This window comes from Phaseolus vulgaris, chromosome 10 (genome assembly GCF_000499845.2).
Source record: "Phaseolus vulgaris cultivar G19833 chromosome 10, P. vulgaris v2.0, whole genome shotgun sequence".
NCBI lineage: Eukaryota > Viridiplantae > Streptophyta > Magnoliopsida > Fabales > Fabaceae > Phaseolus > Phaseolus vulgaris.
Genome location: NC_023750.2, coordinates 18216068 through 18287055, shown reverse-complemented (window position 1 = coordinate 18287055; position 70988 = coordinate 18216068). Strand labels below are relative to the sequence as shown.

The 70988-nt window shown below is 40.5% G+C and overlaps 7 protein-coding genes across 9 annotated transcripts in view; 4 read left to right on the top strand and 3 right to left on the bottom strand.

Moving 5' to 3' along the window:
* Positions 1-300, bottom strand: part of LOC137818982 (uncharacterized) — a 4021-nt gene extending 3721 nt beyond the window's left edge. Inside the window, exon 1 of the mRNA XM_068622662.1 lies at positions 261-300. The gene's annotated coding sequence lies outside the window, so the exon portion shown is untranslated. The remainder of the gene's footprint in view (positions 1-260) is intronic.
* A 16732-nt stretch (positions 301-17032) lies between these two features.
* LOC137815950 (uncharacterized) lies at positions 17033-18285 on the top strand. The gene is made up of 2 exons (XM_068619059.1): positions 17033-17463; positions 17538-18285. The coding sequence occupies exons 1-2, from the start codon at positions 17033-17035 to the stop codon at positions 18283-18285; spliced, it is 1179 nt and encodes a 392-aa protein (XP_068475160.1).
* Positions 18286-34738: 16453 nt separating this feature from the next.
* LOC137818885 (uncharacterized) lies at positions 34739-48527 on the bottom strand. The gene is made up of 4 exons (XM_068622525.1): positions 48370-48527; positions 46972-48221; positions 46760-46878; positions 34739-35352 (listed from the first exon to the last, which is right to left on the bottom strand). Exons 2-4 carry the CDS (start codon positions 48218-48220, stop codon positions 35122-35124), a joined length of 1599 nt encoding a protein of 532 aa, XP_068478626.1. The 5' UTR covers position 48221; positions 48370-48527; the 3' UTR covers positions 34739-35121.
* A 1870-nt stretch (positions 48528-50397) lies between these two features.
* On the top strand, positions 50398-51294 carry LOC137815941 (uncharacterized). The gene has a single exon (XM_068619049.1). It carries the CDS (start codon positions 50398-50400, stop codon positions 51292-51294), a length of 897 nt encoding a protein of 298 aa, XP_068475150.1.
* Positions 51295-53261: 1967 nt separating this feature from the next.
* Positions 53262-54047, top strand: LOC137815932 (uncharacterized). The gene has a single exon (XM_068619041.1). The coding sequence runs from the start codon at positions 53262-53264 to the stop codon at positions 54045-54047; it is 786 nt and encodes a 261-aa protein (XP_068475142.1).
* A 6381-nt stretch (positions 54048-60428) lies between these two features.
* Positions 60429-68698, top strand: LOC137818366 (protein PELOTA 1). 2 transcript variants are annotated; one of them, XM_068621743.1, is made up of 16 exons: positions 60429-60627; positions 60717-60799; positions 60901-60979; positions 61055-61129; positions 61213-61269; positions 61507-61552; positions 61927-62002; positions 62246-62321; positions 62405-62437; positions 63057-63125; positions 63324-63430; positions 63832-63904; positions 63979-64017; positions 67506-67600; positions 67930-68036; positions 68323-68698. In XM_068621743.1, the coding sequence occupies exons 1-16, from the start codon at positions 60577-60579 to the stop codon at positions 68394-68396; spliced, it is 1140 nt and encodes a 379-aa protein (XP_068477844.1). In that variant the 5' UTR covers positions 60429-60576; the 3' UTR covers positions 68397-68698. The 2 variants fall into 2 exon arrangements, with proteins under 2 accessions (XP_068477844.1, XP_068477843.1); XM_068621742.1 differs by having other exon boundaries at positions 60474-60654.
* A 1563-nt stretch (positions 68699-70261) lies between these two features.
* Positions 70262-70988, bottom strand: part of LOC137818760 (uncharacterized) — a 3801-nt gene continuing 3074 nt past the window's right edge. For both annotated transcript variants that reach the window (XM_068622360.1, XM_068622359.1), the window contains exon 6: positions 70262-70988. This exon is cut by the window's right edge and continues 359 nt beyond it. In XM_068622360.1, coding sequence (XP_068478461.1) covers positions 70770-70988 — 219 coding nt within the window. In that variant the 3' untranslated portion in view covers positions 70262-70769.

Below are 70988 nucleotides of genomic sequence, written 5' to 3'. Positions count from 1 at the left end.
GAGGATTACATGTTAAAGATAACCAGAAAAAATCATTTAGTAAAAATTAATTTTAAAATCACATGGTATAAGAAAATTAATCTCATTAGAATTAATAAAAGAGTCAATATATTTATGCAAAATTTGGGTGAACCAACAATAGTTACTTACATCAACGCAAATAAAATTAATTTTCAACATAATGAATGAAGAAATTAATAGGACAAAAAGAAAATACTTCTCAGCCAACATTCAAAGAGAAAGATGAAAGTTTAGATTACCTTATTGGAGAAATCTTTTAATTGAGGGAGAAAGTTTCGTACCTGCATGAATTAAAATATATATAAATCAGTTTGAGGAAGAATATGAAATTAAGCATTTATATGGATAAAAAAATGTCATGCAATTGTTGAATTAGATAGGAAGTGTTCTTAAAATTGGTAGCTGCTAGTTACTAGCTAGCTTGTTACTGCTGGAGAAACTAAAACTAAGGAAAAGATTAAGACTAAATTATTCATCAACCAAAACTATAGCAAAGAGAGAGATGAAGTAAGAACCTTGTGTGCGAAAAATGATACTACTTCTTTTACTCACTGTGCTTTGATGTCAATCTTGTATAAATATAAGAAACAACAAGGACATGGACATATTAAACTATTAAGGAAAGTGATAAAAATAAATTAATGTAGTTTAGTCACATTTTTTTGTTAAATGTAAATATGAAAATATAAAAAGGAAATTAAAAAAAACTAGTAAAACAGTCATCTATTACCATCTTCGGGTGTTATTAAATTAATTTGAGTTTAAATATTCAATATAATTATCTATTACCATTTTCAGGCTATTAAATTAATTTGAGTTTGAATATTCAATATAATTCTTGGATTTTTCAAAACCAAAAACATAAAATTATTTGACAGACACGTAGGTATTCCTGAGTAAGTCAGCAGTATACATAGTAAGAATGTTTGTATTAAGTATGCATGTATTGGATGAGACATTAAAAGAATTAATATTTGACAATAAATTGATAACATATGGCTTCATTTTAGGGACATTTAAAAAAACTGTCAAATGTTTTTATTTTTCATATTCACTCAGTAGGTTATAATAGAAAAATTAACTGCATGGTTTATAACTTCCTTGTATTTCTCTATAAAAAAAACTTTTTGTGTATTTGCTACTAAGGTAAGGTGTGGGTCAATTGACATTTGACTTTTCTAGAGTGATAGGAGTTGATAAAATACACTTGTAATCATTAGTTATAAAGTTAATGGTTAAAATTATAATTAATTATATAACTTAATATATATATTTAATTGTATAACAGTTTTTAATTTTTATTTTTTTTAAAGTGCACCTTACTTTTTAAAGTTCCTTATCCGATTTAAAAAGGATAAATCTGATCAGTTTTATATCCTAATTATTAATTTTTTTTACAAATAATTAATGTTAGGACATATTGTTTTAAAATATAAATGTACATTTTGCTTTTTTTTCTTTACTTATTATTTTCCATTTAGGTGTACCAACATTCCTAATTTGCAAAATAATTATATAGGGCTTATATTGTAAACAAATGATGTGTTCAAAGTCAAATCACTATTTCAAAGTGGGATTTGGGTTGAACATGATTCAACAAATTGTATATACCACTGAAAAGTCAAAAGTTGAAAGTTGAACTTGTTTTTTTTTATATAAAAAAAGGGTGGTGATATTTTAACGCTTCATTCAATAAAATACATACACTTTAATAAATTATGATTTTAATTATATTTATTTTATTTTTTAATTTAAAATATTATTACATTATTTTAATTATTTGTCAAATTTGTGTGATTTACTGTTTGTTTGAGTGTCAAGATAAACTTTTTCATAAAAAAAATGTAGAGGATTGACAGGATATTCTTCCTTCCTTAATATAAGTCATGTTATTTTTCTTAAAAAAAATTCAAAATGGAATGCTAATATTTTCACACCCGTCAAATGAAAAACATCAATTTGATAATTTAAAATAATAATATTTTAACAATATTTATTTTATTTTTAATTTAAAATTTTAATAAAGAAATTTTCCTCTTTCGTGTACATAATTTTTTTGTCTAATTTTATTTTGAAGAAATAACATGCGTTGTTGAATGATAAGTTAAAATCACTTCCTTTTTTGTTTTACCGGAACGTACACTCTCATTTTCACTATTCTTTCTCCTTTTATGTTCGACTAAAATTTTTGTAAAACTTATTTCTTAAATTAGGTGAATTCTAATTCAATTAATTTTGTTTTAATTCTTCCATTTTTTCTTAATATGCATTGTGTTTTTTGTACACATAGGACTTTTATTTTTTTATCATTACATGATTGATTTCACATATAAATTTATAGTATAATAATATTATATAAAAATATTTAAAAAAATGCAAATAATTAAAAAAAAATATTTATAACGCTTGCATGTGTTTGCGTTAGTATTATTAAAGTGGGTCTATTTTTTTTTTAAAGAAGGTAAAAGTAATATTTTCATATCTAAAACATTATTCTCATCCCCCAAATCATAATAGATATGTGTAGAAACAGTCTTCTTAACTTTCACTTAAAAAAATAATAATTATCTTTTGTATATGCTACTTTTTCATGTATATCCTTTCCTTTCACCACTGTTTTTTTTTAAACATAAAAAATATGTATAATATAAAGTTAAACAAATTAGAAAAGTTAGAATGGAAGAAGAAATCAAAATCACAAAAAAACAAAATAAAAAAATGGATAATTAATTTTCTATCATAAAATAATACAAAACTGAGAAAAAAATTGTACATAATAATAATAAAAAAAAACTTCTCCTTGTCAATTATATGTAAATAATAATAAAATATTTATTAAGATAATCGGTTGTCGATTATAGTAATAAATTTTTTATTATTAGTTACATTTTAAATTATAAAATGAGTAACGTATTTAATAATTATATTAGTGATATATATTTTATATTACATAAAATAATTAATTAAAATAATAATAGTAAAAAAATATATTAATTAAATAAATATTTAATATATTATTAATGTACTCTTATATATAAAAATAAATCATTAAAATAAAAATATTATAATAAAAATATATTAATTTAATATTTTATAAATGGTTATATTTTATATTTTAATAAGATAAATAACTTAAATAAACATATTTTAATAAGAAATAAAATAAAATAATCCTTTAAATTTAATACTTTTTAAATTTATTTATTTTATATATTTTTATTTTAAAATATTAAATTTTTTATTTATTAAAATTTTATAATTTTTTTAATTTGAAATTTATTTAAACTTTAATTTACATTTTAAAATTTATTTCTTACATCAAATTATTTTCTAATATATATTGAAAAATTATTCAATCAAATTAATTACAAAGTTTTTATTTAATTCTTTTAAATTTTTTATTTAAACTTTTTTATTTTCACTTTTATTTTTTTGCTTTCCAATGGGTTGGTTTTTTCCCAAGTTAATGTAAATTTTCTACGAATTTTCTAAAAATTAAAAATAAAAAACAGAAATGAGTAAATCGCCAATGTACACTTTCTGAATACTAAAATCGTGAACCACACGTATACGTTTTAAAAAAAAAAAAACAAATTCGTATATGTGATATATATCCTATATACGTTTTTTTAATTTTTTAACATATAATAATATATAAAATTATAAAAAAATTATAAATCTAAAATCGTATATGAAATATATGTTTTTAATTTTTTAATATATAATAATTTTATTATATGTTTTTTAATATTTAAAATTTAAAAAAATAGAAAATTAGATAAATTTAATATACTATTTATAACTTTTTTTTTGTATATATAATTAAAGAAAATTATTTTTTTAACTCAATAAGTTTTATAAAATATTTTTTTATTATATATAACTAAGGACTGAATTTTTAGAAAATATTTTTTTATAATATAAAAAAGATATAATTTTTTGTTTTCTAATACTTTAAATTATTTTGAATTCTTAATAAATCTTAAATAAGTAAAAAAAAATTAACCAAAAAGTTAAAACGGAAAACGTTAACAAAAAAGAACATGTTTAAAGAAAGCACAATCGTTATCCGTATCTGTATGTGTTTTTGTAAAGATAATTTTTGAAACCAAATCTTAGTTTGTTGAACGAAGGAAGAAGATAAAGTACATGTTACGACCTGACTATCAATATCCGGAAGATATTAATGTTTTGTTATAAAAAAATGAGTAACAATATGACGTGTCATGTTCAAAGTTACAATAGACAAAATTCAAAGTTTGATGTTCAAGAGCTACCCACTACCCAACTTAAATGAATGGTTGATACAAACCGACAGATGACTAAGGACACAACCAGCACTTCCCAAAAGGGTCAATCATATCAAGATACAAAGTCAGACTCCACCAAGCTTCGAGAAAGAATCAGCAAAAGAAGAAGAAGCTATAAACCAAAATATCGGAAGTTCTTCCTATTGGTCTTTTTAAATGATTACAAATATGTTATAAATAATTTGGTTCACTTTGGAGGTTCAAATAGCAAATATAGGCTAGAATAAGGTACCTTTAGCATAATAGGGGGTGTGGGTAGCATTTTAGCTTGTTCCTAGCCTATTTGAAGGCATTTTGACCTAGTTTCTAGAAGAACAAGCCTAGGATGCAGGATTGACTTAGTCAAATCCTAAGACTGCCCATTTTTTCCCTTTTTCCATCCTACCCCTTTAGCTTGTTCTCCAAGGCTCCTTCATCTATAAATAGGTGGCCTACTTAGTGTATTTGAAAAGTTGAATGAAATAGAGAAAAGTTACTCTGCACATTTTGTGTGAGATGCTAGTGAGACTTGTTCCTCTTAGTCTTTAGTCTTATCTTATGAGAATTTGAGAGCTCTCAAGTTGCGGCTTCCAACACTTATCTTGGAGTCATTTCATCATCCAAGTGACGTGTTCATCATCTCAAATCCATGCTCATAAGCTTCCTCAATCCTTCGTCTTTTCCTTCCATTGTCATTCTATTCTATTCATAAACATGTTCTTATTTTGCTTCCTTACGTCTATTCGATTTTTACATTTTGTTCTTGCTTTCCTTGTGTAATTTCGCACCATATCTTGTCATCATCTTCACCTTATAATTGTGTTTTCCTTTTCCCTTTGTGAAATGAACTTTCACATCTACTTAACCACTTGGTTAAGTTAATGTCCAATGGGAATTTTCCTTAGGTTTTCACTCTTAATTGCCTTAAAAATCTCAATCATAAATCTAAAGTGTCACCTAAATGAACAATCCTAAAATCAACTCACATCAATGGTGGTGTGATTGTGGAGAGTTTCAAGCTCTTCACCTTCTTGGTGCTCATGTTATCATCTTACAACTAACAACATTTTTTTATCCGTCGTGTATTTTGAAGGCTTACGAAGTTGAATTTTATTCAGTTTGAAATCAAGATTATTGGTCTACTTATATGAACTGAATTTCATCCCAAACCCCCACATGCACCGTAAGGAATCAGGCAGAACAACAATTAATCGTATACGTAATAAAATGGATGAACCACTTCCAAATAAACCAAACAAATGCTCTTACGGTAGGAATGAAGGCCACAATAGAACAAATTATTCGTATCACCAATAGTAGAATGTAAACTCCTTTATTATTTTATGCTTTCTATGTGTACTGGTAGGGTCCGCACGACTGAGACCATGACTCGGCACCCAGTCCAAGTCGATCGACACCACAAAGATCATTACGCCCAACTCCCTAATCTGGCCCAATAACAAAAGGTCCATGATAATCATATAAATAGGCATAAATTCCAAGAGTCAGGTACGTCATTACACAATACTTAGAGCACCGAGTGTTGAATAGCAAATTCTCACTTGAGTGTTCGAGTATCTTTTGGAGGTACCATCCGAACCTGGACTTTGCGGGGACCGAGACGCAGAATAGCGAAAGAAGAGTAAGGAGCCTGCTTTAAGAAGAAGGAAGAAAGAATTGATCGACCGATCAAGGAGTAGTTCGAATTCTTTTGGTTCCAACCTTATTCGAAAACACTATAAACTAGTTAACGTTTTATTTTAACTTTTCGGTTAAAGGTTTTAGTTTATTTTTAACATTTTGAATTTAGGGTTTTAACAATTTAGTTTTTTATCATATTGATTAAATTTACTTTAATCATTTTTTAAAATAATTAACTTATATTATTTTATATTATTAAAGAATTACATTATTAATTTTATTAAGAATTTAAAATAATTTTAATGTATTTAATTTTTTTAATTATATATAATAAAAAATTATTTTCTAAAAATTTAGTCATTCTTAAATTATATATAATAAAACAATATTTTATAAAAACTTATTCAGTTAAAAAAATATTTTATAAAAACCTATTTTTCTTTAATTATATATAACAAAATTATAAATACTAAATTAAAATTATCTAATTTCCTATTATTTTTAGTTTTTAATTTTAAATATTAAAAAGCATATATTCAAATTGATCCTGCCTGTTGACCGGAACGCTGGAGAATGCCTCGTCAAGGGATCGACGTGCGCACCGCTTCTCACCTCTGTTCCTTTCCGGGATCTGCTTCAAGAACCTGCAAAGAAACAACACGGCGCCGCTGCGGCCGATCGCACTCCGACGCTCAAGTCAGTGACGGTATCACCAAATACTAAGAACGAGAACCGTGCAAATCCTCTCTCACAATCAACTCTATCACTCGCAAGCGTAAAGTGTATGAACTGAACGTGCGTACCTCAGAAAGTTTGTTAAGAGCTCTTATATACCTGGTGGCTCTTAAAACTTAACTGGTGCCTCCAATCGCCGAAAAACGATGAGGACTTAAAACTTTTTAGAAAGCACGCGATATATCTTTTCTTGCCTTAAATCATGTACAAATGACAAGGTCTTTCTTCAAAACTTTTGAAAATAGCACACATGCAATCTGAAAACACCTTATACTTCGAAAACTCTTCTTTTATTGGGTGGCCTCATTAAAAACCCTCCTTAGGGAAAAAAGAGTGCCCCCTTCAACTGTTTTAGCAGAAACATCGTAATATAACATTGTGTTTGTCTTTACTTACAAAGCTCTTAACTATAGTACAACTTCAGGTGTGTGGCATTCCAGGTGCGAGGAATCGCCCCTCCCTCCAGCGTTTCTAAGCGGTAGGCTCCGTTCCCGAGCGCCTCGGTTATTCTGAACGGTCCAGTCCACTTGGGTGATAGTTTATTCTCCATCTCGTACTGGTGGGCCTTCCTCATCACCAGATCGCCTTCTCTAAACTGCCTTGGCATCACCATTGAGTTGTATCTTCGCTCGATCCTCCTCTTCACCGCCTCAGCCTTCAGCCTCGCCTCTTCCCTAACCTCATCCAGCAGATCCAGGTTCAGCCTTCTCTCTTCATTCGAGTCTTCCTCTACGAAGTTCTGGAATCTCGGCGAGCTTTCCTGGATCTCCACCGGAATCATGGCATCACACCCATAGACCAAGCTGAACGGGGTCTCGTGGGTTCCTGACTGCTCGGTGGTGTGGTACGCCCAGACTATACGGGGCACCTCCTCAGCTCAACAACACCCGATTAGCCGACTCCACCTGGCCATTCGTTTGAGGGTGCTCGACGGATGCAAACACTTGTTGAATTCCCACCCCTTCGCAAAGCTTCTTCAACAGGTGGCTTGCAAACTGCGTCCCATTATCTGACACCAGGCGCTTAGGCACTCCAAACCGGCACACGATGTTCTTCCATACAAAACCTTCGATCTTGTGTGCGGTGATCTGGGCCACTGGTTCTGCTTCAATCCACTTGGTGAAATACTCAATCGCCACCACCAAGTACTTCATTTGCCTGATCGCCAGCGGGAAAGGTCCCAGGATGTCGATTCCCCAAGTATGAAACGGCCAAGGGCTATAGATCGACTTCAACTCCTCGGGAGGTGCCTTATGCCAATCGGCGTGCTGCTGGCATTGTTTACAGCATTGGGCATATTTCTTGCAATCTTCTCTCATGGATGGCCAGTAGTAGCCTGCACGGAGAGTCCTCGCGGCCAGAGCCCGACCCCCGACGTGGCTTCCGCATATACCTTCGTGGAGCTCTGCCATAATTCTCGTGCACTTCTCGCCGTGTATACATTCTAGGAGCGGGTGAGTGAACCCAAACCTGTACAAATCGCCATCAATCAACGTAGACTTGCTGGAATTTTTCTTTACCTTCCTAGCTTCCGTCGGATCCAACGGGAGGAGGCCATCTGCCAGGCACCGTTTGTATTGCGTTATCCAAGTGTCTGGCTCATGGGCGGCGCAGACCTGCATCACGTCCACCTTCTCTCCTCGACATGCTCTAACTCTCGGCGATCCCAGGGTTTCCTGCGTCAAAGACTTATGGCTTCTCGCTGCTCTCTCCGTCGACTTGCTTATCTGAAGGACCAGGTGATCTGCTACAAATGCCCTTGGCGTTTTCAGAGTTTCTTGAATCACCGTCCTCTGCCTACCCCCCTTGCCTGAGCTGGCGAGCTTAGCAAGCAAGTCAGCTCGGGCATTCTGCTCCCTGGGCACATGTACTACTTCAAAGGAGGCAAAGGAACTCTTCAATTCCTGCACATACGCCAAGTAAGCCGCCATTTGTGGATCTTTAGCCTGGAACTCGCCTGTTACTTGGCCTGTGACTAGCAGCGAGTCACTCTTAGCCATCAGCACCCTAGCTCCCATCTCCTTGGCCAGCAAAATCCCGGCGATCAGCGCCTCATACTCTGCTTGATTGTTGCTGGCTTTAAAGGCAAACCTCAAAGATTGTTCAATCAGCACGCCGTTGGGCCCTTCCAAAATGACTCCAGCACCGCTACCCTGCTGGTTCGACGATCCATCCACCGAGAGTACCCAACGGAAATCGTCTCCTTCGACCCGCGCCGCCTCTGATGAGAGCTCGACCACGAAATCTGCAAAGATTTGCCCCTTGATCGGGCCTCGAGGCTCATATTTAATATCAAACTCTGACAACTCCATTGCCCACTTCACCATTCTTCCCGCAACGTCAGGTTTCTTCAAGACCTTCTGGATGGGCAGGTCGGTCATCACCAGTATTGTGAAACTGTGGAAGTAGTGGCGCAACCTCCTCGCCGAAAAAACCACAGCCAACGCAGCCTTCTCCAGGGCCTGATATCTCGTTTCTGGGCCCTGCAACACTTTGCTCAAAAAATAAATAGGCTTCTGAGCCTGATCTTGATCCTGGGCGAGAACCGCACTCACCGCCCTCTCAGTCACAGCGAAATACAACCTGAGAGGGATTCCCGCCAGCGGTTTGCACAGAACCGGCGGGCTCGCCAGATACTCCTTTAGTTTGACGAAAGCCTCCTCGCACTCTTTCGTCCAAACGAACTTGTTATTGCGTCGCAGACATTGAAAATAGGGATGCCCCTTTTCTCCGCTAGCTGACACGAAGCGAGATAGGGCTGCCATCCGACCTGTCAGCTGCTGGACTTCTTTCACCGTAGCCGGGCTCCTCATCGCCAAGATGGCGGCACACTTGTCTGGGTTAGCTTCTATCCCCCTTTCGGTCAAGAGAAAACCCAAAAACTTTCCAGCCTCCACGCCGAAAATGCATTTCTCCGGGTTGAGCTTTAACTTGAACTTGGCGATCGTCGTGAACAATTCTTCCAAGTCTGCAACGTGCTTGCTTTTCTCCTACGAGGTCACGACCATGTCATCGACGTAGGCTTGCACGTTCCTTCCCAGCATTGGTGCAAGTACTCGATCCATCAACCTCTGGTACGTGGCCCCCGCGTTCTTCAGCCCAAACGGCATCACCTTATAGCAGTAGCACGACCTCTCCGTCATGAAGGCTGTTTTTTTTTCATCCATGGGATGCATCTTGATCTGATTATAGCCCGAGAAGGCATCCAGGAAACTCAGCAGCTTGCACCCTGCAACACTATCAACCAGGGCATCAATGCTTGGTAAAGGATACGAATCCTTTGGGCAAGCTTTGTTCAGATCGGTGAAATCGACGCACATGCGCCATTTCCCGTTACTCTTCTTCACCAGCACGACATTTGCCAACCATTCAGGGTACTGGACTTCCCTGATGTGGCCTGCAGCGAGGAGTTTCTGAGTTTCGTCCCTGATCGCCTGCCTCCTCTCTTCATTGAATTTTTTTCTCCTTTGTCGCACTGGTCTCACCATGTTGTCCATCGCCAGATGATGGCACAAGAAGTCGGGATCGATCCCGGGCATGTCCGAAGCGGACCAAGCAAACGCGTCCAGATGCCGCTCAATCACCTTGGCGATCTGGTCCTGGAGATCGACCTCTAGAGATCTTCCGAGCTTGAAGATTTTCCCTCCGATCTCCTTCTCGAGCCACTGCTCAACAGGTTTGGGCCTGGATTCTCTGGCGATCACCGCCCTGGCGATTCCCTGTTCCCTTGCTTCCTCGGGGCGATTCCGCGCCTCTTCCTCCTCCAGGCCAGCATTCCTCTCCCCTAGCTCAGAGTCTACCATCTCTACATCCCTTCCGGCGGTCTCCTCTGTTACCGGCGGTCTGGGCTTCACACCGGGGGGTGGGGTGGTTGTTACATAACTCACTGATCTTTTGTTTTTCAGGCTATTCTCGTAGCACCTTTTTGCCTCTTTCTGATCAGACTTGATCGTGATCACCACCCCTTCCATGGACGACAACTTTACCTTCATGTGCCGAGTCGACGGAATGGCGCCTATCCTGTTAAGAGTGGGCCTTCCCAACAGGATGTTATATGCTGAAGGGGCGTTTACGATGAGGTACTTGATTTTCTCCGTCCTCGACCCAGCCTCATCTGTAAACGTGGTTCTCAGCTCAATGTACCCCCTGACCTCCACCTGGTCGCCAGCGAACCCATATAAGCACCCTCCATAGGGCCTTTGCTGGTCAAGGGGCAGTTCCAGCTGCGTGAAAGTCGGCCAGAACATCACGTCTGCCGAGCTTCCTTGGTCCACCAGAACTCTGTGGACCTTCCTCCCTGCTGTGACCAACGAAATAACTATGGGATCGTTGTCATGAGGCACAACGTCCCGAAGATCCTGCTTGGTGAACGTGATGTCCACCTCCGGCGAGTGATCTTCAAACATGTCCACTGTCATCACCGATCGCGCATACTTTTTCCTCTGCGATGCGGTGCATCCACCACCTGAGAAACCCCTGCAATGGTGTGGATCTCCCCGTGGATGGGCATCTCGTGTTGCTGGGCTTCTCCACCTACTGGCTGGGAACTCGACACTCCCCCCGTCCTTCTATCCAGCAGATAGTCATTTAGGAACCCGCTCTTAACCAGATCGTCGAGCTGATACCCCAAAGACAAACACGAGTCCAAGGTGTGGCCAAAACATTGGTGGAACTCGCACCAGGCGTCTGGCTTTGACCCTAGCACCTTGTCGCCTACCTTCTCAGGCGCCTTCAACCTAGCAGATATATTAGGGATAACGATCAGGTCCGCTAGTCCCATGACAAATTTGTGCTTAGGCGGGCGATTGTACTCCCGACGTGCTGGTTGCTGGCGTGCTGGCTGTTGGCGCGCTTGGCTTCTTCCCTTGTTTCTCCTGTCGTAAGGATGGCGAGTCCTCTGGTCCTTTCTGGCCGCCGCCGCCGTTTCCAGCACCCTCTGCGGTTGGATCCTGGTCTAGGCGCGTGGCCTGGCGGGAGCCACGCTGCCTCTCTTCTCGGCGACTTCAGTCTCGTCGGCGATGTGGGCCACCGCAAGTCGCCTGACTTCAGCAAACGTCGCTGGATGAGCCCTGATCAAGGCTTCGCAGAATGGCCCTGGCTGCACGCCCTTCTTGAAGGCATAGACCAGCATTTCTTCATCCTTGGCCGGCGATCTGACCATCTGCGCTCCGAAGCGATTGAGGTAGTCTCTGAGGGACTCCCCATGGTACTGCCTTATATCAAACAAATCATAGGACACCCTGGGTGGCGCCTTATTCACAATGTACTGCTCGACGAAGATTTTCGAGAACTGTTGAAAATTGGTTATGTGGCCGTTAGGCAGGCTCACAAACCACTCCATCGCCGTTCCCTAGAGCGTACTCACGAACATCTTGCAGTAGACGGCGTCTGACCCTCCCGACAACATCATCTGCGTATGGAACGTGGTCAGATGAGCCTCTGGATCCTCCACGCCGGTAAAGACAGCCTTAACCGGAACCACGCTCGTGGGAATAGGCGTGTCGGTAATCGCCTGAACAAAAGGCATTGGGAAAACACGAGGTGGCGTCGACGGCGCCACCTCTTCAGCAGAAGAACGTCCTTGCTGCTCCTGAAGAGCTCGACGCAGCTCCTCAGTTACCTTGCTGAGCTCCTCGTTTCTGGCGCGAGAGGCGACCAGGTCCTCATGTATCCTTGCCTGCTCTACGCGCGAGGCTTCCACAGTTGCCTGCAACGAGCGCATCATCTCTGCCATCTGCGCCATGGTCATGGCGGCGTCGCCTTCAGCAGCGACAGGCGCCACGGGACTGGAACGATTGCTTCTCATTTTTCTCATTAACTTCAGCGAACCACAGGAATACAGCAACCAACACTTCAACCACGATTGAATCAGCGATCAATCGGAGAAAACTCAAGGAACTGCGCAAGAACTCTCAAGAACACTGCAAACCTTCAAAGAAAACCACAACTTCGACAGAAACCACCGTTTCCCCGCGGACAACCAAACAAGCGAAAAAAACTCAAACTTCCACCAAACAGATTGCGCGCAAGCAACAGAAGACCTCACTCCACCGATCAAAAGCCAAACAAACGGTACAAACGCAAACTCACCGAACGAAATTCAGACAAACCGTGAACGATGGTTGCACCAGCACACAACCACGCAGAAAACTTCGTAAACCTCCAAGAACCCACGCTGTGGATGGGAGCAAGTTTTACACGGCCCCACGGTGGGCGCCTGATGATCCTGCCTGTTGACCGGAACGCTGGAGAATGCCTCGTCAAGGGATCGACGTGCGCACCGCTTCTCACCTCTGTTCCTTTCCGGGATCTGCTTCAAGAACCTGCAAAGAAACAACACGGCGCCGCTGCGGCCGATCGCACTCCGACGCTCAAGTCAGTGACGGTATCACCAAATACTAAGAACGAGAACCGTGCAAATCCTCTCTCACAATCAACTCTATCACTCGCAAGCGTAAAGTGTATGAACTGAACGTGCGTACCTCAGAAAGTTTGTTAAGAGCTCTTATATACCTGGTGGCTTTCTCTCTCCTGGCAGTTACAGACTTGGACACGTGGCTCGTATCCAACTGTACACGTGCCATCATCTGGAGGCTCCCTGACTTGGCGCTGCTTCTACTCTCATTTTGGCTAAGTTACTTATGCATGGTACTGCCCAGTGCGTAGCTAACTTAGGAGTGCGATCTCTACTGGAACTGGCGAGTTAGGGCTTTCATACACCTTCCCTGTGGTCTCGCCGACCGCCTTCATAACCTGCTGCTTCTCCTTCATCTTCGGCGATGTGCTTGCTCTGGCGATCTCCGACGCCTAGGTCGCCTGAATCTACATCTGGCGACTTGATCTTTATCCTGGCGATCGCCTATCCTGGTAAGCTGGAAATCGGAACACGCCAACTTAACAACTGGCGACTACACGTGCCTCCCGACTTCCTTCCTTTCTGCCAACCTGGCGCCTTGTCAACACGCCTACACTGTAGCAGGATGCCACGTCATCACACCCGACCACCAGGGCGGTACACAAATTATTATATATTAAAAAATTAAAAATGTATATTTTATATATTATTTTATCTAAATATCGTATATAAAATATAAGAATATTAGATTTTTAAGTCCTTTTTTTAATTTTATACATTATTTTATATTAAAAATTTAAAAAGTGTATGAAATATACAATCATATACGAATTTGTTTTTTTTTAAAGCCTACGTGTGGTTGGCGATTTTAGTATTCAGAAAATGTACTTTACATTGAAGATTACCCAATTTTGAAAAAAAAATTGTCCATTTTAAAAAATTCGTAAAAAAATTACAATAACTTGGAAAAAAAAACCCTTTCTCAGTCTACGCAATCTGCAAATATAATCAAGCTTTGTTTGTTTTTCACTAATATCAATGTCCCTTTGATGCATTCTTCCTAGCCAGACTGCAATTTTTCGGAAAAGCCAAGGTTATTCTTTCCCATGACAAATAATTTTGAAAATCAAAATAATATATTTAAAATTATATATATAACTATATTAATTATAATGGTTACTCATATCATAAAAATAATACATAATTTAATATAACTATAATTATAAAAATATTCACACATATTTAAAGAATGACCATCTATAACTAAATTAGAATTAATTTTTTTGAGAGATATAATTATCAAGAATGAAATCTATGATAAATACGTTATAATTAAAAAATGATTATAAAAAATATATATAAAATTTTATTTCATATTCCTAAAATTTTTTTTCATAAAACATATTTAAAAATAATAACACTTAAATTAATTAGAATATCAATATATATATATATATATAATTATTCAAGTTCTTATATATTGCAAGCATTCTCCACAGACAAAAGGAAAATCAAATCATTTTGAATGAAAAATGGTAATTTTTTTGCGTAAGAAGTTACATTTTTTTTCAAAAATGGAATAAAACAAGTGAGAAATAAGTTGAAATAACAAGTTTCAGTGTTTACCTTTTTTTTTCTTATAAAGAATCAAAATATTTTTTATCAACAATAATAAAAAATATATTAAATAAGAATACTATAAGTATTCCAATTTATATACAAGAATTATATAAACCACTATACATATACATAATCTAAAGAGGACCGGATTCTGCTCACACTTTTTTTGGTATGTGAGGAGAAATAATTACTTGTCAGAGTTCGAGATGGTAAGCGGTGGCGGTCAGGGTTCTGCAAATGACTCCTCGTCGTTCTTCTTCACGAACATCCCTCAGGGTGCCGGTGAAGAGGACATGTTTAAGGTCTTCCAAAAATGGGCAAGGGTGAAGGACATTTTCATCTCACGAAGACCAAACAAATGGGGAAGGAGGTTCGGGTTTGTGAGTTTCTTTGGAGTACAAGACGAAGGGCGCTTGGAGAGAGAGTTGGACCAGATATACATTGGAAGCAGGAAGTTGTACGTGAATATTCCAAAATATAGGAGACAGCAGTATGGTCGTAGAATGGAGGAAGGGAGGGCACCGAGGGACGTGCTAAGAGAGAGCCAAAAGCCAGAAGGGAAGCAGTATCTGAAGGAAGGTGCGAAGGTAGGGAAACATGGAGATAAAGGGATCTGGAGGGAGAAGAATGGGAATAGATCCTATGTCGATGTGGCTAAAGGAGAGCCTCAAGAGACGTGGAAGGGCCTAGCTCTTAAAACACAACAACATATTCTACCTTGGATGGAAAGAAGTGTGGTTGGGACCCTTGGTGATGGAGTGGACTTTGGTATGCTGGGAGAGGAACTAGTGAAGGGAGGAATGACAATGGTAAAGGCGAGATTCTTGGGTGACAACCTCGTCATGCTTACTCCGCGAGAAGGAGAGGCTATGAAGGACATTATGGAAGACAATAAAGATTGGTTCGAATCGGTGTTCTCTGAGGTTAAGCCTTGGTCGGTTAGTAGTGGTGCAGACCATAAGTTAGTGTGGGTGAAGTGCTATGGGTTGCCTTTACCGTTCTGGAATAGGGACTGCTTCTCAAAAGTGGTTGGTCATATTTCTGCTACGGCTACGATGGTAGCCATTGACAAGTCCACGCTTATTTGGGAGGTCCTGGAATATGCACGTCTGCTAGTGCGCGTTCATAATAGTGGCAGCGTTAGAATGACGAGAAGAGTGAAGGTTAATAAACTTGTGTGCAGTATATACATAGAAGAGGAGGTCAATGGCAGTGTAGGAGGTGGGTGCAATGGCAATCAGTTTACAGATGAGTCCAGTGATAGTGTGTCATCATCGGAAACCTATGTGGAGGACACAGATTGCTCGGCGAAGAGTGGAGAGGAGAAGGTCAGGCGAAGGGCGGGGAAGGACCGTTGGTCAGAAGGGGGGGAAGGTGGAAAAGAGGATCTGGGAGATACGCAAAAGTCAAATGACCGTTCTAAGGGGTGTTGCTCGAAAAGTGTAGACCATCAGGGGAAAGGTGAATTTCCTTTCACAGAAGAGGAAAGATTGGATCAGAATGTATGTGACATTCTACCTGACCTAGCCTATGAGGGGTGCGACAACAACCCTAAGATAGCTGACCTGGCTAAAATGGTGGTTGATATAGAGTGCTTGAGTAACCAAAAGGCTATCTCTCAAGAGTTGGGCCGGGTCAACAAGAGCGGGAATCAATTGCAGAGTGGCAGGCCCGTTTGCTTAGCCCAAATGGAAGGAAGAATTGAGTACCAGTTAACAGAAAAGGCTTATGAGGAAAGGAGTGCCAATAACAAAAGTGGGATGACGTGTAGAAGCCTGCTAGATGGGTCGGATGAGAGTGTCACCAAAGGAACGGACCACGTATCTAGTGGTAGTGAAGGGTCTAAAGAGGCAGTTGGAACACGACAAGACCAAAGCAGGGAGGAAGGTGGGCAGCAAGGAAGAGTCGGTATGCTGGATGGCAATGAAGGCCGTGAAGCTGTAGATGTAAAGTCATTGACAATGGACAAGGCTCTCGGAATGGGTGACGACGGAGAAGCCCAGAGAAGTAGGTCCAGTTCGCCAATGCGTCGTCGGAAGAAGAAAGGCTTAGCGGAGTTGGGGGATTTCTGTTCCTACCCAAGGCGGTCGGGAAGGATCAGAGCAAGATTTGCCCAACCAGGGTTACCGGCCCATATGAGTCATGAGGTGTCTTTAACCTCTATCTCTGATAGGAATATTTTCAATTGTAATCACCGATTTACTGAACCTGAAACTGAGGAGGGACCATCCAAGCTCTGGTCAGTGGGCAAGCAAATTGGGATTAGATGCCGTGGGGATGAAGAGGAGGCGGTCAAGGAATATGGGCGCATGGAAGTACGTGACTCAGGGAAAGCGTCATGCTCTAAGGTGAGTGTTAAGAGTGGTTTTTAATGATTATTCTGAATTTGAATATTAGAGGAGTGGGGGGTGGCACTAAAGCTAGGTACTTGAGACATGTAATAGCTGGTGAGGGGGTGGATTTTGTCTGTTTGCAAGAAACAAAAGCTAAGGTATTCACGGAAGCAAAATGTTTTTCTCTGTGGGGGGACAACAAAGTGGGGTGGATTCACCATGAAGGAGAGAATGGTTGTGGAAGCTTGTTATCGATGTGGTATGAAGAGGCGTTTAGTTATGTAAGTCATGTGAAGGGTAAAGGCTTCATTGCTGTATTCGGTAAACACATTAAATCTAATACCAGTTGTGCAGTGGTTAATGTGTATGCTGCATGTAATCTGAACGAGAAGAAGATTTGTTGGAAGGAGTTGACTGAAGATTATCGTATCCTGTTTTGGGTTGGTGTATGTGTGGCGATTTTAATGCTGTAAGAAGTCAGAATGAAAGGAAAGGTGTCAGGGATAGGGTTGATCAATCTTGTGAGATCAATGGGTTTAATAGCTTCATCGATGCCAACTCTCTCTTTGACCTGCCTTTAGTAGGAAAGACTTTTACCTGGTTCAAATCTAATGGGTCGGCAAAAAGCAGATTAGACAGAGTGCTGGTCTCTGAAGAGTGGATGGACATATGGCCTATGTGTAAACAGTACGTGCAACAAAGGGAAGTCTCAGACCATTGTGCAATAGTGGTTAAGTCTGTGGATAAGGATTGGGGGCCAAAGCCCTTCCGCTCTATTGATGTGTGGCTTAAGGAGAAGGACTTTGGTGAATTGGTAAAGGGTATGTGGTTATCCTATTCTGTGCAGGGGAGTGCGTTTACAAAGGTTAAGGAGAAGCTGAAGTGCTTGAAAGGGGACTTGAAAATGTGGAATAAGGATGTGTTTGGCAACATTCAAACCAGCAAGAAGAGGATTCTGCAGGAGTTGGAGGATCTAGATTGCCAAGACTGCTGTGATGACTTGGGGGATGGCGATAGATTGAAGAGGATGGAATTGGTAGGCCGCTTGAAGGAAATGGAAAAGAAGTTAGATTCTCTAATTTGTCAGAAGGCTAGAGCAAATTGGTTTAGGAGTGGGGACTCAAGTACTAAATTTTTTCATACATCTCTAAGATGGAGAAGACTAAGAAATGAGGTTAAGGGAGTTGAGGTTGGAGGAATCTGGTGTGAGAACCCACCACTGTACGCAAGGAAGCCAAAAGCCTCTTTGAAAGCAGATTTAAAGCTACGAAGGATTATGGAGTTCGTCTAGATAAGGTAGAGTTCAAATCCCTATCCCTAGAGGATAATTTGTACTTTAACTGCTGTTTTTTCTGAGGAAGAAATAAAGGAAGCAGTGTGGCTTTGTGATGGGTCTAAGAGTCCGGGACCAGATGGGTTCAACATGAATTTTGTCAAAGGAAATTGGGAGGTCCTCAAGGAAGATATAGTAGCTGCGGCGGCCATCTTTTATGAGAATGGGGTTATTCCAAGAGGCTGCAACGCCTCTTTTATAGCACTTATACCTAAGATAAGGGACCCTGTTAAACTTGAGGAATATAGGCCTATCTCTTTGGTAGGATCTCTGTACAAGATATTATCAAAAGTGCTGGCAGGGAGGATCAAGAAAGTCCTTACCTCTGTGATTGATGATTGCCAATCGGCTTTCCTCAAGAATAGAGGGATTCTTGACAGTGTGCTAGTGGCTAATGAGGTGTTAGAGGACTTAAGGAGGAGAAGGAAGAGTGGTTTGTGCTTAAAGGTAGATTTCGAAAAAGCATACGATTCAGTAAGGTGGGAGTTTCTTTATGATCTGCTTAGAAGGATGGGGTTTGATAGCAGATGGATTATGTGGATACAAGGATGCCTTGAGAGTGCTACGGTGTCTGTTCTTGTTAACGGCAGCCCTACAGAGGAATTCAAACCGTCAAGAGGGTTAAGGCAGGGCGACCCCTTAGCACCTTTCTTGTTTCTTGTGGTAGCTGAAGGGCTCGCTGGACTAGTAAGGCAAGCGGAAAAGGCAAATCTTCTATCCGGACTAAAAGTAGGAAGGAAGGAGGTAGAACTTAACATTCTACAATTTGCTGATGACACACTATTCTTATGTCAGGATTCCTTCAGCAATGTTTTAACCCTGAAGGCTATTCTTAGGGGGTTTGAGATAGCCTCAGGGTTGAAGATTAATTTCCATAAGTCAAAAATAGCAGGTGTAAATGTGCTGGAAACCAGTTTGGATAGTTATGCAAAAACTTTGAACTGTGGGCAGATGGATGTACCCTTTAACTACTTGGGCCTAGAAGTGGGGGGTAACCCGAGGAAGAAAAAGTTCTGGGAACCTGTCCTTAACAAACTAAAGTCAAGGCTCAGTGTGTGGAAAAGGAGATTTCTCTCATTGGCAGGAAGATTATGTTTAATTAAATCTGTTCTCTCTGCAGTGCCGCTCTACTATCTGTCTATCTTTAAAGCACCGGACGTGGTCTGCAAAAGTATTATTAGCATCCAAAGGAGGTTCCTATGGGGGTGGGGAAAGGACAAGCCGTCGATATCATGGATTAGCTGGAAAGAGCTGTGTAAGTCAAAAGAGGAAGGTGGGTTGGGGATTAGAGATATCCGAAAGTTTAACATGGCACTCTTGGCTAAGTGGAAATGGCGATATATCTCTAACGAGGAAGGAAGGTGGAAGGAAGTGTTGGATTCCAAGTATGGGAGGAATGTAAATAAGGGGCACGTGCCCGTGAAACATCAGTCTTGGTGGTGGAAGGATTTAATGAGTAGTTGTATGGAGGGAGGAGGAGAAGGGTGGTTCCAAAGAGAAATAGGTTGGAAGATAGGGAGTGGGGACAAAATACGGTTTTGGGAGGATGTGTGGGTAGGGAACTCAAATCTGAAAACCTTGTACCCGAGACTGTACTCCTTGTCTCTAAACCAAGGTCATAAGGTGAAAGAAGTAGGAGGGTGGGAAGGCTTGGTGTGGAGGTGGACCTTAAGCTGGAGGCGTGATAGATTTGAGTGGGAAACCGTGATGGAATCTGAGTTGGAAGACATTATATCCAGAGTTAATGTCATGAGGGATGAGAATGATGCCCTTGAGTGGAAAGGGGAAGTTGATGGGGGCTTTACAGTGAGCTCTGCGTATGAGTGCATAGGTAAGAATGATAGGGGTTCTCAAATTGAAGTGTTCAAGATGCTCTGGAAAGCGAAGACGTTCCCTAATGTCCTGATCACATCCTGGAGGGTGTTGCTGAACAGAATCCCAACCAGGCTGTGTTTAAAGAGGAGGGGACTAGTGTTGGTTACTATAGAATGTGCTCTTTGTAAGAACCAGGAGGAGTCAAGTCAACACCTGTTCATAGAGTGCAGAGTTGCTTATAGATTATGGACTATGTTTTTTAGATGGATTGGAGTGCTGTTTGTTCAACATAATGAAGTTCGGATTCACTTTGAAAGCTTCCACTTGACACAAGGAAATAATAAACAGAATCTGTTTTGGAAAGGGGTATGGGCAACTATTGTTAGGTGCTTGTGGGAGCAGAGAAATGAAGTAGTGTTCAACCAAAAGGTGGTAGATGAAGAAGAAGTCTTCCAAAAAGTTCAACTTAAATCCTGGTTGTGGTTAAAGCATAAAGGGGCTAAGTTTAATTACTCTCTTTCGGACTGGGTGTTGAACCCAATGGTGTGTTTAAGCAGCTATAAGTAGAAGGTTAAATAAGAAGAAAGGTGGAGCTAGAAGGCAGGTAGGAGTTCGTGGGTATTCAGCTGGATGGGGTTACCAGAGACCCGGGAGTAAGGCAAATGAGAGGCAGTGTGTAGCTGACTTGCTCCCTGGAGGTTCGACAGAAGGTGTTCTCTTTCTAGATGAAGATGGCCAATAGTGTGGTGGGTCTCCCAAACAAATGTAGGTGTGCGATTAAGGCAAGCTGCCAAGGAGCACGTTCGGATGGATGAAGACATGGAGAGGTAATGGATTTCTACAGCTGGCTGTTATGCTTCTTTGCTAACAGTGGGTGAACTCAGCTGGGGCACTGTATAACCCTACTCGTGGGTGACTCTTGTCAAGTAAGGCTTCCTGAAGTCGCCTGGGTCAATTCCTGTTAAGTATGGATATGTAGAAGCTGGGGCGGGTGCTGTGGATCAGCTGGGAGCGATGCTGCTGGCTGACTGGGTGTGTAGGTACATAAGTTTGGTAAGGGGCTGGTAATAGACGTGTGGTGCTGTTCTGGTTGGACTCTAAGCTACGGATATGCAACGCTGCCAGGAGGTGAGTTGGGGGGAATGAGATAGTGAGATGAATCCGGACAGGCGCTTTGACAGGGCAAATTCCGGAGGGTGAGTGGTTAGAGACAGATACAGTGGGTGCGCTGATATTGCCAACATTGCTTTTTAGTATGGTGAATGACAATTGTGCAACAATGGCTTTTGTGTAGTACTGGTCTACTGGGTTAGCTGGATGGCTGGTTTAGTGCGGCTATGCACACCAGCATTGTGCAGGTGGTCTCTCTGGCTATGTGATAGAGGGAGGGTGGTTATAGTGGAATGGGCGTAGGAAGCCCCTCTATGTAATGTGTGTGTTCTGAGTCGGGTTGTATAAGGGTTGGGACACCCCTGAAGTGTCCCTTTTAATTTCATTTAATTCTTTGCTGATAAAAAAAAAAAAAAAAAAAAAAAGGACCGGATTCTACTTAAAAGCCCCTCGATGATGTAATGATCAACCACTATCTATTCCTAAACAAAATAAACTGATATTTCCCAGAAAATAATCAAAGTTGTCACCAACAGTAAATTCACTCAGTAGATTGTAACATATCCCAAAAAACTAATCCAAAGAAAACATTTTGTGGGTTACAAAATTGACGTGTCAACTTCTTGGGGAGGTAGGGATGACATTCCTCAGCAGCTTAAAACTTCAACATAAATTTTTCATTTTTTGACATAAAATTCTTTTAATTGAACACATTTTAAGTAGATTTATGAATTTAAAAGATTTCACCATTTAACGTGAACAAAACTGAAGAGTATACTCTATATTGTAGCGTAGCTGTACAAAACATTATTATAACTAGATAATATATTCATTCTGAATTTTGTTATGGACTTATTATAGACGCTCATCAACTTATATGGTAGATGCTTAAATCTTGTCTAATGAATATTAGACTAATAAATATTGCAATAGAAACTGATCCTGCCTGTTGACCGGAACGCTGGAAACTGCCTCGTCAAGGGATCGACGTGCGCACCGCTTCGAACCTCCGTTCCTCTTCGGGATCTACCTCAAGAACCTGCAAAGAAACAGTACGGCGCCGCTGCGGCCGATCGCACTCCAACGCTCAAGTCAGTGACGGTATCACCAAATACTAAGAGAACAAGAACCGTGCAAATCCTCTCTCACAGTCAGCTCTAACTCGCAAGCGTAAAGTGTATGAACTGAACGTGCGTACCTCAGAAAGTTCGTTAAGAACTCTTATATACCTGGTAGCTTTCTCTCTCCTGGCAGTTACAGACTTGGACACGTGGCTCGCATCCAACCGTACACGTGCCATCATCTGGAGGCTCCTGACTTGGCGCTGCTTCTACTCTCATTTTGGCTAAGTTACCTATGCATGGTACTGCCCAGTGCATAGCTAACTTGGGAGTGCGATCTCTACTGGAACTGGCGAGTTAGGGGCCTTCATACACCTTCCCTGTGGTCTCGCCGGCCGCCTTCATAATCTGCTTCTCCTTCATCTTCGGCGATGTGCTTGCTCTGGCGATCTCCAATGACTAGGTCGCCTGAATCTACATCTGGCGACTTCATCTTTAACCTGGCGATCGCCGATTCTGGTAACTGGAAATCGGAACACGCCAATATAACAACTGGCGACTACCTTCCCTTTTGCCAACCTGGCGCCTTGTCAACACGCCTATACTGTAGCAGGATGCCACGTCATCACACCCGACCACCAGGGCGGTACACAAGCCCCCCAGTCTTAAGCGAAGACTTGTCTAGCGAAAAGACTGAAAGAGCCTACGTTAACACCGATCTACGTGGCACTGACGCAGAATTCCAAACGGTTGTACCTTCTGCTGCTCTGACGCTCCCCCAAACCCCTCACTCATCGCTCGACACGTGGCCTCATCAACGACTCTCTTCATTTGCCGTTTGCGCTTCCTAAAACCATTTCGAAAAACCCTTAAACCCATTTCGCTCCACTGTTCCATCACTTTCTTCGTGCCTGCAGACGCTCTAACTTCTTTCTGTGAAAACTCTCAACGCTCTTCAACGCTCTAGATCACCATCTTCCTCCATCGTCTTCCTGATCATCGAAAGGTACCTACTTTCCTTCATCTGCTGGTTTCTCTTGCATTTTCACCGATTCGCATCATCCTGTAACTGCCTGGTGCATACGCTGTGGGTTGTTTTTCCATTTCTCCTTCTGCGCAACTTAGGGCTTCGTCAATCGTCGCAACGAACCTACATTCGTTCGTTTTTCACCTTCCTTCTATGATCGAGTCAGCCTCTGTAACCCCCTGATCATTTTTCCTTTCTTCTTCCTTTGCAGCTGCTATCATGACTCGCACAAAGATTACCCCGAACCCTCCTCCTTCAGCACGAAACCTTCCTTCACAAGCACACGACCCAACACAAGTTCGTGGCGCTTCATCTTCGCAGGCTGAGAGGCCTGCGTCTTCCCAACCTGTCCTGGCCCAGGCGACTCCACCTAACACTGGAGGAGCCCCCGTTCCCCTGCCCGACTTCAAAACTTTGTATCCCTGGGCCAACTCGACCCTTCTGAGGGAGACATCCTCCGTGAACACTGCGGGAGCAGTTTTGCGGCTGACTAAGGGGGACGAGATCTATCAATCGTTTCACAAGGAGCACGACGAGAAGATGATGGTGCTGCCTTGCCCCGCCGATCTGCCCGTGTGTGCTGATGACAAAGTAAGCGCCGACGGGCCCTTCTGCTTTGTCTATACGATTCTATTCAAGAAGGTCAAGCTCAGGTTCCCTTTCACCCGATTCGAGAGGGAACTTCTGACCGAGCTCAACATTGCTGCCGCCCAGCTTCACCCCAACAGCTGGGCGTTTGTTCGAGCTTTTCAAGTAATGTGCGCCCACCTGGGATTGCCCGCGTCGGTGGACGTGTTCTTATTCCTCTTCGAAGCCAAGCACCCAGGAGAGCGCCTGTGGGTCAGCTTGAACGCGATTGCTGGGAGGTCCATCTTTACCATCTTCCAGCAATCGTACAAAGACTGGAAGGGGAAATTCATCCAAGTGCGTGCGAATGACAAGGACGCCTCCCTTCTCGATGGCTTCCCCTTGTACTGGGTGGACAAGGGAAAGAAGGAGTCCAAGAGCTGCTTCAGGAGGCCCAGAAGTCCTGACAGCATGGGAGCATTGGACAGAGACCTCTGTCTCTTCTGGAAAAGGGTGGCGGACGCCAACATTACTTTCCTTACCACCACCTTGATCAGCTTCGAATTCTACGAAGATCAGCTAGAAATTCAAATAGGTTAGGACATTTGAACTATTGCTTTGATACTGCTTCTGTTTAGCTGTTTCTGGGCGTCTTGTGCGTTATGCGCAAGACTTTGGTTTTACCTTTCCTGCACATATCATCTGCTTTGCTGTTTTACTACCTTATGCACTTATTTTTTTCCTTGAGTTAACCCATGCATTTTCGTTGCATGCAGACAACATGTTGGGCAAAGGCATGCTCGCCGAACTGAAGGCGCTCGCCCGAAACCACGGGTTGGCGACAGGTTCCCAAACGGTACCCAACTCGGTGGTGGAGTCTGCCATCGTCCACGGGCGATCGCCACCCAAGGAACCTGCCCAACGCAAGAAATTGGTCCTTAAGAGACCTAAAAGGAAAGCCCCTCAAGTCATCCATGAGGAGGAAGAAGAGGATGACGAGGTCACCGAGGATGGCCTTGTTACGAAGAGGAAGAGGGTGGCACCTTCTTCACCACCTGCTCCACCCCCTCTTCCAACCTCAACACCACCAACGACGCCTGCTCCCCCTCCAGCATCGCCACCCCCACAGGCTCCTCCCTCACCAGTCCAAGCGGTTCCACTGGCCACTGCGCCACCTGCAGCTGAGGCCCAAGAGCCAAATTTCCTAGAGGACCCCCCAAGCGCCTCTACGCCATACGTGTCAGCTGGAGGGGGCCCCCCTTCAAATGCTTCAGCTGCAGAAAATGCTCCAATCGGGGATGAGGTTGCTCATACCTCTCCGATTCTGATCACCGAATCCCCGATCCCGTCGCCACGCCAGGAAGCAAACACTGAAGAACCTGCTAAGGAAGGTGGCGGTGAGAACCCACAACAAGCCCACCTGGTGCCTCTCCAAGCCGCAAACCTTCCCCTTGAAGTCACTAGGATGTGGGAGCTTCTAACTGCCAAGCTGAAAACCATAGCAGAGGATATCCCAGCGATCATAACCAGGGCTGTGGAAGGCTCAACCAGGAGGCTTCAAGACGACCTCTTCAACCTCAAAACCGAAAACAGCACCATGAGGGTCGAGGTGGAGAAGTTGTTTTTCAGCCTGACGCTCGCAGAGATCGAACACTCTCGAGTGGAGGATGCAATGAATACCGAGCTCAGGCTGGCGCGCAAGGAGGCCACTGACCTTCGCCACAAAGTTCACCAACTTGCCCAAGAGAAGGTCGAGCTGGAAAGCAAAATTGTGCCTCTTCGCGCCAGGGCGGTCGACCTGGAGGCTCTCATGAAAGCTGACGCCGCTAAGGTGCAAAAACTGGAGCAGAGGTCGATCGACCGAGAGAAACTACTTGGGCAAGTAGAAAAGGCGAGGGACGACTCCATGGCTGATCTCGTCGAGGCCAACAAAGAGAAAGGAAAGGTGGTTGCTGAGTTGGCCCAAGCACAATCGGAATCCAAGAAAGTTACTGAAAACCTTCTCCAGGCTCAAGAGACCAACGAACAACTCAAAAAACAGGTTAAAGAGCTGGAGCAGCAGAATAAAGAGCTGAAAGAGCAAACTGAAGACCTCAAGAAGCGGATTGAGGAACTTCAGGGGCAAATCGAAGAACTCAAGCTAAACTCTGCTCAGATTCTGGCTGCTGGATTCGAAGCTGCGCGGGAACAATTCGCTTGCCTATTCCCCGACCTGGATCTCAGCCTGGTGTCACTGAACAACGAAGTAGTAGATGGAAAAGTCGTTCCTGCTGAAGACTAATCAACTCCTCTTCATCTGCTACTTTTATGATTTCCCTTGTATTATTCTGTAATAAACTCGTGCATATGCGCCTTTAACAAATACTTATCTTAATGACAACGTTTGGATATTCCCTCTCCTGACTTCTTTAAGCGCTTTAACCTTCTTCGCATGTTTAACTTTGTCGGATTTGACTTAACGATTTTGCAAACACGACTTTTGACTTAACTGCTTCGAACCACTTCAAACTTAAGCAATAATCACTTTAACCAACTTGTACTCCTAAGGCGCTAACCTTATCGTAAGAATACCCTTCAAGCAACGAGCTGTAACTCAGTTATTGGCTCAAAACACCGTCCCACTCGACCTGCTTCATCAAACAGGCCTTTTAACCTTCTCGCCGCTTTTTGAACTCTTCCCGCGCCAAGAACTCTTGGTAATATCCGCCTCTTTCTGGCCTCATGCTTTGGCAATTGTTTCTTTATCTGGGGTAGAAGCACCCTTTGGGATCTTTCTTTGCCCCCCTGAACTTCAGAACAAAAGACCGGTTAACTAGGCGTTCTCTTCGAACCTACCTTAGTCACCTTCCAACTTCTTCCACCCTCTGCACCATACCTGAACTCGTTCAAGACGAGAAGGATTTTATCTTGCCTAAGCTCGCATGTAAGCGAGAAGGTCTTTAACTCGCCTGAACTCGCTCATCGGCGAGAAGGTCTTTAACTCGCCTGAACTCGCTCATCGGCGAGAAGGTCTTTAACTGGTGCCTCAACTTGCCCAGGGTGTACATCTCCTCCCCCCTGGATGCACTGAGGACCTTTTCTCTTTCTCGCCTGCGCTCGCTCGACGGCGAGGAGGTCTTTATCTTGCCTCTACATTGCCCCAGGGGTTACATCTTCTCGCCCCCAGAAACACGGAGGACTTTTTCTCTTTCTCGCCTGCACTCGCTCGACGGCGAGGAGGTCTTTATCTTGCCTCTACATTGCCCCAGGGCTTACATCTTCTCGCCCCCAGAAACACGGAGGACTTTTTCTCTTTCTCGCCTGCACTCGCTCAACGGCGAGGAGGTTTTTAACTTGCCTCAGGACGCGCGAGGGCGTTGAGGTTTTTCATCTGATGCCTCCGATCGCCGAAAGACGATGAGGACTTTAAAACTCTAACTGATGCCTCTAATCGCCGAAAAACGATGAGGACTTTAAAACTTTAACTGGAAAGCACGTGCCTTAAATCACTTACAAGTGACAAGGTCTTTCTTCAAAACTTTTGGAAAACAGCAAACATGCAACCAGAAAACGCCTTATACTTCGAAAACTCTTCTTTTATTGGGTGGCCTCGTTAAAAACCCTCCTTAGGGAAAAAAGAGTGCCCCCTTCAAACTGTTTCATCAGAGACATTGTATTATGACATTTGTGTTTGTCTTTACTTACAAAGCTCTTAACTATAGTACAACTTCAGGTGTGTGGCGTTCCAGGTGCGAGGAATCGCCCCTCCTTCCAGCGTCTCTAAGCGGTAGGCTCCGTTCCCGAGCGCCTCGGTTATTCTGAACGGTCCAGTCCACTTGGGTGACAGTTTATTCTCCATCTCGTACTGGTGGGCCTTCCTCATCACCAGATCGCCTTCTCTAAACTGCCTTGGCATCACCTTCGAGTTGTATCTTCGTTCGACCCTTCTCTTCACGGCTTCAGCCTTCAACCTCGCCTCTTCCCTGACTTCATCCAGTAGATCCAGGTTTAGCCTTCTCTCCTCATTCGAGTCTTCCTCCACGAAGTTCTGGAATCTCGGCGAACTCTCCTGGATCTCCACTGGAATCATGGCATCACACCCATAGACCAAGCTGAACGGGGTCTCATGGGTTCCTGACTGCTCGGTGGTGTGGTACGCCCAAACTATACGGGGCACCTCCTCAGCCCAACTTCCCTTGGCTTTCTCAAGCCTTCTCTTCAAACCTCTCAACAACACCCGATTGGCTGACTCCACCTGGCCATTTGTCTGAGGGTGCTCGACGGATGCAAACACTTGTTGAATTCCCACACCTTCGCAAAGCTTCTTCAACAGGTGGCTTGCAAACTGCGTCCCATTATCCGACACCAGGCGTTTAGGCACTCCAAACCGACACACGATGTTCTTCCATACAAAACCTTCGATCTTGTGTGCGGTGATCTGGGCCACCGGTTCTGCTTCAATCCACTTGGTGAAATACTCAATCGCCACCACCAAGTACTTCATCTGCCTGATCGCCAGTGGGAATGGTCCCAGGATGTCGATTCCCCAAGTATGAAACGGCCAAGGGCTATAGATCGACTTCAACTCCTCGGGAGGTGCCTTGTGCCAATCGGCGTGCTGTTGGCATTGTTTGCAACACTGGGCATATTTCTTGCAATCCTCTCTCATAGATGGCCAGTAGTAGCCTGCACGGAGAGTTCTCGCGGCCAGAGCTCGACCCCGATGTGGCTTCCGCATATACCTTCGTGAGCTCTGACATGATTCTCGTGCACTTCTCGCCGTGTATGCATTCCAGGAGTGGGTGAGTGAACCCGAACCTGTACAGATCGCCATCAATCAATGTGTACTTGCTGGAATTTTTCTTTACCTTCCTAGCTTCTGTCGGATCCAGCGGGAGGAGGCCATCTGCCAGGCACCGCTTGTACTGTGTTATCCAAGTGTCTGGCTCATGGGCGGCGCAGACCTGCATCACGTCCACCTTCTCTCCTCGACATGCTCTAATTCTCGGCGATCTCATAGTTTCTTGCGTCAGGGACTTATGGCTTCTCGCTGCTTTCTCCGTCGACTTGCTTATCTGAAGGACCAGGTGATCTGCTACAAATGCCCTTGGCGTCTTCAGAGTTTCTTGAATCACCGTCCTCTGCCTACCCCCCTTGCCTGAGCTGGCGAGCTTAGCAAGCAAGTCAGCTCGGGCATTCTGCTCTCTGGGCACATGCATTACTTCAAAAGAGGCAAAGGAACTCTTCAATTCCTGCACATACGGCAAGTAAGCCGCCATTTGTGGATCTTTAGCCTGAAACTCGCCTGTTACTTGCCCCGTGACTAGCAGCGAGTCACTCTTAGCCATCAGCACCCTAGCTCCCATTTCCTTGGCCAGCAAAATTCCGGCGATCAGCGCCTCATACTCTGCTTGATTGTTGCTGGCTTTGAAGGCGAACCTCAGAGATTGTTCGATCAGCACGCCGTTGGGCCCTTCCAATATGACTCCAGCACCGCTGCCCTGCTGGTTCGACGATCCATCCACCGAAAGTACCCAACAGAAATCGTCTCCTTCAACCCGCGTCGCCTCTGATGAGAGCTCAACCACGAAATCTGCAAAGATTTGCCCCTTGATCGGGCCTCGGGGCTCATATTTAATATCAAATTCTGACAACTCTACCGCCCACTTCACCATCCTTCCTGCAACGTCGGGTTTCTTCAAGACCTTCTGGATGGGCAGGTCAATCATCACCAGTATTGTGAAACTATGGAAGTAGTGGCGCAACCTCCTCGCCGAAAACACCACAGCCAGCGCAGCCTTCTCCAGGGCCTGATATCTCGTTTCGGGGCCCTGCAACACCTTGCTCACAAAATAGATAGGCTTCTGAGCCTGATCTTGATCCTGGGCGAGCACCGCACTTACCGCCCTCTCAGTTACAGCAAAATACAACCTGAGAGGGATTCCCACCAGCGGTTTGCACAGAACCGGCGGGCTCGCCAGATACTCCTTCAGTTTAACGAAAGCTTCCTCGCACTCTTTCGTCCAAACAAACTTATTATTGCGCCGCAGACATTGAAAATAGGGATGTCCCTTTTCTCCGCTAGCTGACACGAAGCGAGATAGGGCTGCCATCCGACCTGTTAGCTGCTGGACTTCTTTCACCGTAGCTGGACTCCTCATCGCCAGGATGGCGGCACACTTGTCTGGGTTGGCTTCTATTCCTCTTTCAGTCAAGAGGAAACCCAAAAACTTTCCAGCCTCCACGCCGAAAATGCATTTCTCCGGATTGAGCTTTAACTTGAACTTGGCGATCGTCGTGAACAATTCTTCCAAGTCTGCAACGTGCTTGCTTTTTTCCTGCGAGGTCACGACCATGTCATCGACGTAGGCTTGCACGTTCCTTCCCAGCATTGGTGCAAGTACTCGATCCATCAGCCTCTGGTACGTGGCCCCCACGTTCTTCAGCCCAAACGGCATCACCTTATAGCAATAGCACGACCTCTCCGTCATGAAGGCTGTTTTCTCTTCATCCATGGGATGCATCTTGATCTGATTATATCCTGAGAAGGCATCCAGGAAACTCAGCAACTTACACTCTGCAGCACTATCGACCAGGGCATCTATGCTCGGTAAAGGATACGAATCCTTTGGGCAAGCTTTGTTCAGGTCGGTGAAATCGACGCACATGCGCCATTTCCCGTTACTCTTCTTCACCAGCACGACATTTGCCAACCATTCAGGGTACTGGACTTCCCTGATGTGGCCTGCAGTGAGGAGTTTCTGTGTTTCGTCCCTGATCGCCTGCCTCCTCTCCTCGTTAAACTTTCTTCTCCTTTGTCGCACCGGTCTCACCAAATTGTCCATCGCCAGATGATGGCCCAAGAAGTCAGGATCAATCCCGGGCATGTCCGAAGCGGACCATGCAAACGCGTCCAGATGCCGCTCAATCACCTTGGCGATCTGGTCCTGGAGATCGACCTCCAGAGATCTTCCCAGCTTGAAGATTTTTCCTCCGATCTCCTTTTCGAGCCACTGCTCGACAGGTTTAGGCCTGGATTCTCTGGCGATCACCGCCCTGGCGATTCCCTGTTCCCTTGCTTCTTCAGGGCGATTCCGCGCCTCTCCCTCCTCCAGGCCAGCACTCCTCTCCCCTAGCTCAGCGTCTACCATCTCTACATCTCTTCCGGCGGCCTCCTCCGTTACCGTCGATCTGGGCTTCACACCGGGAGGTGGGGTGGTTGTTACATAACTCACTGATCTTTTGTTTTTCAGGCTATTCTCATAGCACCTTTTCGCTTCTTTCTGATCAGACTTAATCGTGATCACCACCCCTTCCATGGACGGCAACTTTACCTTCATGTGCCGAGTCGACGGAATGGCGCCTATCCTGTTAAGCGTGGGCCTTCCCAACAGGATGTTATATGCTGAAGGGGCGTTTACGATGATGTACTTGATTTTCTCCGTTCTCGAACCAGCCTCATCGGTAAACGTGGTTCTCAGCTCAATGTACCCCCTGACCTCCACCTGGTCACCAGCGAACCCATACAGGCACCCTCCATAGGGCCTAAGCTGGTCAAGGGGCAACCCCAGCTGCGTGAAAGTCGGCCAGAACATCACGTCTGCCGAGCTTCCTTGGTCCACCAGAACTCTGTGGACCTTCCTTCCCGCCGTAATCAACGAAATGACTATGGGATCGTTGTCATGAGGCACAACGTCCCGAAGATCCTGCTTGGTGAACGTAATGTCCACTTCCGGCGAGTGGTCTTCAAACATATCCATTGTCATCACCGATCGCGCATACTTCTTTCTCTGCGATGCGGTGCATCCGCCACCTGAGAAGCCCCCTGCAATGGTGTGGATCTCCCCGTGGATAGGCATCTCGTGTTGCTGGGCTTCTCCACCTGCTGGCTGGGAACTCGACGCTGCCCCCGTCCTCCTGTCCAACAGATAGTCATTTAGGAACCCGCTCTTAACCAGATCGTCGAGCTGATATCCCAAAGACAAACACGAGTCCAAAGTGTGGCCAAAACACTGGTGGAACTCGCACCAGGCATCCGGCTTTGACCCCAGCACCTTGTCGCCCACCTTCTCAGGCGCTTTCAACCTAGCAGATATGTTAGGAATGGCGATCAGGTCCGCTAGTCCCATGACAAATTTGTGCTTAGGCGGGCGATTGTATTCCCGGCGTGCTGGTTGCTGGCGCCCCTGGCTCCTCCCCTTGTTCCTCCTGTTGTAAGGATGGCGAGTCCTTTGGTCCTTCCTGGCCGCCGCCGCTGTCTCCAGCACCCTCTACGGCTGGATCCTGGTCTGGGCGCGTGGCTTGGCGGGAGCCACGCTCCCTCTCTTCTCGGCGACTTCATTCTCGTCAGCGATATGAGCCACCGCAAGCCGCCCGACTTCAGCAAACGTCGCAGGGTGAGCCCTGATCAAGGCCTCGCAGAATGGTCCCGGCTGCACGCCTTTCTTGAAGGCATAGACCAGCATTTCTTCATCCTTGGCCGGCGATCTGACCATCTGCGCTCCGAAGCGATTGAGGTAGTCTCTGAGGGACTCCCCATGGTACTGCCTTATATCAAACAAATCATAGGACACCCTGGGTGGCGCCTTATTCACAATGTACTGCTCGACGAAGATTTTCGAGAACTGTTGAAAATTGGTTATGTGGCCGTTAGGCAGGCTCACAAACCACTCCATCGCCGTTCCCTGGAGCGTACTCACGAACATCTTGCAGTAGACGGCGTCTGACCCTCCTGACAGCATCATCTGCGTATGGAACGTGGTGAGATGAGCCTCAGGATCCTCCACGCCGGTGAAAACAGCCTTAACCGGAACCACGCTCGCGGGAATGGGCGTGTCCGTGATCGCCTGAATAAAAGGCATGGGAAAAACACGAGGTGGCGACGATGGCGCAACCTCTTCCGCGGCAGAACGCCCTTGCTGCTCCTGAAGAGCTTGACGCAGCTCCTCAGTCATCTTGCTGAGCTCCTCGTTCCTGGCACGAGAGGCGACCAGGTCCTCATGCATTCTCGCCTGCTCTACGCGTGAGGCTTCCACAGTTGCCTGCAACGAGCGCATCATCTCTGCCATCTGCGCCATGGTCATGGCAGCGGCGCCTTCAGCAGCGACAGGTGCCACGGGCGCAACCGGACTTGAGCGATTGCTTCTCATTTTTCTCATGAACTTCAGCGAATCACAGGAATGCAGCGAACAACACTTCAACCACGATCGAATCAGCGATCAATCAGAGAAAACAGTGCGAAACTGCGCAGGAAACTCAAGAACACCGTAAACCTTCAAAGAAAACCACAACTCCACCAGAAACCCTACGAACAACCGATTGAGCGAAAGGACTCGAACTCCACCGAACAAATCACGCGCAAGCAGCAGGAAACCTCGCTTCACCGAACAGAACTTGAAACGAATGGTGAAAAAATGCGAACTCACCGAACGAAACTCAAGCAAACAGCGAGCGACGGTTGCACCAGCACACAACCACGCAAAACTTCGAAAACCTCCAAGAACTCACGCTGTGGATGGGAGCAAATTTTACACGGCCCCACGGTGGGCGCCTGATGATCCTGCCTGTTGACCGGAACGCTGGAAACTGCCTCGTCAAGGGATCGACGTGCGCACCGCTTCGAACCTCCGTTCCTCTTCGGGATCTACCTCAAGAACCTGCAAAGAAACAGTACGGCGCCGCTGCGGCCGATCGCACTCCAACGCTCAAGTCAGTGACGGTATCACCAAATACTAAGAGAACAAGAACCGTGCAAATCCTCTTTCACAGTCAGCTCTAACTCGCAAGCGTAAAGTGTATGAACTGAACGTGCGTACCTCAGAAAGTTCGTTAAGAACTCTTATATACCTGGTAGCTTTCTCTCTCCTGGCAGTTACAGACTTGGACACGTGGCTCGCATCCAACCGTACACGTGCCATCATCTGGAGGCTCCCTGACTTGGCGCTGCTTCTACTCTCATTTTGGCTAAGTTACCTATGCATGGTACTGCCCAGTGCATAGCTAACTTGGGAGTGTGATCTCTACTGGAACTGGCGAGTTAGGGGCCTTCATACACCTTCCCTGTGGTCTCGCCGGCCGCCTTCATAATCTGCTTCTCCTTCATCTTCGGCGATGTGCTTGCTCTGGCGATCTCCAATGACTAGGTCGCCTGAATCTACATCTGGCGACTTCATCTTTAACCTGGCGATCGCCGATTCTGGTAACTGGAAATCGGAACACGCCAATATAACAACTAGCGACTACCTTCCCTTCTGCCAACCTGGCGCCTTGTCAACACGCCTATACTGTAGCAGGATACCACGTCATCACACCCGACCACCAGGGCGGTACAGAAACATTGCACGGATCTTTATGCAAAAGTTCTGCAGTCACTTTTTATTATTATCAAAACATAAAATCATAAGTCACTTTTTATTATTATCAAAACATAAAATCATAAAACATAAGCACAACAACATATGATGTTTTTTTATTATAAAATCATCTAATGATTCATTAAACAAAGAGAAATTGGTTAATGATAGTAAGACTCGGAAAGAAAGTCTTAATAAAGACTAGGTCTGCAATGTGAATTCGTTAGCATCGAAATATGTTGTTTGTAAATGGGTTTGAAAAACTAAAAGTACCGTTTTTGAACACAGCATATCCATATATGAGAAATCACTATAGAAAATCCTATAGAAAATCTTGATATCTTGAGTTTAATATGTATATACAAAAGGAGGTAGAAGATACATTCAAACAAGGGTTCTAATATGAAAAATCAAAACGAAGGATTCTGCAAGGGAGAAGAATTCATGTTCCTAAACCTCAAATCACATTTAAAAAAAAATAACACTCCCTTAAAGGAAATGACAAAAGAAAATCAACGGTATAAGTGAAATTTGTAGGTCACCTCTACCTTTTATTCATAACTTTGTGTTTAAGGATAAAATATACATTACTAGGCATAAGTAAATTTTGTACTTGTGAATATCTTAGATTTTAACACCTTCTAGTTTCTAAGAATTGTGTTATTTCAATACATGTCCATTGTATTATGAGATGCATCAATTACTAGTGCATTTGTAAGCAAATCTAAGAAAACTTAAGAAATCAAATAAATTAAGTTTCCAAATCAGTTTTGAACATTTTTCCTTTCCTTTCATGGGTCTAAACCTATCCCAAAGCAAATCCAGAGATTAAGAAAAAGGTTGACTAAAATATGTAGAGAACAATACACAAATGTGTTACATTCTAAGTCTCGTTGGACTTAATTCCAAGGATGCACATAAGGAACTGAAGTTTCTCCTTGATTTCTAAGGGGTGGATGGAGTTCTCATGGAGAGATGTTGGGGGCTCAACTCCAGTGAAAATGTAGAGAGCCTTTAATTCATCTGCACATGATGCTTCCTTTCTACCTTCATATCCTACTATCTTCCTTATGACATTAATTTGTTTCCACAGGTTCTCATCTTCCAAAACTACCTGCAAAAGCTAGAAAGAGTCCTTGCATTAAACTTTTAGTTTATCTATATATCCAAACTCACATGGTAATATATAGACAAACATATTTCAGGGACAATTTCATGTGATTGCACTTCTCCTAAACACCGTAATCCTATGCATTTTACTTGTTAAGTGCTCTGAATACACTTAGACATGTATTGTTAGGCAGGTAAATAAGGACAGTAGATGAAGGGTGTATCATAGAAGAAAATTTAAAAAAAAAGGGATAAAAGGGTTTGTAAGTTGTTAGGGGATCTTTAAATAAAGACCACCCAGGAGTGGGTGGGGTTAGCTGATTTGTTGTGCAAAGTTGACAGGATAAAACCTGTCCGAAAGGAACTATATTCTTTTGTGAGTTCTGAACAGTGGTGGAATAAAACAAAGTTTTTTTTCTCTTAGCAGTGTTCTTTGAAGGAATCATTGTTTTTCTTTGGGAACCTAAGAATTTGGTCTGATCTGACGGATACAAAAGACAAAGAGGAAGGAAAAAAAGATGGAACAAAGGATGGAAGGAAGGGTCAGTCCTTGGTTTAGCTTTTGGAGGAAGAATTCCAAGAACCCTTCTTCGGAAGAATTTTCAATGGCGCTGAATAGGAGGTTCGGAGGGAAGGAAAGGAGTTCTATTTTTAGCAAAGATCTAACAAAATGGAAAAGTGAATGAATACATTCAAGAATTTGAATTGTTAGTATCACAAGCACCACAGGAGATGAATAGCTGCTGGGATATTTCTTTGCTGGGTTACAGTCCAAGATTCACAACCAAATTAAACCCCATGATTCCAGAGCCATGGAAATTACGCTGGATGTGGAGGAATCCTTTAGAGAAGAAAACGGGGCAGGAATGGGTATAGGAATAACACTCCCTATGAACGTTATCGAGGAGGTATGTCCGCACAAAAGTGTATACGGAGTGGGCAGGTCTCGTCTAGCATGGCTAGCAATGCAAGAAAGGAGTCTTCAACTCAGGAAGAGAAGTTCGGTTAAGAGGAGTTGCAGGAGAAGGCTCAAGAAATAAGGGGTCCAGGACCCTTCCCTATCCGAATATGTGCGAGAAGGGGGGAGGGAAGATGTTTCGACTGTGAAGAGGTGTATGTTCTAGGGCATCGTTGTCCTTAAAAAATTTGCAGGTAATCATTTGTGCAGAAGATGAAGGAGTCCTTGTAGAGGTGAAACAAGGTATATTGGAACAGATTGAGGAGAATTTGGAGGATGAAGAAGAGGAGAGAGCGAGTGTCAAAAGATGGATTTATCTATTTTTTCTGTTTTATCTATTTTTTCTGTTGGGGTCTAACATAACCCAACACCATGAAGTTACAAGGGGAAGTGAAGGGAAGAATAGCGTTGGTCTTGGTTCAAGATGGGGAAAGTCACAATTTCATATATGTCGAGTTGGTTAGCCAATTGGAATTACCAGTTGAGCCCACACCATCGTATAACGTGAGTTTAGGTGATGATTGTTTCTGCCGGTTGACTCGAAACGCCTTCGCGCGTCTACGTCACACTCACGTCCAGAGTCTTTGCGTTCGCCTATGTTTTTCCTGATGAACACCTGAAACACAAAGACAATGGACGCCCTAGCGGCCGTTTGCACTCCGACGCTCAAATCAGTACTAGGGTTAGGAAACACCAAAAACTATATATTCTTGCTCTTGTGTGTGTGTAACAGCGCAAGAGGATTCTCCCCTGGCCAAACTTGTTAACTTACTATTTTTAGACCGAAAACTAGGGTTTCCTATTTACCTGAAATGGGCCTTTCTAATGGGAGGGGCCAACACTGTTGTTATCTTACACTTAGGATAACCTAGTGCGTGGGGTCCCAAATTGGAGTGCAACCTCTGGCAAGATGACCACCTGGATGCCTCCTCGTGCACTTGATCTTTGGAGTCACCCGTCTCTGAGAGTGCCCTAGCTGTTCACGTGCCATGCATGCAGCTCGCCCTTGATCGTGGCCCTGGCTGGCCATATCCTTCCAACGACTTTTATATTTTGTGTCACGCCTGAACGCGTCGTCCACTCTACATGTATGGGCACTCGTGATCTAGGCTTCTCCCTTACTGATAACTGGTGTGTGATCTGGGATCCACTTCTCGTGGTCCATTTCTACTTTTTGGATTTCTGATGTCCTACCTCTCCACACTGTTTAGTGGCAAGTCGGTACGTCCTGATGAACGATGTTTGACCACTCTCGACTTCTTGGAGCACTTGCTCTGTGAGGTACTAGCCTGCGCTGCTCGTGGAACCCGCTTACATGGCACCAACATCACCAGTGGATTAGTCAATGCCCGTGGACTGGTCGGTACACAAGCCCCCCAGTCTCGAGCCGTAACTCGTTTAGCGAAGAGGCTAAGTCCTTGCCCTGGGTGATTTACGTGGCTATGTGCGACAGGACGTAAATACGACACCAAAGTGACGTCTTTCCAGGCCTGTCTTATCTGTGCACACGTGTTTTGATCAACGACTAGGGTTAATCGTCACTTACGCTTCTTCGTTTGCTTAATCTTTGTATCGATCACTTTCTGTTTCTGGGTCTCCTTTTGATTCAAGAAACCATAAACTCTGGGAGATGCTGTTTCTGGTTACTGTAACGTTGCGTTTGTGCTTTCTTTCCGCACATTCGCGTGGTTTATCTCCATATCTCTTGAACTTGGTGTGTAGGCATAGGTTTGACGGAAGAAAAACGGGTCAAGTAGACTGATATTCTCACTCGTCTTCACGGGGTTTCCAGGGACGTGGACACTTCTCTTCAACACGCCCGCGTCCTTGCAACCGTTGCGTCTTCACCCGTTCTTCCAATCCTGGGGTTTCTATCCCTCTCACCGCCGTCCAACCGTCCCCCACTTCACTCCCTTGTAGGGGTAAAGCTGTGGTAATTAAGTCAGACGAGGATTCTGTTGAGGAACCAATCTACAAGAAACTCAAACCTACTCCGGTGATGGTTTCACACTCTTCATCCTCCGGTCGCTCTGCCTCGCCCCGTGGTCGCTCGACCGACGTTTCTCTGCTCCCTGATCCTGGCGGGACTGGTGTCTCTACTCCTTCCGCACCTGAACTGCCCTTTGTCTTTCAACATGCCATCAAGGGCCTTCAGCAAGAGGTGACTGTGGACCTGGATGAAGCTGCTGCCAGGGAGAAACTGGGTTTCGACTTTAGGCCACTTCTCGCTCAATTCAACGTCCTATTGTCTAGGGCCGAATCTGGGGATTCCTCGACAACTCGCTCGTTTGCCACCCGCGAGGCGACTCTGGGAGAAGAGTTGGTCCACTAAGAGGTTACTACGCTGGAGGTGAGAGTTTTGTCCCTGCAGGTTCAGGTCTTTGAGCAGGAAGAGGCCGAGGAGGAGTCTAAAGCCAAGATTACGGGGCTTGAACGAAGGTCCGCCAACCTTGTGGTGCAACTGGATCGGGCAAAGGCCGAGTTTCGTCAGCAAGCCAAAAGGTTTGAGGAAGCTGAGACTGACCTGACTGGAGACGTTCTGGATGCTTATGACGAGGGATTTAGGGATGCTCTCGTTCAAGTTGCTTGTGTGCATCCAAAAGTGCACACTACACCCTTTTCTGCGTCGAACTTAGTTGATAATGGGAAGATTGTTTCCAGGGTCCTTCCTTGACTTGTATTGACGCACAAACTTTTTTATCTGCTTGCTACCTTTACTGTCTGAACTCATATCTGCTTCATTTCTATATGTTAAACTGCATTTTGATTCTCATAACTGTTTCTGTAATGGTGCCTGGCGCCACGACATTTCCTTGGGAGTTCTGTCACATGTTCCCCTTATCGTGAGGGGAGGTTTTCACTGTGAGTTGGGTTGTCCCTCCTTTGCGCTTTCGCAAGGGAGACGAACTCTCTCGACTGACCTCGGCTTCGCTCAAAGGCGCGGAGGATTTAACTAGCGAATTATTTCGTTTTTCCTTGGCACTTTCACTCACAAGGGGAGGTGTTCTCTTACGAACCTACCTCTCTACTCGCAAGACTTCTAGCGCAAGAGAAATTAATTTGTAACTGACCTCAGCTTCGCTCGAGGGCGAGGGGGATTTAACTGATAACTGACCTCAACTTCAGTCGAGGGCGAGGAGGATTTAACTATTAACTGACCTCAGCTTCACTCGAGGGCGAGGAGGATTTAACTGATATTTGGCCTCAGCTTCACTCGAGGGCGAGGAGGATTTAACTATTAACTGACCTCAGCTTCGCTCGAGAGCGAGGAGGATTTAACTGATAACTATTACGTTTAACCTTAGTGCTCTCACTCGAGAAGGGAGGTGTTCTCTGCGAACATACATCTCCGCCTACGAGACTTCTAACGCGAGGCAAACAAATGCTTAACTGACCTCAGCTTCGCTCGAGGGCGAGGAGGATTTAACTGATAACTATTACTTTGAACCTTAGCGCTCTCACTCGAGAGGGGAGGTGTTCTCTGCGAACCTACCTCTCTGCCTACGAGACTTCTAACGCGAGGCAAACAAATGCTTACCTGACCTTGGCTTCGCTCGAGGGCGAGGAGGATTTATCTGGTGAACTATTTCGTTCAACCTTGACGTTTTCACTCGAGAGGGGAGGTGTTCTCACATATCTACCTCTCCTCCGCTCACAAGACTTCTAACGCAAGAAAAACAAGTTCTTAACTAAATTGTACATTACTTGGAAAACTACTTCAATTATCTAGGGACCTCATTTAAAAAATCCTTGTAAGAGAAAAAGAGTGTCCTCTAATATCACGTACAATATTCCTGTTTAACTGAAATAAACTTGTAGTCGGCTACGTTCCGTGTGTGAGGAACCAAGCCCCGCTTCAACGCCTAAACATGCGCGCTTTATTCCGAAAGATCTTTGTTTTCCTGAGGGAATTGGTCCACACGGGGGAGAGCGGGTGCGATGGTACTCTGCTTCCCCTGGGTGTAAGACCTTGAAACTGACCTTGTCTTTGTTCGGGACCCGAACCGATTGCCTAATCGATCCTCACTGGTGGTCCCGGTCCTGGACTCTACGGTCTTCTCAATCGGGATTTTGTACTGTTTGGCCGGGGGTGTTGCTCAGGTTGGAGACTCTCTCTCTCTCCAATCTCTCTTTCCCCGAATCAGGTTTGGTTCCGCGGGCGATTTCTGCTACAGGCCCGCCGTGGCGGCTGACCTCGGGTAAGGGGGCTCTCTCAGTATACGGTGGTCCACTGGCGATCATGGACACCCCTCGCCTTGTTTTCAGGCTATTCTCATAGCATCGCTTGGCCTCCTTCTGATATGATTTGATGGTAATCACCTTCCCCGTCAGGTCCGGTAACTTCATCTTCATGTGCCTTGTCGACGCCACCTTCCCTAACCTGTTTAGCGTTGGTCTACCCAACAACATATTATAAGCAGAGGAGGCGTTGACGACAAGGTACCTGATGCTCTCCGTACGTGACGCGGTGCCATCCGTGAAGGTGGTCCTTAACTCCAAGTATCCTCGCACCTCTACCTGGCCTCCTGCGAAACCGTAGAGACAACCGCCATAGGGCCTTAGCATGTCGGGGGATAGTTGCAGCTTGTTGAAAGTCATGCAGAACATTACGTCTACCGAGCTTCCCTGATCTACTAGCACACGGTGCACCTTCCTTCCCGCGGTTACTGCTGAAATCACCATTGGATCGTTGTCATGGGGGACAACGTCCTCTTGGTCGGCCTTGGTAAAGACCAGGTCTACGTCGAAGGCTTCGTCGGTTCTTTGTGCTTCTACCGATATCACCATTCGTGTATCTCCTTCGCTGAGAAGCGGTACAGCCTACTCATCTAGCTAATGTTCCAGCATTAAACAATTGCGTATAGGGTGTCGTACACTTGTTAGAACTCACACCATGCGTTCTTGTTGGACCCGAGATTCTTGTCTGCCTTGGGAGGCACCTTCAATCTCTCCTCTATGTTTGAGATAGCAATGAGATCTTTCAACTCTACTATGAAATCGTGCCTTGGCGGCGCGTTATCTCTCCCACGCCCCCTCGTATTAGGCCTTTGATAGGGTTGCTGCTTCACGGGGGCCTTCATCTCTATTGTCGTCTCGTGGACCCTTAGGGTTTAAGGACGACCTGCCACACGTGGCCGCGTGGGGACCACGCATGTGCGCTTTTCGCTAAGTTCTTCCTCTGCCGTAATGTGGGCCACCGCGCGCTGCTTTATCTCAATGAAGGTCTTGAGGTGGTTCCGGATGAGTGACTCGCTGAAGGGTCCCAGCATGATGCCCTTCCTAAACGCGTGCACCCTCATCTTTTCTTCTGTGAGGTTCAACCTCACCACTTGCGCTCCAAAACGGTGGAGGAACTCTTTTAGAGACTCTCTTTGATACTATTTTACATCAAAGAGGTCGTAAAAGACTGACAGGGGGGCTCGATTTGCACAGTATTGTATCCTGAACAACTTTTTGAGTTGCAAAAACGACGTTACGTGACCATCAGGGAGGCTCATGAACCACTCCATCGCTGTTCCCGCCAGAGTGCTCATGAACAGCTTGCATCACGCCGCATCGGAGCCCCCAACCAGCATCATTTGTGTATGGAAGGCCGCAAGGTGGGCCTCCGGGTCTTCTATCCCGGTGAAGGTCACCTTGGGCCCCACGAGCGTGACTGGTATCACTGTATCCATAATCTCTATCGAGAAGGGGGCGTCACAAGCTCCTGGTCTACACCCTCACGTTCTACCGTGTGGGTTTGCAGATTTCTACGCAGCTCCTTGTTCATGGCTTGCGACGCTACCAAATCAGCTTGGATGCGTTCTTGATTTGCTCTTGACACGGCCACTTCCTCCGGAAGGGCTCACATCATTACATAACCTATTGCAGGGAGAGGCCCTCACCCCCGTTTGGTGCAGCAGGTCCTTGCCTCGTACTTCTCATCTCTTGGACCTTCCTGGTTCTTGCTGATGGAACAGTGTTTTGTATCGTGTCTCACGGTGGGCGCCAAATGTTCCTGCCGGTTGACTCGAAACGCCTTCGCGCGTCTACGTCACGCTCACGTCCAGAGTCTTTGTGTTCGTCTGTGCCTTTTCTGATGAACACCTGAAACACAAAGACAATGGACGCCCTAGCGGCCGATTGCACTCCAACATTCAAGTTAGTACTAGGGCTAGGAAACACCAAAAACTGTATACTCTTGCTCTTGTGTGTGTAACGGCGCAAGAGGATTCTCCCCTGGCCAAGCTTGTTAACTTACTATTTATAGACTAAAAACTAGAGTTTTCTGTTTACCTGAAATAGGCCTTTCTGATGGACGGGTCCAGCACTATTGTTATCTTACACTTAGGATAACCTAGTGCGTGGGGTCCCTAACTGGAGTGTAACCTCTAACAGGATAACCACCTGGATGCCTCCTCATGCACCTGATCTCTGGGGTCATCCGCCTCTGAGAGTGCCCTAGCTGTTCACGTGTCATGCATGCAGCTCGCCCCTGATCGTGGCCCTGGCTGGCCATATCCTTCAAACGACTTTTATATTTTGTGCCACGCCTGAACGTGTCGTCCACTCTACATGCATGGGCACTCGTGATCTAGGCTTCTCCCTTACTGATAACTGGTGTGTGATCTGGAATCCACTTCTCGTGACCCATCTCTACTTTTTGGGTTTCCGATGTCCGACCTCTCCACACTGTTTAGTGGCAAGTCGGTACATCCTAATGACCGATGTCTGACCACTTTCGGCTTCTTGGCGCACGTGCTTTGCGAGGTACTGGCTCGCTCGCGTTGCTCGTGGGACCCGCTTATGTGGCATCAACATCACCAGTGATTTAGTCAACACCCAAGGACTGATCGGTACAATGGCCATAAGAAAATGATGAGTGGGTGTTGTCAAGTTGTAAAGGTGAAGCTGGGAAAGTATATGCTTAAGGAGACATTTTTCCTATTTTTCCTTTTTGAGCTAGGAGGGATGGATTTGATATTTGGGAGTAGCATGGTTGGAAACTTTGACAATGAATTTCTGCATTAACGATCAACATGTGCAAATTAAAGGAGACCCTGCGTTATCAACATGTGCAAATTAGAGAAATCTCTCATATGGGGAATAAAGTGCATGACATGTGCAAATTAGAGAAATCTCTCATATGGAGAATAAAGTGCATGACCAGCCCAATACATATCGAATCGGGAGTGACAAGGAGATTGTTAGGCTAACTTTAAAGCAGACAACAAAATTAAATGATGTTTTGAAGCAATATAAGGGACTTTTGAAGAAACCAAACATCTGTCACCCAATTGAGAGATTGATCATAAGATTCCAATTAAAGCAACTGGAATAGACCCCATTAAAGTGAGACCGTATCAATACCCACATTTGCTAAAGACTGAGAAGGAGAAACAGGTTGAAGAAATGTTGAAGGAAGGGATAATCAAACCCAACAACAGCCGTTATTCAAGCCCTGTAATCCTAGTCAAAAAGAAGGATGACAGTTGGAGATTTTGTGTGGACTATAAAACCTTGAATAAAGAAACCATTCCAGGTAAATTTTCGATTTCGATAATAGAGGAATTGTTAAACGAATTGTTTGAGGCACATTACTTTTCCAAGGTGGATTTGCGGGCTGGCTATCACCAGATTCGTATGCATGAATCTAACATACATAAATCTGTTTTTCATACATGGCCATTATGAATCGCTAATTATGTTGTTTGGGTTAACTAGTGCACCGATTACTTTTCAATGCACCATGAATAACATTCTTCATTTGTATTTAAGGAAGTTTGTGTTGGTTTTTTTATGCACCGGTTACTTTTCAGTGCACCATGAATAACATTCTTCATTTGTATTTAAGGAAGTTTGAGTTGGTTTTTTTCGATGATATTTTGATATACAGCAGCACATGGGAGAAGCATATGACATACTTGAAATAGTTTTAAAGACTCTCAAACAACAATTTTACGCAAATCACAAAAAATGCAAGTTTGTTAAACGAGTGTTTTAAAGACTCTCAAAGCAAAAAATGCGGCGAGAAGTCCAATATCTAGGGCATGTAATTTCAGGAGAGAGAGTTTAGATGGATCCTTAGAAGATTTAAGTTATCATGCAATGGCCAACTCCCAAATCATTGAAGGCCTTGGGAGGATTTTTAGGCCTCACAAGTTACAATAGAAGATTCATCTATAACTATAGAAGAATGGCGAGACCCTTAACATAATTGTTGAAAAAGGAGAATTCTGCTTGGATAGAAGAAAGTTCGAATGCCATGCAACAGTTAAAGAATGCAGTCACTAATGCCTGATGTTAATGATGTCAAATTTCAGTCAACTGTTTTGCATTGAATGTGATGCTTTAGGAACTGGTTTGGGACCGGTGGTGTTGTCCCAGGAAAAAAAAAACCTATTGCTTTTTTCAGTAAGGTTTTGGTAGAGACTTCTCTAACAAAGTCTATATATGAGAAGGAATTAATGGCCTTGGTGTTAACAATTTAGCATCGGAGACCTTACGTGCTCGGATGGAAATTTACGGTATGCTTATATCAGAAGAGTTTAAGATATTTACTAGAGCAAAAAATCACCACCCAGAACCAATATGATAGTGTACAAATTAAGAGCATCTAATAAGGTGACAGATGTGTTATCGTGAAGACTGGATGAGAAAGAAGATGAGGTGTGGAGATCAATGTTTTATACAAACCTTCCTAGTGGGACAATGAGAAAGAAGATGGGGTGTGGAGATCAATGTTTTATACAAACCTTCATAGTGGGACATTGAGTTGGTAGAGGTAGAAAATAAGCAAGATCCTACTTTAAAGAAAATCAGGAAGAAATTAAGGAGTAGTCCAAAGTTACATGAATTATACCTTGGAAAATGAAAGACTCCATTACAAAGGCAAGATGATCTTATTGTCATCTTCGAGTTGGATTCCCAAACTACTCCAAGAATATCATACTACGCCTATGGGAGGTCATTCAGGAATTTTCCACACCCACATTGGATGGACATGAATGAGACCATCACTGAATATGTCCACACATGTGTTGTGTGGCAACAGAACAACAAAACAAGTATCAAGTGTGCTCACAAGGATTGCTTTGCTCTAACCGTTGTCGATTCCAAAAGCAATTTTGGAAGAGATAATAGATTTCATTGTTAGACTTCCTAAATCTTGTGGAATGGATGCAATTTTAGATTTCATTGTTAGACTTCCTAAATCTTGTGGAAAGGATGCAATTTTAGTGATAGTGGATCGTCTTAGTAAGTATGGTCATTTCATTCCTCTTAAACATTCATATTATGCTAGATCAGTCGCAAAGGTGTTTGGGAAAGAGGTGGTGAGATTGCATGGCATTCCAACTTCCATTGTCAATGATAGAGACTCAATGTTTCTAAGGAACTGGATACGTACCTGCTAAATACGTTGCTTTAGCGTGAAGCAACCTAAAATGTGGGTAGTATTCCTTCCTTGGACGGAATATTGATATAACACCAGTTTTCATGGGTAGCAAGGTGTACACCTTTTGAAGTTGTGTATGGACGACGGTGGCACAAGACTTAATGAATAAAGATAAGGCCCTTACTCAACTCAGATTTCATTTAAGAAGAGCATAGGATCAAAGTAGGAGATATGATATAGTTGAAAATTTGTTCGCATCGAAAACTATCTATGCATCGAAAACTATCTATGCATAGTCAATTGCATCCTAAATTGGATGCCAGATACTGTGGGCCTTTTTCAGCTCGAATAACCTGAAGAGTTTCAGGAAAAGTTTCAGGACATGGTGTGAATTTCTATCCAACACGTTCCACAAATCTTAATCAAATGGAATGAAGGCCTTGGGGACAAGGTTGTTTTGGCATAAGAGAGTAATGTGAGTAATGTTAGGCAGGAAAATAAGGATAGTACATGGAGGGTGTATATCATTGAAGGAAATTAAAAAATAAGGGATAAAAAGGGTTTAGTAAGTTGTTAAGGGTCTTTAAATAAAGGAAATTTAAAAATAAGGGATAAAAAGGGTTTAGGAAGTTGTTAGGGGTCTTTAAATAAAGACTAACCTGGTGTGGGTGGGATTTAGCTGATTTGTTGTGTAAAGTTGACAGGATCAAACCTTTGTGAAAGGAACTATATTCCTTTGTAATTCTTTTGCAAGTTCTGAACAATGCTAGAATAAAACAGAGTTTTTCTTTCTCTTAGTTGTGTTCATTGTTTTTCTTTGGGAACCTAACATGTATCTACTAATTAGCTATGCACTTGGACATGTCTCTACTATTGCTGAATTAGCTATCTCTTTTGGTTGATGTATCTACCCTACACTCTTAATATAAATTATGCATTTGGTGAGTTATTTCCACATAGAATGCTATAAACTTCTAACAAGTTTAAGTCCATAAAAATGATTTAGAATGAACCCTAAACAATATTATAACAATTATCACAAGACTGTCTTAAAATACAGTTAAATTAGGCGTTGACCTCTTCAGAAGGACAAATAATGTTTTCTTCAGAGGAACATTCAGAAGGCCAAGACTCTTGTTCTACAGACGAAACAAGAACCTCCATAGAATCTGTACGCCCATCAATATTTGAAGATTCTGCAAGCACATAAATTAGTTCAGATATCAGGGCTCAAAACAAAAATTAGCCCTCAAGCCACTGTAAATGGCAAACATATTCTATGGTCCAACCTTCATGCAAATCAATTGTGTATGCGTTCTCATCAGGGTCTATCCGTTTTCCATCAAACATATCAAGTGCACTTTCATTAGCAATTTCTCTAGCTTTTGCATCTTCCAAGTACATCCTTTCATTTAATTCATGCATCTCAGATTCTTGATTTTCAATGTCAGAAATGTTATAATCTAACTTCCCTCGAGGTATGTCAATTTTTTCACTCACAACCTCAGATGAGTCCTCAGAAGAGTTCTCATCCATTGGAATGTTATAAACCAGCGCTTCTATTGGTAAATCTTCAATTGATTCAGCTGAAATAAGCAGTTCAGAAGGTTCAGCCAATGACTTCTTTGAATCATTTGTAGTATCAAATTCTTTTCCTTCTAAGATGCTATCCATACTTTCATCACTTAGATCTTCTTCCTTTATCAAGTCTTCTTCAGTTCCCCCAATGGTACTAGGTGCATCTACCAATGCCTCTTCCATATCTTCAACAGAACCAATTTTTTGACCACTTTCATTTGCCCCTCCACATATTCCTTCAACATGTTCTCCTCTCTCCTTAGCCATATCAGTTCTACCCTCATCTCTAATTTTTTCTAACAGCCCCTTTGTTTCTCTTTGTAGCTCTGCTTCCTCTATGTCACCCTCCATGGCCTGACCCTGGGATTCCTGTAAAACCACATCTGTAACCTCAAAGGGAGTCTTAAACTCTTCATAGTCCCCACTAAATGGTTGCACTTGCACTCCATTATTTTCTCCTGGTGAGTGTTCTTCAGTTCCATCACTGGCATCTTCTTGTCGTGGACCACACTCACTCCCCAATGTCATACCCTCCTCATTCTTCATACATTGACAACCATCCATTTCAATGTCTCTCTTCGTTTCATCTACGAGGGCTTGTTCCTCTCTATATATCTGCATATCATCACTACCCTGCTGAAAACACATCTCTTTACGCAATGGGGGATCCTGAAGAGTAGGCCTAGGGAGCCACTTACTCATTAAATTATGAGTGCATACATAGGTAGCCAAGTAAACAGCATAAGGCATAGAAACAGCAATGACAATAGCAGAAGCAACCACAAGAGGTGCAACAACCACAGGGGCAACCGAAGCTATGAAACCAGCCACTAAGATCTTCTTTCCCACACAGGCTCCCCTATTTAGCACCCACCTTACCATGCAACCATTTGCAACATTATTTTTAGACGAGTATTTTCTAGTATCCCACTCTTCATCTTCCATTTCTTCAATTTCCATCCTATAATATATACACCAACTAATGTTATTGAAAGTTGAAACAAAACATGTAATATGTCAAGAGATTAAAGACGTTTTCTCTTTGCATGTGAATAGAATGAAAATGGTATTATAAGAGAAGAATGCAGGAAGAGAGGGAAGAGTTGTACCTGACCAAAATGTAAAATAAACAAGCTTGAAATCTCCTAACCTCTAAAAGCTAAAAGGCTACTGTGTGTTTCATCTTCATTCTGTCTGCATGTGCTGGTTGATGACGCGTGCTATAAAGAGAGGGATCAGTTGACAAATGCAGGCTAAGGAGAGTGCCACCTCGGTTTCTTTTGCATGCAGCATTCCAAACATCAGATTCATGTAATTATTTATCCAAGTAAATAATACAATAGAGTAAATTAGTAAGATGGAACCGTTTTCCACATGCTTCTCGATTTAATTAATTCCTGTATTAGATAGTTTGTGAGTTCACCATTCGCCCACCGCCTCAGGATCCACCGTCCCATTTTAATAGTTTATTTTTATTTTTCACTTATTTTGTTTCATTTTTTTTTAAAGTTGTTTTAACTAAAATATATTGGTGGCTTTTAGTTGCCAATTACTTTCTCATCATATCACTGTACCCAATTTAAGTGTTAAACCACGAAAACCCAAATGGAATATATATAAAGTACATTTTGGATCCTCTTTTATAAATATGTTTTTAGATTTTCTTTTTCATAATAAATTATTATTTTGAAATAGGATTTTCATTTTTGAATTATATTCCAAAATCTTATTTCTAGAATACAATATTTTCTTTTAAATCTTATTTTTTAGAATGTATTATTTTCAGTTTCAAATTTTCATTTTCAAAATGAAAAGTATTTTTGAAAATTTAAAACGTGTAGAGTGCATGTTAAAATAGGTTAGGTGTTGGAAGAATTTGCCTTTTAGTTCATAATCGCTTTTGGTTAGAGTATTTAGAATATCCTTTGTAGGTATTTTATAAATCTTAAGTATTTTATTATCATTTTAAATATTAATTAATATTATTTAATTTTTTAAATTTTGAATTTTTTCAACTATTTTAGCTATCACAATTAACTTTATATCCTCAGAGACGTATGTTGAAGAAACAACTCAGTCTATTAGAAGTGGTGAGGAGAATGGACGGTTCTTGTCGGAGGATGACCGACGGCTAGAAAGGAGGCCCGGGGAAGTAGTAGGGGAGCAGGTGGGGCAAAAGTCAACTTCCCCTCTTGTAGGGTTCGACCTAGGAGTTAGAAGCCAGGGGAAAGGTAGTACTTACGCTTGGAAAGATGGTAGAGAGGATCTCCTAGTTCAGGAAGGAAGATATGTTGTCAACTCCACTGATCATTGCTGTGCACATACCTTGTATAGTAAGGATTGTCTATCCGAGGTAGCTAAAGTTGTGATAGAGGTTGAGTGCTCTAGTAATCTTTCTTTGTCCATTTGTTCAGTGGGCCAAAAATCTCCTGTTGAGGCCCATTCAAGAGAGGGAGGTCCTGATGCTCTAGCCCATGTGGAGGGAGAATGCGAAGGGCAACTTAGTAATTTGGCGAAGGAAATGCTTGGTTCGAAGAATATGGGTAATTTGGAGGTGGAGAGGAAAGAACCTGTACAATTAGAAGGAAGGATGGTGGTTGAGGGGGAAGAAGACGCAATAGAGATGTCGTTGGCGGGAAATGGCGATGCATTGCGATCGCAAGGGCAAGATGCTCTAATGGAGATTGTCAATCCAAGGGGTGAGTCTCCCCCACACTCTGGGGTAGTCGGTCTTTTTGCAAAGAGTAGGTCAAACTCACCACCTCGCCGGCGCAAGAAGAAAGAGATTGCAGACTTGAGGGATTCATGCCCGCAACTGAGGAGGTCGGCGCGACTTCAATCGAAAAGCTTTAATATTGGGTACTCTTTATTATGCCGAGATGTCTCTTCTTCAACATCTATTTCGGATAGGGGTATTAGAAATTGTAATATGCGGTTATGTACCTCTAATAACACCATGGAACAGGAGAACTTATGGGAGGTGGGAAAGCAAGTTGGGATGCTCTGTCGGGGGGAAGAGATGGAGGTGATCAATGAGTATGGTCGTATGGAAGCACGCGATGAAGAGGTGTTGAAGGATTCGAAGGAGGGAGGTAAAATGTTCTGTAATGATAATTGTTGATCTTAATATAAGAGGTATGGGGGGGAGTATTAAATCCAGGTATCTGAACCATATTATAGCTCGGGAAGGGGCTGAGTTTGTGTGCTTGCAAGAGACAAAAACTAGGGAGGTTACGGAGGCTAAATGCTTTGCTGTTTGGGGAAACAATAGAATCGGATGGATACACCATGAAGGGGACAATGGGAATGGAAGCTTGATATCTATGTGGCATAAGGAGGCGTTTAGCTATGACAGTCATGTTGTGGGGAAAGGTTTTATAGCAGTTGTTGGAACTCATATTAAAGCAAATCTTAGATGTGTTTTGGTCAATGTCTATGCAACCTGTATTTTAAGAGACAAGAAGATCCTTTGGGAGGAACTAACGTCTGTTAAAGAGGCCTTGCAGGTTCCGGTGTGGTGCCTTTGTGGTGATTTTAACGTCGTCAGAAGCCGTTGTGAAAGAAAGGGGATTAGGGTCGGTGTTGATTCCTCTAGTGAAATTGTAGGTTTTAATAGTTTCATTGAGAACAATATGCTTTTCGACTTGCCAATTGTTGGGAAGAATTTCACATGGTTCAAACCAAATGGGACGGCGAAAAGTAGAATAGATAGAGTTCTGGTCTCTGAAGAGTGGTTGGTCAGGTGGCCAATGAGCAAACAATATGTGCAAAGTAGGGAAGTTTCAGATCATTGTGCAATAGTGGTGAAGGATGTACAGAAGGACTGGGGTCCTAAACCTTTCCGTTCTCTTGATATTTGGCTTCAGGAAAGGAGTTTTTGTGGAATGGTAAAAGATTTTTGGTTAGCGTACTCTGTTGAGGGGAACGCATTTGTAAGGTTCAAAGAGAAGTTGAAGTCTCTAAAGGGTGATCTTAAAAAATGGAATAGGGATGTGTTCGGTAATATCTATACTGTAAAGAGGGAGATATTGTAAGATATAGAGGACCTAGATTGCAAAGACTGTCATGATGAGCTTAGGGAAGAAGACTTCGTGAGAAGGCTGGAATTGGTGAGTCAGTTAAAGGAAATTGATAAAAAGATAGAGTCAGTTACCTGTCAGAAGGCTAGAGTAAATTGGCTGAAGAATGGAGACTCATGCACTAGATTTTTTCACACGTCACTGAGATGGAGAAGGTTAAGGAACGAAGTTAAAGGGGTGGAGATTGGTGGAAGGTGGTGTGAGGAACCTAGTACGTGCGCCTAGAAGCAAAGAAGCTCTTTGAAAGTAGGTTCCAAGCCACAAAGGATTTTGGCGTCAGGTTTGATAAGGTAGAGTTTAGATCTCTGTCTTATGAAAGTAACCAAAGTCTGATCATGGCATTCTCAGAGGAAGAGATATGCGAGGCTGTGTGGCATTGTGACGGTGCTAAAAGCCCAGGTCCTGATGGGATTAATCTGAATTTCGTAAAGGAAAACTGGGAAGTCATCAAAACTGAAGTCGTGGAAGCTTTGACACTCTTTCACGAATCAGGGGTTATCCCAAAGGGGTGTAATGCTTCCTTTGTTGCCCTTGTTCCAAAAGTGAGAGACCCTATCCATCTAGAGCAATATAGACCTATATCCTTAGTGGGAGTGATGTATAAAATTATTTCTAAGGTGTTGGCAGAAAGGTTTAAGAAAGTTCTTCCGTATGTAATATATGAGTGCCAATCTGCCTTCCTAAAGGATAGAGGGATTCTTGACAGTGTGGTAATGGCTAATGAGGTGGTAGAAGATCTCAAGAGGCGAGGTACTAGTGGGTTGTGTTTCAAGGTAGATTTTGAAAAAGCTTACGACTCAGTTAGGTGGGAGTTCCTCTATGATATGTTAAGTAGGATGGGTTTTCACAGTAAGTGGATTCTTTGGATTAAAGGTTGCCTGGTTAGTGCTTCTGTGTCTGTGCTGGTTAATGGGAGCCCCACTGAGGAATTCAAACCCTCAAGAGGGTTAAGACAGGGTGATCCTCTTGCCCCGTTCCTGTTTCTGGTGGTTGCTGAAGGGCTAGCAGGGCTTGTTAGGCAAGCTGTTAAGGCTAACCTTTACACAGGTCTACTCATCGGGAGAAAAGAGGTGGAGCTCTGTATGCTCCAGTTCGCTGATGATACTCTGTTTTTTTGCCAAGATGCACTCAATAATGTGATCACTTTGAAGGCCATCCTCAGGGGTTTTGAAATAGCTTCAGGACTGAAGATTAATTTCTATAAATCTAAGCTAGCTGGGATAAATGTCGTTAGCAGTAAAGTGGGCTGCTATACAAAAATTCTCAACTGCTCTAAGATGGAGGTACCGTTCACCTATTTGGGCATTGAGGTAGGGGGTAACCCGAGATTGAAAAAGTTTTGGGAGCCTGTTTTGAGTAAGTTGAAATCCAGGCTTAGTGTATGGAAAGGGAGGTTTCTCTCTATGGCGGGAAGATTATGTCTCATCAAATCAGTTTTGGCTGCAGTACCGCTCTATTACATATCCCTGTTCAAAGTTCCGGAGGGTGTATGTAAAAGTATTACTAGTATTCAACGACGTTTTCTATGGGGGTGGGGAAAGGAGAAGAGACCTATTTCTTGGGTTAGCTGGAAGGACATATGCAAACCGAAGGAGGAAGGAGGGCTGGGTGTTAGAGATATCCGAAGGTTCAACCATGCGTTATTAGCCAAGTGGAAATGGAGGTGTGTTTCGGCCGGCAAAGGAAGGTGGAAGGACGTCCTGGACTCAAAGTACGGACTGGACCACAATTCGGATCATTCTCCTGCTAAATCTCACTCATACTAGTGGAAAGATCTGCAGAGAGTCTGTACATAAGGTGGGGGAGAAGGGTGGTTTCAAAAACAAGTGAGCTGGAAAATAGGTAAAGGGGATAAGGTGAGATTCTGGGAGGATGTGTGGGTAGGAAATTCTAATCTGAAAGCGCAGTTTCCGAGGTTATTTATGTTATCCCTCAATCAAGGCCAGAAGGTAGAAGAGGTGGGAGTTTGGGATAATGTGGAGTGGAGGTGGAACTTAACTTGGAGAAGACGTAGATTTCAGTGGGAGGAGATGCAGGTTATGGAGTTAGATAGCATTATAACTAGGGTAAGTGTTAAGAAGGATGTTGTGGATATCTTGGAATGGCGGAATGAGGATTCAGGCTGTTTCACGGTGAAATCAGCGTACGGGAGCCTAACCAGTATGGACAGGGACACGCAAAAACAAGTGTTTATTAATCTCTGGAAGATGAAGACGTTTCCTTATGTTCTGCTTACAGCATGGAGGGTGTTGCTAGGAAAAATCCCAACAAGACTTTGTTTGAAAAAGAGAGGAGTGCTGCTAAATTCTGCCTTGTGTGCTTTGTGTGAGTCTGAGGAGGAATCATGTCAACACCTGTTTATGGAGTGTAAGTATGCTTGGAAGGTCTGGAATCTGTGCTTTAAATGGTTTGGAATTCTTTTTGTCCAACATAATGTCATTGAGACTCATTTTGAGAGTTTTATCCTCACTGCTGGTAGTAAAAAACAAAATTTGATATGGAAAGGTGTGTGGACAGCTGTTATTCAATGCTTGTGGGAGCATAGAAATGCAGTGGTTTTCAATGTAGGTGTAGTGGATGTGGATGAAGTGTTCTATAAGGTACAGCTAAAATCGTGGATGGCGTTGAAGCATAAGGGACCTAGGTTCTCTTATTTGCTCTCTGATTGGGTGTTGAACCCATGGCCCTGTATCAGCAGCTACAAGTAGTTACCTGTACAGAGAGTAGGGAGTTCGTATGGTGGGGCGAAAGTTGATACATCTAACAAAAGGATGGGTGTTTGGAAGGGTCCACGGCACTCCAGATGCCAGATGGAAGCTTACGGAAGTCTGTGTAAGGATTACATACCTGGGGGCATGGTCTGGGATGAATGAAGGCTCGGAAATGAAGGCTGAAGGTGATGATAATAAAGAGAGGTGCATGGCTAGCTTTGGGTGAAGCAGTTCGGTTTTCCAAGGAAGAGGTGAGTGCAGGGATTCCGGTATACGTAGTATCGGGTAGAGACTGGAGTCATGGATGTGCCTTATAATATTTAGGCGGTAACTTTGGAGTAGTGGAGAAGAGGATTGCAGATTGGAGGGTTGTTAATAGGTGGCTGTGTTAAAGCTGGAAGGTTCTGACAGTGGAGCTAGTTGGTGGTGGATTGGATGCCATCATAAACCCCTGGTTGGCTACTGCTTTCACTTGCCAGTGGCAGGTGGACCTCATTCCTGGAAGATTCAGGTTTCTTCTATCTTGCACTAATATTGTGGCCTGGAACAGTGATAGAAAGTTGACTAAGGGCTCGGTAATAAGCTGTTTTAAGGGGAGCAGAATATGTGATTGGATTCTTTCAAGTTGAGAGACACCTTATAAGAAGATATGTTTATGTTGTAGTTTGGCTATGGGCTGTTATATGGTTTTTGTTTGCTAGGTATGATGGTGCTTTAGTACTTGTATATGGGTTAAGGTACCCCTGAAGTACCTCTTTAATTTTATTATATTCTTTGCTGATAAAAAAAATCTTTATATTTTTAACATGTAGTTTGATTGAATTTTGTCTTAATGATTAATAGGTTTCTATAATATATTTTTGAAAAAAAACTTATATTGTTTTAAGTAGGAGATCAGACTAACAAAACACACAAATCTTTTTATAACCTACATAATTATATTTTATCTTCTTTCTCAACATCTAACACAATAACTAATTTAAGTGTTATTATTTTTTTAAATATTTTTTGTACGAAAATCTTTTTTAAAATATAAAATGAAATCTTATATTTTATATTTTTATAACCAATTTTTAATTATAATTTATTTATTATATATTTTCCTTTTAGTAATTACTTCTTTCAAGTAGTTCTGATTTAATAATTCATGAGTTCAAAAAATTAAATAAATAAAGGGTTATCATGATTTTTATAGTTATAATTATATTAAATTATCTACTCGTATTTTGATATGATTGACAATGATAATAAATTTTAAGTATATTAGTATCACTTCCTCGAAATTATTGTTAAAAATGTGTTAATTTTTTAAAAATTATTAAAATTAAACAAATGTATTATATAATAACTATAATTAGATAATAGTATATAACTATTTTCCGCATTAATGTCATAAATTATTTCTCTTTCTTTATAAAAAGTTAATAATCTGTTTTAGTATTTATTTATTTATTTTATCTCAGTCTCATTTATGGTATAGAAATATTACTCAATCTTGTTTATATTTCCTTTATTTATTTTGCATGGATTGAGTTATAGGAAAAGAAAAATTGGAAAGTGTAGAAAAAAAAGTGAAAAATAAAATTATTTGATTAAATGAAAGATATTAATAACAAATAACAAATAAATTTAAATTTTCTTTTTCTGTGTTTTCCCCTCTTTTTCTCAGGTCGCATCTTTCCATATCTTCAAGTTAGTCTTTTTCGGATTAAGAATTGACTTGGTGGGCTTATATGTTATACTAATAAATTAATGTATCTTTGTTATAATAGAATAGTTATTAATATTATGTTTTAGAAGATATAATAAGATAATAGTTAAATATGTAACATCTCAGTTATAAAATTACTATTTCTTGAAGTTTAATATATAAATAAAGTTTACATACTTTATCAAATTATTATATCAGTTTAATATATAAATAAAGTTTATATTATTATACTATTATATTATAAAATATTATCTTTTGATATAAGAATTTTTAAATTTATACACAATGAAATAAAACATAAAAAGAATCAAAAGAAAAACTTCATAATCTTTGTTTTGAAGTCCCATTATCTTCAACATCTTTTGTTTACGTGCAACATACATTGCATATTTTTAAAAAAAAAACAACACCAGAAACAAAAAATAGTAAATTAGTTATCTTTAAAATCTTCAATAAAATTTTAGATTTAAATCATCATTCATTTATTCCAAATATATTAAACAAATAATTGTATATAATTATCTCATGTTTCACACTACTTATGTCAAAAATTTACTAACATAGTTCAATATCACCCACGTTATAATTTTACTGACATCCACACACAAACACTTGAGTTTACTTCCGGAAGACTCAAACATTGATTCAGATTTAAAGATTTGTATTTGTCATACTATCCCGCTTTAAAATACACACAACTATGCGTATAAGAATATCAGTATCAAATCACCTCATATGATAGGGTTAATTCATATAACCTGTCAAAACAGATTATTTTTCAAAACCACAGATAAAGTCATATGAACCCCTTCAATTCTCACCACCTAAATATATTCATTTATATGGTTTCAATATATCAGTAGAGTCAATATATCTCCTCCTAGAAGAATCTCAAACCAATGCATATCTTAACAACCTCAACACGATATTTCATTTCCTAAAAATACTAAGTCTTGATTAATATTCCACAAGATTCAGATTTCAGATGATTCATCAACATACCATTCAATCACACAAAAGTGGATACTTTTAAAACAATTAGAAAATGACAATAATAATCACATAACATTTGAAAATTCACGAATCAATTGAATATAAAATGAGCATTTGTTGTACATTTTGATAATTGTTATATTTATTTGTTTTAAAAACTTAAGTTGTATACATTTAATCAAATATAGGCTTAGAAAGTTGAAATCACTTCCATTTTACAAAAATGATAAATTTTTAAAAGATTTAATTCAATTTCATGACCTATAAAAGAACAAGTTAAAAGGTAGATAAGCAAAATAATAAATGTTGTCAAAATGAATCTAAAGAGAATTGGGGCTTAAGCCCAAGAAAATCTACTTGTCGCATTTGAGAAAGAGAACATCCAAAAACTGCAACTCAAATTCTCTTCGCGCAGGAAAATTTTGCTGAGCGAATTTAAGACCAGGAGTACCCCAAAATTGCAACTCAAATATGCTTAGTGCATAGGAAATTTAGTTGAGTGGATTTTAGATCAAGATCTCCCCTAACTCTACATGTAAAATTTGCTTAGCACAGGGGAAAAACACTGAGTGGATTTGGGGCCAAGAGCACCTCAAACTTAGCATGTCTGATAAGTGTAATATTTCAGTAACATTTCATATTAAAAGATAGGCACTTATGGATGTTAATTGATAAAATAACTATAATTTAACCCCTAATTTATTAATTTAAACCTTTTTACATATTTTGTGATTATAATACGAATACAAATGATTTATTCTCAAATTTGTGTTAATTTTAGGATTATAAGGGGAAATGGAGATGAAATGGCTAAAGGAGGATAGACAAGATGAAAAGGGAAAGTTGGAACATTAGAAACTCGCTCAAAACTCGCCCAAGCCAAGTCACTCCAGAGGAACTCGCCAGTGAAATTGGGTTTTTTATCGTCAAACTCGCCCAAGCAAGTAATAACTCGCATAGGCAAGATGTCACTTAGTCCAAGTCCAACTAGGTTAAATAGGAGTTGTGAAGCATATCCCTAGACATCATTGGGAGAATAGAAAGAGATTGAAAACCCTAGAGGAGACAACTGTCAAGGAGAAACATCTTGGATCTTTTTTTCTTGTTTTCCATGCTTGTAATGGCCAACATGAGTGGTTAATTATTCCCTTTGGAATTGGGAGTAATCTGTTCAAACTCTTATGTATTGAGGTGATATTTATCTATAATATTACAGTTCTTGATTGATGATTGGTATTCTCATTTATTCTCAAAGCTTGAATTATTCATGATTTAGATCCTTAGATTTAACTGAAAAGTACTTCTTAAAATCAGACCTAAATGATAATGCTTAACATATTTGAATGTTAGGAATATATTTGAAATGTTAATTGTTTTATAACATTTGTTTGTAACGATAAGAATTTTTTATAAATATGCGAGGAATCGATATTTAGGGGACTCTCTTAGTAATTTTGTATGCGAGGAATTGATAAGAATGGTTTTTATATGTGCATCAATATGAATCAAGACTAAATATTATAATCTTTTGTAAAAATACAGACGAGTGAGAATGATGAATCGTAATCACAATTTTCTCAATTGAATCAGACAAATCTAATACTTTGCTTTATTTACATTCTTGCAAATCATCATAACAACAAACTTTCCAACAAACTTTTACATATTGTTTTCTATTTAGTGAATATTATACTTGAGAATTCAACATTTCCTTATGGGTTCGATATCCGTTCTTAAGGGTAAATTTATTACTTATGACACGGTACACTTGCCGTAAAATAGTCATCAATGTCCAAATTTGCTTAGCACATGAAAATTTAGCTGAGTGGACTTGAGACAGAGAGCAGGTATACCTCAATTTAAAACTCAATTTGTCAAGTAAAAACCAACATTAAACTATATAATGCATACCACAATCAATTTAAATCATCAACCATTTATCCAATTGTTTAAAAATTTCAATCATTTTCATAAATTAACATATATTTTAATCAACAAATTAAACCATAAAATAAAATTTTGGAACTTGTGACTACATCACCTTCATGTCTTCTAACCTAAAGTTATGTTAAAAGAGAATACTAACTTTCCTTACTTGAAGAACTTATCTCCAAAGCAATCTTCCAAATTCCGAGTCAGAAATGTTATATAAAAATCAATAACCTAGAAAAAGTTATCCAAACATCACCAAATTTCAATATATGGTAAAACAAGTTAAGATTATCACTTTTCTCAACTGGACCCACCAAGATTGATGAGAAAATCATAGGAAAAAATAGAAAGTAAGGAATCTTAAGAGCAAATAAAAACTTACTATATTTGAAAATCTAATCGGATAATAGTGAACTTAAATCCGAAACTACTGTGATGTAATCAAATTTTAAAATAAATGATGTTTGAAAGGAGAAAAATTAGAGAGACTGGAGAGGAAATGAGAAAGGGAGAAACAAATAAGGAATTGTTATATGTTTTGAGCAATAAAGGATTGCAAAATTAAATTTAAGAGTAATTATATTTATTTAAACTTTATTTTCATTTCTATTTAAATTATTTAAATTTTATTGATATTAGTTAGTTTAAATTATTTAAAGAAATTACATGTAAAAAAACAAATATACAAATATGATAAAATCTATTGACATTATTTTATATGCACCAAAAAAAAATTGTATTATATTTTGTATATTTTTTCATATTTATCTATATATCATTTAGAGAGAAAAAAAAGTAATGAGGTTATAAACTGAGAATTTTAAAGACAAATAATCATTTTAGTTATAAATTCTAAATTATTAAGAAACATATTTATTTATATTATAATTTTTAACTTCATTGAATTTCATGATTTTTGTTTTATCTGATTTACTCACAAATTTAATTTTTTTACAAAATTTTAAAAAAATAATTTAAAGTGACAATTTTATTATTTTTGTAAAGTAAAAATAGATGTACATAAGTCTAGATTTCTCATGTTTAAATTCTTTAAGAAAAAAACGTTCGTTATTTTTTCATGAAATCTTAAATTTAATAGTGGTGGTTTGTATAAAACTCAAAGTCTGAAAAATAAAATATAATATTAAATAATTGAATTAATTTTTTAAGTTGTAAAAACTTAAAAAATATGAAATATAATGGTCAAATTTGACTATGAACGATTGAACCTCTTGTTGTGTCGTCCAGTGTAAAATTCACTCTAAATATTAATCGAAAGATTGGATTCAACATTTAGAATCCCAATCAATCCAAATTTATATTGCTTTTAGAATAATTATATTTTATATTGTTTGGATTTATATTCTTTATAATATGCAGACTATGAGTATTTTTAAAGTCAATGTTTGTCAAATTTCATGAATGTTAATAAGATAACTTTTAGGTAATTGTCAACCATTTTTTTTTAAGTCTAAAATCAAGTCTGCAAGGTTATAATAATATTCATATTTTGTATTTCTATATTTGGTAATACTTGAAATATTTTATTTAACAAATTAAAATTGAATAAATTTGAATTTCTCCATCTAAATGAAATATTTTAAAGAATACATCCTTCAAAATAAAAAAATATCAAATTTAATATATTTAATTTTTTAAAATTTGAAAACTTTCGTATTAAAACGTAAGGATTTTAAAAAGTCATGGAATTTTAATGGAATAGGGAGGTGCAGGAAGTAATTAGGTGGGTGCGAAAAGCAAAAGCCCGAGGTATGTTTTGGTGGCAGTGAGTGAGTGACGTGCGTGTGCCTGGTAGCAGTACAAGCATAGTTTGAAGGAGAGAGAAAAGGGAAGAAAGTGTGGTGTTGTATACTAGCGGTGTCAACAGCCATGAGGATCGTTCGCAGAGACCTCGTTCCCAATGGACCTGGTAGCGTTAAGGTTCAATTGCTATTCTCTAAACTTCAGGTTCGTTCTCTATCTCTATTCCGTCAAATTTCTCCTTCACGTTTATTCTGTGCACTATGCAGATGGTGGCGGTGGATCCCGATGATCTGTGGTTTGCGTATAACTTGATTGCTCCCGGAGACTCTGTCATGGCCGTTACTGTTAGGTGCTCTTTTTTTTCTCTCAATTATCGTTTTCTTTGATCGCATAATCTGTTGTTCAATTTTCATATTCGTTTCGTTTTCGTGCTTGTTGTAATTGTAATAGGAAGGTTGTTAGAGAAGCCGCTCATGGCGGTCGAGACGCAGAGCGCGTTAAGCTCAAATTGGAAATTAAAGTCGAAGAGGTATTTTTGTGCTATCAATAGGATTTCTGATAGTTTTTTCAGGTTTTGTGTTATTTTGATTTTGTTTTATACTAGGTTGCTGATTATGACAAAGAAGGTTCTATTCTGCGTGTTCGTGGAAAGAACATTTTAGAGAATGAACATGTCAAGGTAGTGAACTGTAACTGTCATCCTGATTTTATCTCCAAACTGTTACTGCCAAACTTAAGTTGTCTTCTTTTAACTCCTTGCAGATAGGAGCTTTCCATACTCTAGAACTTGAATTGCAGCGACCGTTTGTGGTCAGAAAGGTATTTTCTTTTGAATCGTTGTGCTTCTTGCTACGATTCATTTCGCATTGTTAAATATGTGCTTCACATGCATATAAGCTAGGCCTTTTGCTTGGATATATAATTGTACCATTACGGTTAGAATACCAAAGAATGAGTGGGGAGGAATCTTTATGAAAATCATATTGTGATAGTCCCCTCCAACCCCGTACCCTTTTTTACTCATGATTACTGAAGATTATATTCTGCCTCTTGTAGGATGTTTGGGATTCTTTGGCTTTGGAGGTACTACAGCAGGCCTCTGGTACATATCAAGTTATTTGAATGTCTCAATTCTTTTATAGATATTTATAATTATGGAAGTTTTAGTAGTGTAATCTCTGTGTGTGGAAATTACAAAATTTGCTAATTTGAAGAATGAAGATATTACTTTACCTATTATCACTTGATAAAATTGTTGAATTGCTACTTTATGTGATGTCTTAAATCTCCTGCACACCTTTAAGTAGTTGTTTTAGCAAAAATGGTGGAAAGATGAAATAAATTATTCACATAGAACTGGTCGTATTTTTCAAGCAAACAGGGAATTAACAATCCTCATCTGGTCATTCGTTGTCTGACTGTTGGTGTAAATCTTAGTAATCAAAACTGTGAATGAAACTTCCATATATTTTGCAGATCCTGGTGCAAGTGCAGATCTAGCGGTGGTGTTGATGCAAGAAGGATTAGCTCATATCCTCCTTGTTGGTAGGAGGTTAGCCATACGTTTTCTATGTTTTGTTTATATATATTGCTTATAATACCATTTTACTCGGAAGATAATTTGCTCAGCACTCTACTATTAAACATGGTCACTGTTATTTTTGTTTGATTTCTAAGGGTAACCACAAACACTGGAAATTAAATAGAATTTCTTCTTTTTGATACTCTAGTTTATTTTCGCCATGTAATTGTGGCATTACAATGAAATGATTCATCTTATTACGTCCAATAACAGTATGACTGTTACTCGTTCGCGGATAGAAACATCAATTCCTCGCAAGCATGGGCCTGCAATTGCTGGTTATGAGAAAGTATGATCTATCACTCTATTTTAAGATGTCAGTGATGAATTATATAACTTCATACAATTCTAAAGCGTTCCTCCCTTTTGTAGGCTTTGGATAAGTTCTTTGAGAATGTTTTGCAGGTAAATAAGGACATATATTTTTTTATCTTTAGCATTTATTCTCATTAGCAATACATATTCCATATAAAAAATATGGTAATGGATTTACTATGATTTATAAAACTTCTTTTTAGATTAAGGGTGTTTAAGAAATTAAAGCTAATGATATAATGCAAATACAAATACCCCTTAAAGCTCTATCACCTGATTTTTGTTATGTTATATATGTGTAGCTAGTTTTGAATTGGTGTTCTTCATTAACTGACTTATAGCCACTTCCTTTCCCCTAGTAATATGAGATGCTCATGTTAATAATATCATACCCATGTACCAAATATGGCCATCTTGCTGAAGAATATTAGATGCCTGGATGAGAATGCCAGTTATCAAATGTCTCCTTATTGTATGAATGAATGTCTTTCTATGTTTCTTTACTCTTGCTTAAGAGCACATATCATGATCTTTTGCCATTGTCTTTCTAATGTCTTTCTATGTTTCTTTACTCTTGCTTAAGAGCACATATCATGATCTTTTGCCATTGTCTTTCTTTTTTATCTTTATTTATATATATCTCTACTTTCAACAAAAATGTGTAAAAGGGGCACTGACAAATTTACTGGAATTCTACGAATCTGTTTAGGCTTTCTTGAAACATATTGATTTCAACGTCATTCGTTGTGCTGTAATTGCAAGTCCAGGATTTACAAAGGTGAGCAATTATTTCCTGCTTGCTTTATTTGGGCTTCTTTCATGGTGAATATTTACAAATTTGATAGTGTGTGTTTGCATGCATGTATTATTATTGATAATAATAAACATCTTTAGTGGTTTTTGCGTGCATAAGTGAAGACGGGATTTTGGAATAGAAATGTTTATTATGCTTATATTCAGTCTGTTTCTTTTTCAGGATCAGTTTCATCGTCACTTATTTCTGGAGGCAGAACGAAGACAGTTGCGACCTATTATTGAAAACAAATCACGCATCATTCTTGTGCATACAACCTCAGGATACAAGTATGGTTGCTTTCTTTATTTGAATGTTCTCTTTTCCTATTCTTTTAGGATGTTACAAAAGCTTCATAAGGCAGTTATAATCAACCCAAACACGTGAAGATTGTTGTGCTCGCTGATCAATTAACTATGGCTTGACTTGTGTAATCTTTCTTATGTGTGATATGCTTGTATAATATGCCTACCTTTAACAGTTCATTTAACAAAGTTATACACATTATTTGAGGCTTGTGATTAAAATATTTTTTCCATTGTATCTGTTCCATATATAAGGGTTTTTAGGTGAATGCCAAGTCTCATGGGTGACTGTCAAAGACATCCATTTATTTAGAATGTAGTGACTAAAAAATATGGCTGCAAACATAGATTAACGCACTATTAGCCTTGTTATTTATTATCTGTAGGCATAGTTTAAGGGAGGTTTTGGATGCTCCAAATGTCATGAATTTGATAAAAGATACCAAAGCAGCACAAGAGGTACCTCAAAACTGAATCAGTACCTATCTTTTCTATTGAACGTGGATTAAGCTTTATTCTTTGTTTTCCTTCAGGTTCGAGTTATGAAAGATTTCTACAACATGCTTTCAAATGTCAGGTTCTATTTTTTGAGATGCATTTGTTTTACCTTGCCTATTTTTATGATTAGAATGTCATCCCAATTTCATCTGGAATTTGTTCAACTTTGAAATTATGATAGAGTTAGCGACACTAAGTTTGGATGGATCATTAAGTTTTGTGCTTAACTTCTAGTTGCTCATAGTCATATGCCTAAAAGAAGAGTATTGATCTTTTATATTGTTGCATGATTAATTGGTCTAATAATGACTTTCAGTTAGATGTTTAAATTATCATATTACATGAGAGAAGTACATCTTCCATGAAATTTCCTTTATGTTTTTCATTCTAATATTTTTTATCAAGTGTTTAAAATTCAAATAACATGATATTTTTATCGAACATAAAAATCATCTCCGCTATATGGTACTAATACTTTCACCTTATTTAAATAACATAATATTTTTATCGAACATAAAAATTATCTCCGCTATATGGTACTAATACTTTCACCTTATTTTGCTTGTCACATAATGATTAATCTTTGTTGAACCCAATCAAGAGTTACAAATGTAACTGGGTGGATGTTGGCTAAGCTAAACAATTATGTTCTAGAGAATTTATCATGGGAAAATATTAAATTAAAGGAAAAGAAAAAATAGGATAAATCCTTTGTGTATATTGAACACATAGGGTTATGTTTATATAGAGAGAAAAACATAGAAAATATGGGTTAAGCCCATTACATAGATAGAAATATCTGACAATATCTATAATATCTAATAATATTTCATAATATCTAATATCTCGTAATATCTAATAATATCTCATAATATCCAACCGTCTCCCTCAAATTGGTGCATATAACTCGTATTTACCCAACTTGTTACAAATATAATCAATCCTAGGTCCTTGTAAGGATTTAGTAAAAATATTTGCTAATTGATCATTTCAATTAACAAACTCAGTCAACCAGGATGGGCTAAGGAATCACCTACAAATTTTGGAGTTGAGACGAAAGGCAAGTATAAAAATGTTGAGATAGTCTATGGCAACTCAAATTAGTTTAATGTGGAGAGGCATTATGGGTAGAACTTATACCTTTAAGGATGGTAATGGGAAGATCGGGTTAACCTGTCGAAGCTGAGGGGATGGAGGTGTTGGCACTAGAAGAGAGTCATATGATAGATCACGGGAGGTTTGACAATGACGGTACACCTGAAGGGTTGGTGGAGGTGGTGAATTTTTAGGTGCACTAGGCACAACAAGAGGATCACAAACAACAGGAATATTAACTAGATTAGATGGAGACATAAGAGGAGGAGAAGACTTAAAGTTAAAGGAAGACTCCCTGAAATAAAATAGCTATTAAGAGAAAGTGAGAAACAGTAATATCCTTTTTGTGATTGAGTGAACCCTAAAAAGACAAATTTGTGTGACTTGAGATAATTTATCAAGACTAGGACTAAAGTTATGGACAAAGCATGTGGACCCAAAAACTTTGGGAGGTAAGGGGAGAGGGTCATGAGGAAATAAAATAGAATGAGGAATTTTGTTTTCTAAAACTGAAGATGGCATGCGATTAATGAGATAACATACACTAAGAATAGTCTCACCCCAAAAATGTTGAGGAACCTCACCATGGATTTAAAAAGTGAGTTGTTTCAACAAGATGTCTATTCTTGCGCTCAACCACATCATTTTGTTAGGTGTATAAGCACATGAAGTTTGATAAAGAATACCATGAGAAGCCATAACATTTTTAAAAGAATGAGAAAGATAGTCATGTCCATTATCACTGCGCAAAATTCGAATAGAAATTTGAAATTGATTTTTAATTTCATTATAAAACATTTGAAATATAGAAAACAACTCATAACGATTTTTCATTAGAAACATCCAAGTATATCTTGAATAATCATCAATAAGAGTAATAAAATACTGAAATCCTAAAGTAGACTTAATATGATTTGGTCCCTAAGTGTCAAAATGAACTAAGGCAAAGGGGATGAAGCACGTTATGAGTAGTGTTATCGATATCGGATAACGGATCATATCGGAGACCCCATAAATCCTTTAGAGTTATAACGGAAACCATAACAGGTTATGGTGGAAGCATTGTTGTCGAAAGAAATATAATTTATACATATAAATAATTATACATGTAATAATTATAATGTTTTATATGGGCCAAAAATAGGCCCAAAAAACCTAATTTTAAGTAAGTTTTGATCTTTTAATTAGGGTTTAACAGCACATGCAGCCGCACATCACATTCAACATTCAAATTTTATTTAGGGTTGTATTAGGTAGAAGTTGAAATGGGCCAAAGGCTCAAACTTATGTTTTTTAAAAATTAGGTTTAGGTATTCTGTCTTCTTCATGCACCGAACACAATCCCTTCTTCTTCAGGTGCCACACTCCCTTCATTTTTCGCCGTCGTCACATTACATATGGGTTAAGCCCATTACATAGATAGAAATATCTGACAATATCTATAGTATCTAACAATATCTATAATATCTAACAATATTTATAATATCTAATGTGATAATATCTCATAATATATAACATCTCATAACTATTATTATTGGTGTATAATAATTTTGCATATTCCCAAACTTCTAAACACATATCTTAAGTACGAAAAATTTGTTTTAAAGATGAGTGAATGGTAGATTTGATAACGATGCATAATTGAGCATCAATTTTCAACCAACGAGAAACCTCATTTTCAACAACATTGGGACAGGTACGATGATCAACATAACTTTGACTCTTAAGCCATAATTTAATATTTGAGGTCCAAGTGTCATAATTGGTTCCATCTAATTTGTCAATGGAGAGATGAACATCGACATAATTACTATAAATAGACGGATTAGGCTTAGTGGCAACGGAAGAAGCCATAGGTAATTAGGGCAGATTGAGTTGTCGGCCAATTGGCGGCAGCAGTGGTGACAACGGCGGTGAGGAGGTAGTGGGCGGTGGCTGGAAAACACCGGTGAATAGTGGTTTCACCAGACAAAATTGAACTCTAACCCTATGCTCTAGATATCATATTAAAATAAAAGAAGAAAAATAGGATAAATCCCTTGTGTTGTGTATATTGAAAATACATAGGATTATGTTTATATAGAGAGAAAAACATACAGAAAATATGGGTTAAGCCCATTACATAGATAAAAATATCTAGCAATATCTATAATATCTAACAATATTTATGATATCTAATATGTGATAATATCTCATAATATATAATAACATCTCATAATATCTAACAGAAACCATCACTTTCTTGTCTCTCTACTACAAAAGTACCTTTTCTCTTTTTCTTGTGCACAATCAAGCATTAAAAATCTGGTTTCAAGAGAGAATAAAAATCTAAAGGAACCATCATCTTAGCATACTCATCTTTCTCCCTTAAATTATTGTCTCTGCAACGCTTTAAAAACAGCATACCTAAATTTTGCATTTTCAGAAATATAGGAAATCCTGATTGAATATCTTTGGTGTATAACAGGATCCATCTCGCGCTTGTTACGGAATGAAACATGTTGAGGTTGCCAATGAACGCCTAGCTGTTCAAACTCTTCTCATTACAGATGATCTTTTCAGGTTTGTATGATATAGTCATAAAATATTCTGAATGAAACACAACATGCTGGATTGATTCATCTGATTCATACTCTGGCTTCCCGCATCCTTTTTTTTTGTTTTAATTTAGCCATGTATCTTGTGTATCTCTTGTCCATCCTTGAAAATGGTTTAGATCAAACTTCTTTGCAAACTACCTTTTACTTTAGTTTTTGTTTTATAGAAAGATAGTTTGGTGTTTACTTTTCTATCCTATTTGTTAGTTTGGGATTTGGAATTTAAGCCAGAAAATTCTCTGTTTCATATTGTGATGATGGAGTTGTGTCTTCACTATTTGCTTTTGGTTATAGGAATTCAGATATAACAACAAGACAGAAGTTTGTTAAGTTGGTCAACTCTGTTAAGGATTCAGGAGGATCAGTCCATGTATTTTCATCCATGCATGTCTCTGGAGAGCGTAAGTTTGGTTACTTTCATTATTCTTTACTATTTTGGGGAATGGGTGGAGTGCGGGATATTATTTATCCTAGAAATTGATTAACTGGGAATGGTGAACAATTATTGAAGAAGAAGGTAGAAGTAATAAGATCACAGTATGTAAACTAAAACGTTACCTTTTTCTCTTCCTCCTTTTGTTGTTTAGAGCTGCTTCACGGAAGTAAACCAAATTTCTGCACAAACATTTATGTTCTAATTTTCTGTCTGTTTGAAATTGAATATGCCAACTTTATATTGATGGACAGAACTAGCCCAGATAAGTGGCATTGCTGCAATTCTTCGGTTTCCCCTCCCTGATCTTGAAGACATTGAGATGTGATGAACAATGTTGGTCAAGCATGTTAGTCCCTGAGTACTCACTGCGGATTGCAGGATAATTGAACGAGGGACTTGTACTATAAACCACACAATGCTAATTAATAGTTGCAAGTCATATTCACCACCCAGTGTTCCACATTTTTGGGTGAATTTCTGTGCTCTTTTGTATTTATGTGTTGAAAAGTGATACTTTCCGAGGTCCCATCATGTATATGGATCTGCTGAGTAATTATGAATTTATGATAGTAAACAGTCCACTATCCCTAGCTAAAGGGGATAATTGTGGAGATTCAAATGCTAAAAGCTATAGCGGGAGCAAGATCAAATTTTGGCACCGTGCAACTGTTTAAAATAATAGATTAATAGTTGGCTAAATATATTGTTTTTGATAATGAATTTTTATAATTTTTAAATTCCTATTTGTGTATTTTTTAAATTAATATTTAAAAGTACATTCATTCAGTACCACTGTTATGTTTTTGGTAATCAGCAACTTGTCGTTTCTTCCTCCACCTTCGTATTTTCATTCTGCATCTCCAAAAATCTATAGATTCTCAAATTTTTTTTATTTTGTAATTTGGAAGTTAAAAGTATCTAAGAATGTACAATTCAAAAGAATATTTGGAAGTTATTTTTGTCTTTCAGACTACATAATTTGAAATTTATTATTTTATTTAAAAAAAGTTTTGAATTACACAAATTTTGAAATCATTCTTTTCTTAAAAAAAGATATATAAAGTTAATTTTTATTTTTTGGATTACTCGAATAATATTTGGATTTCATAATATAGAAGTGAAAAATACTTTGGAGTTTAATTTAAAAGTTTTTTAAGATAAGGAATTACTTTTGAATGTGCAGAAGTTAAAAATTACTTCTAAATTACATTATCTAAAAAGGATGAAATAGAAACTTTAATTTTACAGGGTCGTGAATAGGAAGAAATGTCTTGTCGCTAGTTTGTTATTCATGACAATTATGTATTGCATTTCTAAAATTGATTGTAATTTAAGTTGACTATTCAATAGCTGAGAAACTAGAAAGTCATACTGAATTTTTATTTATATTATTGTTCTTACTAGGAGGACCATGGGCTTAAGGCAAAAAGCTCGCGAAGCTTATTCTAATATGAAGCTTTTTTATTATCTATTCACTTTAACATATCACTTTCAGAGGTTAAGATAACTGATTTAATTAATTCATCTCGAGACATAATTACAAATAGGATTTTAACTTCAGTTTTGAAAATAAAAAATCAGTGATAGCAACAATTGCTTGTACTATTAATAAAATAAAATTCTGTAATTAATGGATCAATTTAAAAAAAAAAAATATTTTGATGTTCTACAACACTTTTATGTATAAGAATTTAAACTTAGTATAATATTTCTATAAAAAAATATTATAAAACTTATTATTTAATTGTTTAAATTAATAATATCATTCTTAAACCTTAACGTATTAAACTTGAGTCCTGGCAAAACTTGAAGCCAAGGCCGAATGCGTTAATGGCCTAAAACTAGGCATATAGTTGTTCTCATGTAGTTCATATAAACTATCCACTTATAGTCGAAATATTTATATGTACCTGCATTAGTTGATAAATTTGAGTTAATTAAATAATTCAAAAATATGTTTCTAAAGATGTCACTTTAAATGTTAAATAAATTATGTTAGAAGAAAATTACTAACTTAGCGTTTGACAGTATTAGTTATTACTAGTCCCATGAACTTCCCTGAAAGCTGCTCTGCTGCTATAATTTTTTTTTTTTTGTATTTTATAAAAACTAAGGAAAAAATTTCCAAAATCAAACAGCCACCAGGCAATGACACAATTGTTACAGTCTTTATGGGTAACGAGGAAGGAATTTGGAATTTTTAAGCATAACACATTATATTTATGATTTTAATTTTAAATATTATATACATAACACCCTCCATGATAGGGGAAATCAAGCATTGCCCCTGGCCCTGGGAACAGCCATAATGAAAACCATCACATTGACAGAACAATCTAAACATAGTAGCATGAAACTAGAATTGCATGTCTAACAACATATAGCTGACGAACCAAACACCATAGCCTGCTCATTCATCTTCCAACATAACCAAAACAGGTCCTACTTGATTCTGGATAGTGCTTTCATAACGCCCTTTGACTTGGCTGCTATGGAAGTTACTCCAGCAGTCACAGAAGAGCTAAGCAACCAACATAATACTAGGATAGTCATTTGCATGTATCTCCTGAGTAAAGAATGCTCATTACTCATCTTTGTGATTGTGATTGAAATTTGAAACCGGGGGAGCACCTATTAAGAGGTCCATTTGGAGCAACAGAATATCATTCTGCTCTAAATATATCACAACCTTCTCAGCTTAATTCTTCTTTATTTCTTCACTTCTTCTAGGAACTGAACCATCCTTCCCAGATTGAACTCCTAAAGCATGCGCAAACATTCTCTTTGCAGCTCCCAAGTGCTCCATTTTCATATAGTCTTTATTTACACTTTGCCCTTGTTTTCTATCTTGAGAGAATAGAGGCAACTCTTTGTCAACTGGTGTTTGATCATTCCTTTTATTATACGAGGATGCATT

Bases quoted from the DNA above. Each gene is read 5' to 3' on its own strand.
- LOC137815950 (XM_068619059.1), top strand. From the start codon at position 17,033: ATGATTATTCTGAATTTGAATATTAGAGGAGTGGGGGGTGGCACTAAA. The intron at 17,464-17,537 runs GTAAGAAGTCAG...TGGGTTTAATAG, and splicing joins TGTGTGGCGATTTTAATGCT to CTTCATCGATGCCAACTCTC.
- LOC137818885 (XM_068622525.1), bottom strand. From the start codon at position 48,220: ATGGAAATTGAAGAAATGGAAGATGAAGAGTGGGATACTAGAAAATAC. The intron at 46,879-46,971 runs GTTGGACCATAG...ATGTGCTTGCAG, and splicing joins CACAATTGATTTGCATGAAG to AATCTTCAAATATTGATGGG. The intron at 35,353-46,759 runs GTCAACGCCTAA...TAGCTTTTGCAG, and splicing joins TTATTTGTCCTTCTGAAGAG to GTAGTTTTGGAAGATGAGAA.
- LOC137815941 (XM_068619049.1), top strand. From the start codon at position 50,398: ATGGGGGGGAGTATTAAATCCAGGTATCTGAACCATATTATAGCTCGG.
- LOC137815932 (XM_068619041.1), top strand. From the start codon at position 53,262: ATGTTATCCCTCAATCAAGGCCAGAAGGTAGAAGAGGTGGGAGTTTGG.
- LOC137818366 (XM_068621742.1), top strand. From the start codon at position 60,577: ATGAGGATCGTTCGCAGAGACCTCGTTCCCAATGGACCTGGTAGCGTT. The intron at 61,130-61,212 runs GTAGTGAACTGT...AACTCCTTGCAG, and splicing joins TAGAGAATGAACATGTCAAG to ATAGGAGCTTTCCATACTCT. The intron at 67,601-67,929 runs GTTTGTATGATA...TTTTGGTTATAG, and splicing joins ATTACAGATGATCTTTTCAG to GAATTCAGATATAACAACAA.